Genomic DNA, 71834 nt, shown 5'->3' with positions numbered 1-71834 from the left:
AGTAAAATTTAAGACGAGTAATATATCATAGCACAAGCCATCATAGTGATGGACGCTTTTTGTCAAGCACATATTTACTAGATAAAAAACAATCATTCTGTCTAGTTGTAAAATTTCAGTGAAGACCCAGAAAGTGTCTACGAAACTTTCAATCATCACCTCTTTGTGAGGAAAATCTGGATGTTAACAAACCAATACCATCTCTATAACCAAGAGGAATGGTTATATTGTATATTGGTGGCATAGATTACTAGCCATCAGAGAGGACATTGGGTATGGGAAAAACTGCCTTTCTCTTGTGGAAGGTCGCAACTGAAGGAATAACTTCATTTTTATGAATCAGGTCTCAAAACTGGCCAAAACAGTGGATCACACCCAGAGAATGTTGGCAGGATTCTTAAAACTCATAAAGATTGATCACAGGTGATAATTGCATAAGAGAAGAAATACTGTAGTGGTTTGATGGACTCTTCCAACACCACCAACAATCAAGTATAATTTGATCCATTTGTTAGGGATTTGGGAATCATGGAAGGGATGCCATAGGGTGTATTGTAAGGAATGAGCATGGAAGAATTATTGATTTGAAGATAAAACTCCTAGGTAGAACCAACATAGATTTGGCTGAGGCTTTGGTTACAAGGGAAGTGTCATTACTGGACAAGAATATTGATCAGGCAGATCAAATATGGTTAGAAGGTGATTTAGAATTAGTCATAGACAGCTAGTAGGAAAAGAATACCATTCCATAGCACATTCAGTTTACCATTACAGATATGTGAAGCATTGTAAGAAGGGACCAGATAGAGGTGAAAGTCTACCAAGAAGGAAATCAAGGGGCCAACCATCTTAGAAGTAGAGTTTATTGCAGTAAAACTCACTTGACAAGCAGGATTGGCTAGTCCTGGATTGCATTGCTTTCAAGGTCACTGTGCTAAGCCCTGTGAAGTGTAGTCTGTAGTGATCTTCCCTCTTGTAACAACCACCCCCCCCCCAAAAAAAAAAAAAAAAAAAATCTTGCGAGATATAATTAGATTGAAAACTGAATCTTCGATTTGGGTCACTACCATTAGTTTTAAGACTGAATTTCAAGGAAAGAACTTGTTGAGATGTTAGCTAAGAGTTGTATAACACCTTCAAGAAAAGTAGAAAACCCACTAAATAGACAATGTAAATTGGTATGTTCTATCAGTATACTATTCAAGTGAGACGTGAAGTTCCTGTACTCTCAGGTCTTTCAGTAGAGAACATGATCAAACCAAATAAAATTTCTTATTTTGCACCAGAAAGTTCTGTAAGAGAAGAAGAAAAAGAAAAGAAATTTAGCCCAAGTATACCCGCCCATGTCACCCTTTACCACAGTTTTTATTCCCTAATTACCCTTCTTTTTTCTTGTTTAACTTTCTAAAAATCAATACCCTTTCCCAAAATCTAAAATTCAATCTTTTGGTTCCATTTAAAGAATTTTTCTTTGTTAGTTGTCTCTAATCATGATTTCTTTCTACTATGATCAATTACTTGTCACTAAGTATTTTTCTGTTTCTGAAACAGCGATTTTACAGAGACTACTAAGTTCTTGTTTCACAAACGACAAAATAATCAAGGAAAGGAAAGAATGTAGAAATGAAATAGAAGAAAAATCCAACCATAGGTAATTAAACAAAGCAGCAAGAGAGAGAGAGAGAGAGAGAGAGAGTTTTACCCCCAACGAAAAGCTTGGAAGTGATTCCTCTGTGAGAGATAAGGTAAGGTGGAGGAAGGAGAGAAGGAGAAATATTGTTAGGGTTTAATCGAGAGAGTTGCTTGATGAGTCGTGGAATTCCTCTAAACGTGGCCATGTGGGTAAGTCACTGAAGCTCTTTTTTGCAGTCTCTCTGTCTCTGCCTCTCTGGTCGAGCGAGGCATGAACAGTCAGTGTGACAACATCGAAATTCTTGCAGGTTAAAAGTCCAGTACGTAGGGCTATAACCGGATTGGATTCGGATCGGATTTAACTAGATCCGCATTCAACTTATTATGGTTAAAATGAAAAAAGTAAGGGGAAATTGTCTTTATTAATTAGACATGAAAAAAAGAAAAAAGTTCAAAAAAATATTTTCAAATATAAAATACATAAAAATACAGAAATTTTAAAAAATATAAAAAATTATAGAATTTGTAAACAAAATAAAAACATTATTTTCAAATTATAGAAACTATAGAAATTGAAAAAACAAAATCAGAAAATAAAAATTGTAAAAAACCACAAAAAATTATAGAAAAACACATAAATTTCAAATAAATAGCAAAAAATATAGGAAAGTTTATAGATTGTAGAAAATAGAAAAATATAAAAAACAGAAATTATAAAAAGCATTGGAAATTATAACAAAACACTAAAAATGCAAAAAAAAAAATTGAAAAGTACCCTTTTCCTCTAACTCGCCATCCAAGGGTAATTTGGTCATGAAAATTGTTATTTATGCTGATGTAGACACCTCTGTTAAAAAGCATTAACGGTGAACTAAAAGAAGGTAAATTTTAGAAAATAAAAACTTACTAATATGGTGAGTTTTAGACATTTTGAAAAGTTGTGGTGAGTTTAATAGAAATGCTGGAAGCTCATGGTGAGTTTTAGATAATTTTCCAAAAATAAAAAACATTTAGAAAAATTACTTACTAGTAATTAGTTTATATGCTTTCAAAAAGTAATTAGTTTATACAGTATATGTTTTCCTACCTTTTTATTCAAACCAAATAGAATGAGTTTGTCAAATGTGTTATTTCTCAATGCCATAATCAAATAATAAAACGTAAGAAAAAAAGATAAAATACAAAAAAAAAATTATTAAAAGTACAAAACTTTGTAGAAAGCGATTAGGCATATTTCTAATATTTTATATTGATCATATTAAAAATATAAGTATGATGTATAAGAATTAATTTTATTGATGATGCAAATGAAATACAAAATTTAAAATTGATCCAAAAATAAAATCGTTTTCCTATTCAATAGTTGGTTAATAGTTCAACCTTTCAAGTCAATTATGTCAACCCTTATTGTCATAATTAAATAATAAAAAATTACAAAAAGGAAAAACACAAAAAATTATGAAAAAATACATTTTTTAAAAAAAAATGAACACAACTCTAATATTATATATTCATCATGTTAAATAAAAAAAGTGTGATAAATAGGACTTGGAAAGATATTGTTAATGTTATCATCATCATCTAAAATTGCCACATACAAAACATGTGCATATTTGTTAATGTATAATAAATATTTAAATATAATTTAACAATTATAAACTCTATAGAATTATACTGCATGTCAATAATAATAATAATTATAACTATATATACATACCAGTAATTAGTTTATAAAATCACTCCCAAAGTTGATGTGAGTTGAATCCTCATCGTTCTCCAACTTAGAAGAATTAATGGGCATAGGCAAGGTTAACAGTGAGGATAAAGTGAGAACATGGCTGAGGGTAATGAGGGAGATGATGAAATTGAAGATATTGAGGATGATGATGAAGATTTCGATGAGGAAGGAGGAGAAATAACAAAACAAAATTGATTCCCTTGTGACCTCAGCGCCACGTGCCCCAACCATTGATGAATGTTACAAAGGGAAGGAAATTGCCTGCATGATAGAGGAAATGTGTCTAGACTACTTGACTGAAGGAAAAATTATTAATGGAGCTACTTGCATGGAATGTTAGGGGGGCAGGAAGACCCACCCTCCAAAAGACCAAGAAGTAGGAGAACTAGTACACAATAATCACCCAGCTATTATAGAAATGTTTGAAACTAGAGTTCAACCTTTGATGTAATTAAGTCAGTTTGCTAGAATAATATATGTAATGTTGATGTTATCTACTCTAATGAAAGGATTATCCATTGCTAAGTCCATGACTATGAAACAAAAAATCTATGGACTTTTCTTTTGTATATGCACCCCCAAATAGGAAAGACCAAGGACCCACATGAGATATATTAAGAGAAATTGCAAACTCAAATGATCTACCATGAATGGTAATTAGAGATTTTAATGCTATGACCTATGAGATCTCCAATGGATAAATGTGGGGGATGGCCTATAAACTTGAATCATGCACCTAAGGAGCTTCAATAATCTCATAGAGGATTACAACTTAATGGGCCTAGAAATGAGAGGATCCAAATACACATGGAATAATAATTCTATTTTTGAAAATTTAGAAAAAAAAAAACATTAGTAAATGAGGAATGGATGACCAGCTACCCTTATGCTTTCACTGAAAACTTTTCCCTTCTTGAGCTCGGATCACACTCCTATGCTTTTCCACATAGGCCAAAAAGTAGACCTCGGTGGCAAGCCCTTCAAATTTGAAATAATGTGGGGAAACAATTCTGAACTGGGACAAATTATTTACAATTTGTGAACGCAGAGAAATATGGGTTCAAAGGGACAACAATTTATTAATAAGAGGAATCGCACATGCAATTGGTGAAATCAGGAAATGGAATAAACTAAAATTTGGGAATATCATTGAGAAAAAGTAAAACATAATGAACCAATTGAAAATTGTCCAAGAAAAACTAATAGATAATCTTGAAAGAAGGGATACTGTAAATAATGAGGTAGCTCTCCAAAAACAATTGAATAGAATCCTTCATAAAGAAAAAAATGTTTTGGGCTCAAAAAATCTAGGATAAACTTGATGAGACTACAGGACCAAAACACTAAATATTTTCATACTTCTACCCTCATTAGAAGAATCAGGAACCGTATATACAAAGTAGAAGATAATAATGGAAATTAGGTGGAGGGGGTGGAGGGAATTTAAGGGAGGAGAATTGACAAATGCAGAGAATGTATTAGCAAAACCAGATGAGGTAATTATAGAGAGAAAAAATGACTCCCTTATTAAAGATGTGACTTCAAAATAAATATGGATTGTGGTAAAATCTATGGGAGACACGAAAGCACCTTGACCTGATGGACTAAATGCTTAGTTAAAAAAAAAAAATACGAGTCAATCATTTGGAAGTCACTGTAAATTCTTTTTCCCACTCACAGAGAATGACCAAGGGTTTAAACATTAATCCCAAAAATTAATAATTTGGATTCCACTAAATGATTTAGACCAATATGTTTGTGCAACACTAAATATAAAATTATAGCAAAAACTTCTAGTAAATAAACTAAAACCCCTGCTAGGAGGAGAATAGTAGCACCATTATAGAGTGCTTTGTGCCAGGGAGATAAATAATTGACAACATTCCGGTGGCCCATGAAATGACGGATACAACGAAAAGAAAGAAAAGCAAACAAGGTCTAATGGTATGTGAGAGACATGGAAAAAGCTTATCATAATCTGGAGAGTAGCTCCATTGAGAAAACGTTAAGGAAAATTGGATTCCATGAGGAATAGACTAATTGGGTTGTGCAATGCACTGTCTCTATACATTTTTGTCTTGTGCAGTGAAACCCTTTGTAGGCTCATAAGTAAACAGGACCAACAAAATAAAGAGATCCTAGGATTTAAAGCTTCGAGATGTGGGCCAACAATTTGTGGATGATTGTATAATCTTTGCTAAGGCAAACATTGATAATGCATTGAGAATTAAAGAAATAATGAAGATATGTATGCTGGAGCCTCAGGACAGAAACCGAATTTTTCTAAATCTACAATTTTCTTCTCAAAAAATATCCATAAAAAGCACCTGTTCCTTCGAGCCAATGTAATTGATAACAAACATGCTTTTGGCCTAGAAAAAGCAGGGTTTACTCTATGGAACATATGAAATAATACAAAATGAAAATTTATTCCTCCTCACCAGATTGTGAGAAAATTAGAGCTGAACTCCATGATTATATCAAAATCTTCTCTCTTGCCCAATAAAGAAGTCAAAGAAAAACTTCAAATATTCTGGTTGGATGGACTAAACCAGTTGGTGGTGAGGTCAAAATAAATTTTGATGCCCCATGTAGTAGAAGTGGTAAATGTACTATAGGTGTTTTTATGAAAGACAGTAATGGCAGGATGTTATGGACTAGTTGTAGGGATGTTGGAGAATGCTCAATTAACGAAGCTAAGGCCTAGGCCCCATTAAACCTATAATGTAGCAAGCAAATTTCCTCACCTCAAGTTCATCATTGACGAAGATTCAAGCCTTGTCATCAATGGGCTCTATTGTAGGTTGGACCCCCATGGAATATCAGCAACTTGATTAAGGAATGTCACGAAATCCGGAGACAAAACAACCTCAACATCTCATACGTGCATGTATTTAGAGAAGCAAATTGTGTTGTAGATAGGTTGGTGAACTTGGGTCATCAAACCATGGTTTTTAAAACCGAACCAGTCAGGGCCTGGTTACCGATTTGAATGGTCTGACCGTTCAACCTGAACAGCCAGCCTGTTCTGACAAAAAAATTAAAAAATTAAAAAATTTGAAAAACAGTCAAAACCGTTCGAACAGTTAACCGGCCGGTTCAGTAGTTTGTTGACCAAAATCAACGATTTTAAGGAAAAAAAACAGGTTTGGGAAAAAACGACCAATCAAGTGACTAGTTCCCGGTTTTTCCGGTCTGACCATACAGTCCGATTCGGTTTTGAAATACAACAAATCTGAGTTCATATTTAAATGATCTTAAATTAGCTTTTATTTGCTTTTATGATGCGTGTAGGTATGTAACCAATCATAATGATGCTATGTAACTCCTTCCTTTCTATAAAAAAACATCCAAATCTAAAATAATTGAATTCAGTGTCAAATATATCAAACTTTTTGAGTCTATTAATGATAGCCTACTTGTATGTGTTAAACTGATGTCTTTAACCAAATACATTTTATTTGAGTGTTCATGCGCATGCTCTATCTTGTTTCCATTTTGGAATATTAAGAGGAGATGACCAAATGGGCCTGGCCTAGTGAGTTTAGCACTTACCACTTAGGATAAGGGGGTTAATATAGGACAAAGTTATTGTGTTATAGAGTATCATACTTAATTATATCACACTAGAAATTTATTTAATTTTTAATTGCATATATACATAATTATATATACAAATATATGAAAACATGTTGGGTTTGGGTTGAAATCGAGTTGGCCAAAGCTGTAACCCTTAATCCAACCTAAAATTAAGTTCGGTTCACAATTTTCAACCTTAACCTCAAAACGGATGAATCTGACCTTTTTTGGGCTGGCTTCAAGCTAAATCATCCCAAGTTTCACCCCTAGTAAGCGAGTTGAAAAGGTTCCTAGTCGAGTACACAACTTCAAATATGACCTACACGCCATATTCAACACTAATATATTTTACCTAGTCAATCCTAGACAATAGCCTCCACACAATCAAGTTTAATAACAAGAGCCTATGTGCTTCTAGCCAAATATATTGAAAAGAATGGTACCTAAAAACAACCAAATTAGGATGATGTTGGGTGATTGTTGTGAGTTTTTTAGGTACCAAACCTTTTGGGTATCATAGTTGAATTATATATATTAAATGTGAACATCATGCAAAGCATGTGAAAATTTCAAATGATTATGAACATATGCAACAAAAACAATTAATTGAAAGATATTACTGGTTGATTTGTGGCCTTTCAATCTAAAGGCCTAACTTTAAATCTTCTTGTCTATCATTTATATGTTTGAATTTAAGGTTGAATAAGATAAGTTGAATTGGTTGAATTATCACTTGTACAAATTTTTATGTTTCAATCCAAACTGCTTTTCTGTAAAATAAAATGGTCAATAATCAGATGACTTACTGGTTGAACTACTAACCTATTTGACTAGCTAGGTCGTCTATGGGCCATTGTAACCTCTTTTTCTAATTTTGTATTTTTATACATGTTCATCATCTATAACAATAGTTCTCATTTTCCACATGTATTTTTGCTTAACACTACAAGCATACAATATTAATGACATGTTCAATTATAATGCTTAGAAAAATTTCTATATTTTTATTTTTACTATATAATTTCTGACATCACAAGTTCATTAGTTTGACTAGGAGGAAAATGTAGTTCCAATTGATTTTTAGAAAATTGATTTTATCACTGTTCTTAATCTTATAGTCAAATCGATCATTAAGATTATAGCAAGGATTTTAGGTTCATTTACCACCAAACTGCTTACCTACAAAGAACCATTGATTTGGTCAATAACATGTTAACCTAGATAATTGAATCATTGAACCATTTGAACCAATTGGTAGTCATGGGTTTCTATGTTTTATCTTTTTATAAGTTTTGTAATATTTAATTGTGGCATCATCAATTAACCCATTTGACCTAAATAGCTAAATGACTAACCCACTACCTAAATGGAAAACCACTTGCTTTTGGATCAATTTCAGATTCCATATTCTATTTGCATCATTAATAAAAATAATTCTTATTTTTGTTTTATATGATGGATATATAATATTAGAAATATGCCTAAGTGTTCTACAAAATTTATATACTTTTTTTTGTATTTCTATCCTTTTGAATATTTATTATTTAATTATGACATCATAGGTTAATACATTTGACCACAAAGATTGGACTATTCACTTGCCAACTAAATAGGAATATGATTTCATTTTTGGATCAATTTTAAATTCCATATATCATTTAGAGCATTAATAAAAATAATTATTATTTGAAATACTTATTTTTGTTTAATATGATTAATATACAATGATAGAGATGCATCCATTTTTATTATTCTTTGCAGTTTTTTATTTTAAAAAATTCTGTTATTTAACTATGACATCATGGATTAAATCATTTATAGGCTATTTGGTATCAATGTCGTTTAGAATAGAAAAGACGCCATGTTAGCACCACATTTTTTTAGAAGGCCATGTTAGCGCCACATAGGAATTTCTACTCTAAGGGTTAAAAATTAACTTGTTTACTTAGGCATTATTTCAAGTCAAAATGATTTCAGAATGCCATGCCTAGAAAATCAAACAAGGGGTGTTGGAAGAACTTTCTTCCTCCAATTGCCAGAAGTTTAAAGACTTTAAACATCTGGAGTGATATGCCACTTATGTGATTCATGACATACAAACATAAAGGGTCCAACATACCAATCTTTTCATTTATAGTACATATAGATAATCATACACCCCCACTTCTAGGTATATAAGACACCATTTTAGGAAGCCCTAAATTTCAATGAATTCAACAACCTAAAGGTATCGCCAACAACCTTTTCTTCTTCCTATCTAGGCAAAAAGGGAGAGTGTGAATGGTCGTATCATGATTGCAGTGTCAATCCTCTATCATTATTCTATTTGTTCTTTCTATGGTTATTGACAATGATCATCTTCTCCACCTGTTATTATATTTTTTGGAAAAAATAATTAATCTATTATAATTTCTTTGTAAAGGTGCATTCATTCTCCTCTTCTTGTCTGGTTGTCAATGATTACCTTCAAACATATATGCAGTTTGGATACCTTCTCCTCTTGTTTTTGGTTTGGGATTTTCATTGATTCCCTCACATTATAAATTTTTATTGATTTGTACAATTGGTAACAGTGAGAGGTGGGGGGATTTATCAAAGTACAAGGGGGAATTATATCATGTTGGATTTTAATCTCATAAGAGATTAAATCCAATGGGTTTGATCGGTCAATTACATTAGAAATTGCACCTACACACTTGATTGAAAAATTAGTTTTTCTTTTACAAAACCCAATTTTGAACTTGTCCCACATTGAAAAATTATAAGCTTTGTTTTCAGTATTTGAATAGAAGTTGATTTACACTCCTTAGAAATAGTAGAGAAGAGTATAGGGGTTTGATACCGTGCAAGGTGCATTCTCTGAACTAGCACTTACATTTTCTTCATATCTCTTCATAAACTATTTAAGGAGCACGAATCTCGAAATCCACTTTCTTTTTCTCTCTCAGTGAAATTGAATGAGGGCAAATAACATTCTAAAGACATTATCTTCAGACGCACTTCGGAGCTTGTCCTCCAAAATTACAATGACCCCATTTTCCTACATATCATAGGTTGAGATTTTGGTAAATAAAACAAAAAAAAACTAATAAAAATTTATAAATCGGGGCAAACTACAAATTTCCTTTTTGGTTTTCCTATAAAAGAATCTAACAAACTTTTTGCATATATAAAGGTGGCGGGTAATGAGATTGCTTGTTCTATTTTTTCCCTTTCGAACGACTTCCGAGTTGTGAAGTGAATACTAACTTGGACTTTGCATTCTATGTTATTAAGATCGTTAGATATGCATGATCACTCTGAATAAATGTAAATGGATCGTAATGTACTTACAAAATGCTAACTTTACTTGAAACATTAGCTACCAAATATGTTTATGCTAAAATTGTTAAGATAGCAACATAAGAGAACCAAATATATTTCAACTACAAACGTCTATACGTTGCCATGCCGTGTTATGCCCATTTCCACAATAAATGAAATAGATGAAATGACAACATAACCAAACATTACCTTAATGGTTGAACCACTAACCTATCACCCAAAGAAGCAAGTAGTTTCATCCCTATGTTGCTTTCATATTTTGTATTCTATTTCCATTAACGATAAAAAATACTTCATGTTTATCATACTTATTTTTGTTTAGTACACAACAACTATATCATATTTGATATGCTTCAAAAAGTTTTTTAGAGCACTTCTTTATTTTTTGTATTTTAACTATTTTTTAAATTTTGGTATCTAATTGTGTTTGACCCATTTTTGACCCAATGGTTACTTCCCACCCCGATAGGAAAAAAAAACTATTTATTTTTGGGGTAATTTAAACAACATAGGTTTTCATACTAGCTACTAAACTTATTGTGTATATATTTAATTGGTGGAATTTATTGATTAAAGACAAAATACCTTAACATAGGTGAATGAGAGAGAATGAGAGGTAATACCTCAAATATAAGATTTAATGAGAGAGATAAAATGAACTTAATAGTAATAGTCAAATTACATGTTTTTCCCTCATAATAAGAGGGACCAAATTGAAAAAAAAAGACTATTTTAGTCAAAAAAATTCCAAAATCTTCCCACATTTATATGGTTGTGCTCTGACTCAGTTGATAAGGTTTTTGGAGAATTGGATTGAATTTTGCCTTCATCTTGTTTATATCTCCTAAAATTTGTTTGTTCTTTGACTTTTGAATCAATAAGATTGTATTTGTACAACATTTAGGCTGCGATCCAAGGGTGCCTTGGTGAAGATCCCCCTTCTTCTATTTGAACTTTTCTACTATTTGTCTTATTAAAATGATGATTTCCATGGTTCTTTCTTGCTAAACTTTCCATCAGATACTAGCAAAATGTTGCAATTAGCTCTTCCTTGACCAATAATTATGTGATTTCAAGTAGTCCCCTGAGTCTGGATTTATTAAGTTAACTTTTGATGGATACAATTTAGGCAAATCCTAGTGATTCAAGAGTATAGTTGAGGGAATAGTCTTGGCGGCATAGCTGTAATCAATTTCACAGGGTTAGACATTGGATAAATCCCACAGTTATAGTGATATAGTGGTGGAAGGAGATTGTCAGGTGGAAGAGGGATAGAATAAGAAGTAAGAACAAGAAATCACGAGAGAACTGCAGCATTTGGTTAGAGAGATATTAGTTGAAGACAAGGTGGAAGGTGCCATTGGTTGGTGCATTAGTAAAGTCTCAGGCCAAGTGTGAGACTTTGAGAGAAGCCATTTTGTGAAAAAGTGGCAAAGATAATTAGGTCGGTAAAGGCCATTGCATACAATAAAGGAACGCACTGTGGGTTCTCTAATAAGAACCTAGAGGTAAAAAGAATATGCATGATTACACACTTGCAAGTTCACTTGGTGTAATGTAAAGAATAAATGTATCAGAAGATAATTAAGTGAAGTTCAAATGGATATGGGCTAGAGACAAATTTAACTATGAATTATTTAAGTAGGAAAATGTGATTGAAAATTAACTAGTGCTGCTGTAGCTTCAACACAAATTAAAACTCCTACTTTGTATACTAAAAAATGAACTATAATTAAACAACCCTGACCAACCACCAACAAAGAACTAGTAGTCTCATATTATCCTCCTGGCCATAACTTGCCAATGGGGAAGGGATTTAACTTCTCCCAATCAACTAGGAATTTTTCATGTAGATAGACCCAATTACAACCTAGGAAATCAATTGCAACCAACTAGTAGACATTATAGGTCAGAATGGCCCCCATTGATTGGGCTAATCCGTTAACCACAACACATTGTTGACCATGTTCGCCTAGCTGCACATTGGGAATATCTCTTGTATTTTATATCATCGATATTCTCAATGTGTAGTTGGGTGAATGTGGCTAGCAATGTGTTGCGGTCAGCAGATTTGGACTCCTTTACTCCACTAGACTTGTTCATGGATCGGGTAGCCCGATTCGCCAGCCCATCCCGACCCGATCTAAGTCGGTCTTGGACAAGATTTCAGACCCATGGGTTTGGGCCTAAAATATCATGCTCAACCTTTTTTGGGGCTAGGCTCGGGCTTCTCAAAAAAGCCTGACCCGAGTCTGAGCTTGACTTGATAATGTATTATATAATCAAAATATATTATTTTATAGAAATATAAAATATTTTTTCTTTATTATTCTTCTATTTTCTTTTCAAGTAATAGTGATATCTTTCATTATTTTTTAGGTTTTGAGGTCTTTTAATATAAATAAAGTAGTTTTTAATTGAATATAAATGAAAACAATATTTTTTTCTAAATTTCTGGTTGGGCTCGGGCTTCGGATTTTATATGATGGCCGGGCTCGGGCTTAAGATGTAGGCCCAATGGTCAAGCCGAGCTCGGGCTTAAACCCGAGCATATTCTATTAACGTAAAGGCAAAGTCCATCCCAAACCCAACTTAGCCCGGCCCGTCACAAGTTTATTCTCTACATCTTCTGGTGGTGTCATCTTCATGCCTTAGTTGTTATTTTTCATCTATGGACCATGTGGTCATACAGGTAACATAATACCCTACCCTATCAATGTTTGGGTCAATTCTAATTCTATATCAGAAATACAGTTACATAAACCATATTCTTTCCATCACCCTACTTGGTGTTCCTTTACAAGTTAACTTCTCAAGGTGGATGGGAAAATGGATATGTAAATAATGAATAACAAGAAACAAACCATTATATGTTAAGACTCAAATAGATAGATGTCAATAGACTTTGAGACACTACCTTATTACTTGTGCACTATAAGGCATAAGTATAAGCTAATAATCAATTTTGACTTCAAAGCAGATATAATGACTCTTTAACCTACACAAACATAATAGAAGATAAACCCAAAAAGAAGATCCTTGTGTCTTCTAACTAATCCAAACAGGTCTAGTTCTAGTTAAGATTTTAAATGGAAAGCCTCTTCAAGAAATAAAAAAAAAAAAAAAAAGAATGACAAAGTAGATAACTATATCCCTGTCAGATTGATTTGTGTGTTTCATAAATCAGATAAATCATAAAATTCAAACAACAATAATAAGACATCCCTGGGAAGGGATTCAATCACAAGTTTTGGAAATTATACCAAATAAATAACCACTTGTTTAACATTTTGTCAAAGTTTTCCTAATTAAGTTCAGTTAAAAACTATGCTAGCTACATGGACTAATTGATACCTCTAGCAAGTCACATGTCCATCAACTAGGGTAGTTTTGTACATTGCCAAGTCAATGATAATGGAGAAAGTTGCCCATCAAAGAAAACAGGAAACAAAGAAAAAAAAATGCCTGGTTTGCCTCAAATTGCTCTTCTCTACCTATTGTCAAGCATGGATAGTGAGAGACAAAGAAAGAAATGGATAACAAAAAAAAAATTGAAAATAAAGCTGACCCATATCTTCTTCACAGTAAGTGAAGTGCAAAGCCCTGGTAAATTGTGCTGACATAGCTTAAACACTATGGCTTTATAATCTGTCAACTATTATTACTTCTTTCACTTAATTTCCTCCTTTTCATTACCCCCTTTCTTAATGCCTTTTATTTTGTTAACCCTAATCTATTGGATCATTTAAGATTACTTAATTGCTCTTGACAGAATAATATGAAACATCAATTAAACATATTTGTTTATGTCTTAAGAAATGCAAACCAATTAAAATTCTTTTGAGAAAAAGGTAACTTTCATTCAAAAAGAGGGGGAAAGATGCATATGAGAAGATGTACAAGATAATAGAGCAAAACAACAAAAAAACAACAATCCTATCAAGAGATAGGTAAAGAATTTGCACTGATTTGGCTAAAGCATCTTCTCTTTGATTTGAGTCCCTTGGGATCCATTTTGGACTTACAGGTTAAAGATGCAGGCAGCTCATAGATTTCATAGAGGAAGTGATTAAGCCTCCAAAGGACCAGTCCCACCAATAATGTTTCTAGAATCACTCTTAACCAGAGAGGTAGTCTAAATAGAGTGATCAATCCGAAACCCGATTTTCTCCTCACAGAACGTGTTGCACACCAATCTCACAGCACATTGCAATATTTCTCCAAAGGCAATATATAAATACATAAGGGTGCCAATGGACTGATTTTGAGTTGAATCTATTCAAATCAAGATCAATTTGGACGGATTGGATAGAATAAGAAGACAATGAACTGAACCAGTTACCTGGTCATTCGTAATAGATACTGGGTCCGATTGAACCAATATTTGGTCCGGTGTCACTGGATCAGGTTTGTATTAAAACCAAGTTGAATGGACGGTCTAAACATTAAATGGGACTGCTCCATTTGTGATGGATTCATAAAATACCCTATAAATACGGAAGATATTTCCAATACACGGTTGAGAAAGACTTATTTATCAGCGTCATGCAAGAAAAGATCATAGCCATAGAACGCCTTTTCAGACCAGACAAACCCCTGTTTCCAATTGTGCAGAAAGAAGAAAAAGAACGTTTATAATGGCCACGGTCGGACTGAAATGTAATACTTTCTACGAGGTAGGGGTGATTTAGGAAACCAAAATAAAAAGGATATAAATGCCTCTTTCTTTCGTCTCTTCCCCGTTCCCTCGTAGTTGAAGTCCAGAACTTCAACCGAGCAGCCGATACCTAAGGAGAGCTTCTTTTAGTCTCATAATCTAGGGTTTAATTCATATTTCCTACTCTACTTTTCTTGAAATTTAATAATTTAAAATTAAAACATAGGTTTTATTGCCTTAATTCAATAGAATTTGTATCAGATTGTCTCCAATGGTGGAACATCAACCCCTTTCTGTAAAAGATGCTGTTCACAAGCTTCAATTGTCCCTCCTTGAAGGCATCTGCAATGAAGACCAGCTTTTCGCCGCGGGCTCTCTCATGTCTCGGAGTGATTACGAGGACGTCGTCACCGAGCGACATATCACCAAAGTCTGCGGTTATCCTCTCTGCAAAAACCCTCTCTCCTTGGAGAGACCCCGAAAGGGTCGCTACCACATTTCCGTCAAAGAGCACAAGGTCTACGATCTGCAAGAAACTTATATGTATTGCTCGTCCGGTTGCCTCGTCAACAGTAGGGCTTTCGCGGGAAGCTTGGCGACCGAGAGATGCTCGGTTTCCAATTCTAGCAAGATTAACGAGGTTTTGAGGTTGTTTGAGGATTTGAGTTCGAAAGATAAGGAGATTTTGGGTGAGGAGGAGAATTTAGGATTCTCGAAGTTGAAGATTCAGGAGAAAGAGGACGTGAACGTGACTGGGAATGTCTCGTTGGAAGATTGGATTGGTCCTTCCAATGCAATCGAAGGCTATGTTCCGAAGAACCGTGGTTCTAAACATCTCGAGGAAGGTAAACACTAAAACATCTCAAAAGTTCATAAATGTGTTTACCTGTGCTAATGTGATTACCTTCTTTGTCGTCTCTTCGTTATTGAACTTCTTCTTCGGTTCCTTCAGTTTTCTTCAATTTCAACTGTTGAATGTTAGAGGCAGTTTGTGCTTGTTACCCTTATCCTTATCCTATTTGTTACTGGTTCTTCCTTTTCCTTTATTCATGCTGAATAGCATTAACCTATTGTATGTGGGTGCTTTACCTTTAGCACGCACTTCCTTCAATTTCAACTGTTGAATATTAGAGGCCTACCTCTAGCATGCACTTTTTAACTGTGATGTCTCATTGCTTATTGCAGGGTCTAAACAGAAAATTGCCAAATCAAAGAAAGGAAAAGACAAGTTGGCGAAAGAGATGGATTTCAAGAGTACTATAATCATAGGGGATCAATTTAAAATTCCAAAAGCACCTGCTGCTTCTAATGGGTATGAACAAAATCTTGGAAAATCAAAATCGGGTGAAAGCAGTAGTTTCCCAGAAGAGTGGCTAAGCATTCTCAACCCATCTCCTGCTCCAAAGAAGAGTGGTTCTGGGATAACTGTTAAAGAATCAGAAGGGGAAATTAGTGGTAATGTCCTAAAAGATCATGGTATCCCGGGAAAGACTTTGTCTGGCCAAAATGTATCTGATACAAGTGGTCAAGAAACAAAAATGAAGTTAGATGTTGGAAAAACAATTCAATCTGGTGAAACCGCGTTGAAATCATCCATTAAGCCTCCAGGTGCAAAGAAGTTAACTCGCAATGTTACATGGGCTGATGAGAGAGAAAGCGGTAAAGTGGGCAATGACAATCTTGTAAAGATAGCAGAAACACAAGAAACTGCTGTCAGATCAGATGGTTCGAATGTGGAGGATGAAGATTGTACTTTATGTTTTGCATCTGCAGAAGCCTGTGCTATTGCATTGAGCCAGGCAGCAGAAGCTGTTGCTTCTGGTGAATCTGATGTGTTTGATGCTGGTATTTCATGCCTGCTATTATAATTTGTTAGTAGTTTTAGTATTTTTATAATTTTATTGTTATATTCCATGGTTTAGCCTCATTATTGAAGTTGTTTTTGCTCTCTATCTCTTTCTCTCTCGTTCTCTCACTCTCTTTTTATGTATTTTGATTTACAGTTTCTGATGCTGGAATAGTTGTCATGCCACATCCTCCTGATGCTGATGAAGGAGATACTCAGGAGGAGGTAGACGTGCTTGAATCTGAGAGGATTCCTTTCAGGTGGCCAAGAAGGCGTGTTGATTTAGATCCTCAATTTTTTGATTTTGAGGATATCTTGTCTGAACCACCAGATGGCTTTAGTATGAGTGTAAGTTTCTGCTTCCACTTGGGATTACATAACTATAAATATTTCTTAATGAAATGCAGTTCTATTGTTCCTCCAATCTCTAGTAGGCTCAAGAATTTACAAAAATCTCACGTTTTATAGTTATCACCATTTGGAACAATATGGATGGCCCTGTTTGGATGGATAACATCATCTACCCTGGCTTATATATATGGAAGGGATGAAAATTCCCATTTAGAGTTTCAGCTGGTAAATGGGAAGGAGTACCCCCGCAAAGTTGTCCTTCGTGATGGGCGATCTTATGAGATCAAGGAAACTCTTGCTAGTTGTCTTTCTCGTGCGTTGCCTGGGCTTGTTGCAGATGTCAATTTACCAACACCGATATCTACTTTGGAGCAAGGAATGGTATGCTTCTAAGCTTTGGACCTTAGTTAGACCTAAGTTTATTTTCTTTGATGTGCAACTTGCTAGTAGGGACATTTAAATTCTTTGGTTTTGCATTTTTACAGTATATAAATTTTAATCCAGCATTAACCAAACTATAAATTATACATAAGTTTTGAGGCTTAATCTTATAGAAGATAGAGGGTTAATAGGGCCAATTACAACCAGCCCAAAACCAACAAAACCTATAAATTCCTTACAGAAAAGAAAATCTTGATCACAAAAGAAAAATTTGTGTATCTGTTTTTGAATAAAGAGTGATTTTCCAACCCAGAAAACACCATTCCCAAAATCTTTTTCTAAACCTCTTCTTTTGTACTGTCTCCCTTCAAAGATTCTACTATTTGTTTCACACCACCTCTATACCTCTTCTGAGTAAATTATCCTTAGTCAGAGTCTTATCCAGCACCGCTGACCAAAAATAGAACGCCAGTTTGGATGGTAAATTTCTGATCCAAGTCCTATCACTTAGGAAGATTGAGGTCTCCTCCCTTGTTAAAAAGGATTTAACAGAAACTTTGCCCAATTTCTCAAAAAGCCACTTCCTTTTGTCTTCCCTAACACCCGTCGTCCTTGAGTCATACAAAATCTGTAACAAACTGATCAAGGAAATCACCTCCGAGTCATTGAGGTTCCTCCAGAACTGAAGGTTCCATACACAACGTCCATTTTGCCTCTCCGTACAATCAGCTACTGTTGAATTCTTGTTCACAGAAACCTCAAATGGATCAGGATAGAAGCCTTTTTAGTAGAAGTATTCTTTGGTAGAATCAACACTTGTGACTTACTTCAAAGAAAGAAGCCTTTTTGGTGCTTATCTTCTAACCAGTGCATTCTCTATAAAGTTGATGGTGAGTCTTGCTACCACTTATTAATCTCTTGCCCTTTTATTTCTTCTATTTGGGATTGGTTTCTTTCTTCGTTGGTCGCAGATGGACTCCTCCACCAAATGTGCAAAGCCTCTTTGACTCTTCTGCTGGTAGCTGGGCAAGGAAAAGGGGTAGATTGTTGTGGAGATGCACAAAGAGCTGTGGTTTATTGGATACTTTGAGAGGAAAGGAACCAATGGAGTTTTGCTGAAAAAGAGAGGAGTAGAGGGGCAATTGTTGAAGTTATCACTGATAGGGTGATTCAGTGGGTGACATCTTTGGCTATATTTGATGATATTCCTACAGCAGCTTTGCTGAATATCTGGAAGGAAGTCGCAGCCTCAGCTCCTATTAGAACTGCATCCCATCCTGTGTGGACTCCACCAGATGCAGGTTTCACTAAACTGAACTTTGATGGTAGTAGTGAAGGTAACTCTGGGCCTTCAGGGATTGGAGGAGTATTCAGGAGTGAGGAAGGTGCCATCAATGCTATGTTTTCAGGCCCAATAGGAGGAGACTCCGAGTTGAAACTATGGCTGTGTTGGAGGGTGCAAAAAGGGCTAAGGAATTAAATATAGTAGGTTGATCATTGAAGGGGACTCAAAATTGGCTATGGGTTGGCTAGAAAAAGAGGATGATGGCATGTGGCACTGTGGCAGTACATTAATGAAAGAAGAAAGTTCAAATGGTTGACTCAGGGTATGGAAGTGAGACTGAAATGGGTCAAAAGAAGTGCTAATTCCTTTGCGGACACACTTGCCAAACAAGGGGTGGGAAGTGTTCATATGTTCCGGGCTATCTTGTAATAGGGGAGACTTAAGAGAGTTTACCTCTCCCCACTCTTGTACTGCTTTACTTATTTTCTTCTTAATGAAATGGTTCTGTTGCTGATAAAAAAACAAAAAAAAAAAAAAAGATAGAAATTGCAATCAATTGCATTATGTGTGCATCATTCTGTTGTTTCTTTTCCTTAGCTGTCCCAATATTTCAAGTGTTCTCTTGTAAGTGAAATTTTGCCATGCATATTTTGAAGACATAATTCTCAACTCTAACCATAATAATTATGCACATAACATATGTAAAACCATAACTGTATCTGGTAAGAGGGCATTATGCTTGATCATTTTTATCAACATTCGATAACTAGATGATAGTCATGGATTTTGATTGATAATCATTTATTGATTTATTTTTAATTCTTTTATGCAGGGCTGCTTACTTGATACAATGACATTTGTGGAAGCATTACCATCGTTAAGAATGAAACAGTGGCATGTAATTGTCTTTTTATTTGTTGATGCTCTATCAGTCTGTAGAATGCCTGCGCTTAATCCACTAGTGACAAGTAGGAGGATGCTACTACAGAAGGTGAGATGCACAGGATTGGTATATTATATAGTTTTACATCTTTATGTTTTCGATGTTCATCAAGATTTGCATCATGATGGTAATTCTGTGGAGTAGATACCTTTGCTGAAATCTTGAAACCCAACTAGGTGGATGCTGAATTTTATTCGGGTTGCTGGAATTCAACATGTTTGGTTGATTGTATATCTCTTGTTTGTGTTGAACAATTTTGATTTCACATCTATAGAAGTCATGGTCTAATGTTTTGTATATTGATTTTTGTACAAGTCATGGTTCAAATGTTTAGGTGTATGTCTTATATACATTGCTGATTGCTCTTATGAATATGGGGTGCATCATCCTCAATAAATTACAATGGTAATGGAGAGACATGGTGCTCCACATTTCAAAGTAAAGGTTGACCACATCAATAGGTTTCTTCTAGAGTAGGTCATAGTTCAGAAGAAATGGACTATGATATTTATGATAATTCAATTTGACTTTTGAGAATTCTATTATCATGATAGCCTCTTTCAAGCAGTGTATCTCTTTATTCACATCTAATCCAAGAGTTGATCAGTCAGCAATCTACATGCCAATAGCTTGCAATTTTTAATGTCACTCTGCAAATATAAATCCCATTGTACTCTATTGTTTGTTTGCAATGCAGTTTCATTTGCACTGGCGCAAAATAATGTGACTGCAAATGAAGTGAAGTAAAACCTGAAGCCAAAGTGAACCAGTTGCTCCCCATTAATCGGTGGTCACATATAATGATCAGAAACAATAAACTCTAGTGTAGAAGTAATTCATTACATGATTTGAATCATTCTTTTGTTTACTGATTGTTGTTATGTTTTTATATGTAGATAGAATATGGACTGCAAATTGGGCAATCTAAGAATTGCACCAAGTTGCTTCTTTCTTCTTCTTTTTCCTTTTGTTTTTGAATGAAGACCTTTGAATTACTATAGCGGTATAGCCTAGAATATGAGGCAATTTACACTGCTATCCTGCAGTGGAGTTTTTAATTGCTTTAGTTTGAGGTTTTACTTTGTTTGGTATGTTTGGGCAGAGTAAAATTGGAAGTAAAATGTGTGGAGAAAATGAAGTATAAAGAAATCTGTTTATTTGGGAGGAGTAAAATGATATGATCCTTACCTTATATTGAGAGAGAATAAAGATAGGAGGAAGGTGGTGTATATCTTACATCAGTATTGAAAGGGGTAGCACTCAGCCTTTACCGAGCCATTCTCTTGCAAAACTTTGGAAAGGTATCCTTCAAACCCCGAGCACCTTCATTTCTTTCACTAGATTTAGACAGGGCAACGACAATCAAATTAGATTTTGGACCAACTCTGGTGGAGTAATATGACCCTATCAGAATCCTTCCCTTATTATTGCTTGTCTGAGATAAACAAGCTCTTGTTTCCTCAACCATTTTTAGGGATAATCAAACCTTCTCTTTCAAATTCAATCTCCATAGAGCCTTTATAGATACAGAAATCTCAGATGTGTCTTTACTTTTATCCTCTATTTCAAATGCCTTCCTATCTCCTTTCTCACAAGATAAGCTAGTTTGGTTCCTCACTCCAACTGGCCAATTCTCCACCAACTCTTCCATAAACTAATAGCTGACCCTTCTTTCCTGGACAAAAGGATTTTGGCTATCTTTTTTCCCCCACCCCACACCCCCCAAGGAATGCCTTTTTTGTTTGAGAAGCAGCTTGCAGAAGAAGCTTTAGGGAAAGTGATGCATCTCTCCTTATGTTTCTGTCTTATGCTATATGGATGGGAAATCAATAGGCCACTTCCTTATCAATTGCCGGTTTGCATGAAACCTTTGGCAATTTTTCTGGACTCCACTCATGAGGTCAGCTATAGTTGGACCCTTCTAAATTCAATCTGCAAATTCATTGGTCAATGGCACAACAGTAGACTGGGAAAAAGAGGAAAATTATTTTGGAAAGCTGTCATCCACATTGTGATGTGGGGAATTTGGGAAGAAAGAAGTAGAAGATTATTTGAAGAAAAATCTTCCCCCTTAGAAAGTATTAAGTGGAAGGAGCTTGACCTATGCTGGCAACTAAACTGTTTACAGGCTTTAACAGAGGTGATTTACAAAGAAATTAGCAGAGATTCTGCTCACATCCCCAGCTCTCCCACTGCTGAAGTTATCCTCCCCTAGGCAGGACTGTGATTTCTTCGTGCAGTTTGATGGTAGTTTTAGAAGATCTCTTTCTAACCCTTCAGCAGAAGGGATCGATGGCATCATCCAGAACTTCAATCAAAACATTTGGGTTTATTAGTGGCTCTGTAACAGCTGTAGATGCTTTTGAATGCTCTTGAAGCAGAGACCCACTCCCTTCTTGAGGGCCTAAGGACTGCCAACTGATTTAGACATTAGCTCCTTAGTTGGGAAGGTGATTCAGAAACACCATCAAGTGGGCCAAAGGCCAGGAAGAAGGGCCTTGGAGGGTTGCCCACCTTTTGTCAGAGATTCATGAACTATCTTCTTTACTGAACTGCTATTTTAGATGGATCCCTTGTGAGCTTGTTAGGTAACTGCCTAACTCAGGGCTTTTCGAGGAAGCCTGCCTCCTGAACGAGAGAGAGAGAGAGAGAGAGAGAGAGAGAGAGAGAGAGAGAGAGAGAGAGAGATTCCCAAAATCAATACCTCCTCTTCTGGCTTCCTTCCCTTATTTATAATACTTCTGTTACAATTCTGTTATATCAGCCTCTCCACTTGTCCAGTTTGTTATTTAGTTTGTTCGAGTGGTTGGCTGTCAGTTACATTACTTAAAGGCTGATGTTGCCTTTTCTTGTACACTTGTCCCTCTGTTCCCCTTATTTGTGTCTTAACAGAGCTCAATCATACAACAGATGGATCAACTAATTAATTGCTTGGGCCTTCACTTCAAGGCCTTTCTACATCCTTTTGTTTTTTTCTTTTTAATACAAGTTACCTATTCTCAAAAAGTTATTGGAAAGCAAATTTTGCAGTACAAACGAGACAAAGTGCAAATTTTTCATCAGGTAGGGAAGCAAATTATAGATGTAAGCTTTGCATCTGGTTTGAATTTGCACTGTAAACAGAGCCTGAGTTATTTTTGTTTTACCTAGGGAGAGATTTATTATTAATGCATTTTTTGGTAAAATAATGTTGTATTATTTATTCAAGTCAATTCTTCTTTTTCCATCTCGTTGTGGTATTCATGGTTTTGTTGGTTTGGCATGACAGGTGCTGGATGGTGCCCAGATAAGTGGAGAAGAGTATGAGCTTATGAAGGATCACATCTTGCCACTTGGGCGCCTGCCCCAGTTTTCCACCCAAAGCGGTGGCTGATGGAAGGCAAAGTAGGAATTACGGATGATATCCTAGTTTTGCTGCAGGCCTTGTATTCTAGTGATGCTAGTATTTTTACCAATGTACAGGACAGGGGTGCCTATGCAATTTGCTCTTACCGGACAACCTTCAGCAAAAATTGAGTAGATGGAAATCTACTTCTTGCCTATTGCAGTTTGGGGGTCAGTTCTCTAATCCACACCTATTCATTTTATCTCAGTCATGCCTCTTCCAGCTGACTTTAGATGCATCTGATGAAGTTAAAGAAAATTTTGGTGGTTTACTGTGACTAATCAACAGAAGCGAAGCATTGGTGGTGTTCTTGGGATAATCTCTATTTTTTTTTTTCATTTAAAGGAGGATTAGGCTTTAGCAAATCAGTTAATAAGGCTCTTCTTCAAAAGCTTGTTTGGAGACCTTTAAATGAACAGGACAAGTGGGCTGGGATTTGGAAGGCTAAATATTTAAAAAATACTGGTTAAGAACTGAAATTGGTTTTCATGTATTATATGCTCCTATTCTTTATGCTCAACTTTCCTTGATGATTTACATGGGATGGTTTTACTCTGCATCTAATTTTGTCCTACTACTGACTTACTTAGTATTACTCAACACATCCCAATTGTTCACGCTGAGTCTACTGTTAAATGGATTTGGGTTCAACAGGACAGGAATTTTTCCACTCAAGAGGGCCTATCACCATCTATCTCCTCGCCATAATTTCTCTTCATCTCCCATTCGTAAAACTTTTCTCACCTGGATCAAATCTGTTAATGTTGCACCTCGTTTCAGGTTGTTTCTCTGGAGACTAGTTAAATGGCTCTGTGTTCATTAAAACAAAAGTTTGGAATTTAGCCGACTCTGATCTTCTTAAATGTCAGCTCTGTGATCAGGATAGTAAATCAATTGGTCATTTATTTAGTGAATGTCCTCTTGTGAAACATGTATGGTTTGGTTTACCATGTTCTATTAGGTTGCCTTCATCATCTGATGATTGATTTTACAATCTTATTCTGTTTTTGATGTGTTGTGGTTCCAAATCAGAGGTTCTTGAGCTTATGAAATGGTTTGCAGTAGGAGCATATTTTATTTGGTCTGTTCAGAACAAGAAAATTTATGAAAATAAGCTGTTCTCTATTGATTATATTATTTCCAGAATCATGTCAGTTGCTACTTGGTCCAATTTACATTCTCATGGTCAGTCAATCTTCGCATTTTCTAAATGAGCATCCATCGTCCACTATTACTACTTGTTTCCAATTTTTATGTCGTTTGTGATGGAGTTGTCTATTCTGATAAGAGTTCCTTTGGTTTTGTATGTTCTAATGATGCTCAGTTTACATATGCAGGGGCGGGTTCTTTTGTTAGCAGTGACATAGTGGAGGAAGCTGAAAAGGGTTTTGTTATATTAATAGACAATACAATAGGGTTGCATATAAAATTGCTTAATTTGGGAAATTATGTATTGATGTTGTTTATTTTGACACCCCCCCCCCGTTTGGGTGGACAAAGACGTCATAATCTGATGTCATTGTTTGCCTATATGCATAAAAAAGGGGATTTTCATTTACCCCCACATCATAAATTTTCCATTATTATAGTTGGGAATAATGACGATTAGGAGGAATTGATGCCAATATAAGGGAGGCATGCTGTGGGGGTGTTGGAAGTTTTAAATTGTTGAGTGTACAGTGAAATAAAAATTTTTAGGATGGGTTTCAGTGTGATTTCCCCTAAAAATAATAAATAAAAACCACTGGATATCTAAGCAATGATAAGGAGCTCTATCAGTTTGGGGTGTAAATGATCGAATTTAAATTGAATCAGTCAATATCCGAGTTCGAATCCAAATAGAAAATTTGATATCTTAATTTGATTTTATATTCAACAGTTATTGAAAATAAATGTTTGAATTCAATTTTGATTTTAATTTTAATTGTTTAATTATTTTAGATAATTAATAAATATATAAAATAAATATTTTATTTATATATATATATAAATTATTTATATAATTTAAATATTATATATAAGAATAAAATAATCGGTCATATTTATCAAATTGAATAAGGTCATATCTGAATTCGACTTTTATACTTAAACAGTATAAATAGCATATCCGAATTTGACTAATTATGATATTTGAATTTGATTTGATTACTGAATCTCGAAGAGCAAATTTTCGAATACCCTAGACACCGCTAATCTTAGTCATCACACCGATTTAATGACAAGATGAGATCTGAATATGAAAAGAAAGAGGCCGGATTTGCATTCAGTTTTTGGAACCGACTATGGAATACATATACAAAAGGCACAACAGTACAGGCAATAGTTTGAGTAGACCAAATTTTGCATCTGCTCAATGCTTTCGGAGGGCCAAAGCAGCCATGGCAACCAACATCATGAAGATGAGAGTTGCGACAAAAGAGCCCACCAAAGCTCCACTGCTCTGCTGACAGAAACTATCGAATTGCTGGCAGATGGCTACCCAATTTGCGTTGGAGTTTCCAGTATGGGCCAAGTAGACAATTGCAGCGGCTGAGGAAGCTCCGGCGGCCGTGAGAGAGATCATAACCTCAAAACATGAACAAAATAGGATTCTAAGTTAAGAAGACAACTGTTGCTCGAGAAATGCAAATTATTAGTAGTTTATACTATAGCTTACTGTGTCCAAGATGAGTAGAAGTAGCTTTGGTCCTTCAGCGTGCGGGCGAACTATGCCTACTATAGAAAAGGGAAGGGAGAGAACAAGGTAACCAGCAGCTATGGCATTTGCAATCACAAAAAACCTGTAAATACAAACATGTTTTGGTTATTTGCAGTGTTATAACGAAAAGGAGATAAGTCGGTAAAATAAAGAATGTCAAATGCAGCCTGAGTCTTTTTTTATTTAGAGAAGTCAATGGGTCAAATTTATCCGATTATATCAATTCTGATTTTGTGATACATATTTTGATCAAGACCCCATCCGATTATATGATTAATAATATATAAAGGTCTCTTGGTTTTCTTGTAATTTTTGTTATATTTTATATCTGAAAAGTTAAATTTAAAAGACAGTATATAAGATAATTTTGGTTAAAGACACTTGTTTTATCAACATATAAACAGTTTGTTATTTATTGTATTTTTTATTAAAGATTATAAAAAATGAAGTTCCGAATTGTATTATAATAGGTAATCATAGACGTCGAGTATAATCAGGTCTGATTGGATTAGACCTGATTATCCTGATTAATAATTGGTTTGATTTTGGGTCTAATTTATAGAGCCGATTAATAATCAGTTCATAACTGATCCACCCTGTCTGGAACCAAACTACCATTGACATCTCTACTTGGATTAACCCATTATGGTCCCAATGTTGGAAAGCAAAAAGACCCTTCTTTCTAACCTTGCTTTTTCTCAGCATTAGGGTCAATCCCCTGAGAGAAATTTTAAAATCAGACCTGGGTGGTTTTATTCTGAACCAGATTTGGCAATCCATATCCAAGTTGGTAATGTTTTGGGTAAGAAAAAAAAATTGAAAAAAAATTTTTTTTTAAAGAAGAATTTTGTAAGGAACTTAAATCTGTTAGAAGTGCCACCAAATTATGCCTTAAATAGAAGAGATGCACATACAGGAGAGCTGGGAGATCGCTGTAGCTAGCTTCAAACTGGAAGGCTTGAGTGAAAATGGGGAGAATCTGATCTGTTGTTGCCATGGCAATGCTGGCTCCAAGAGTGGCTCCAATAGCTAAGAGCCTTAGAATGAAGTCAAAAATGGCAAGCCCCTTCTTCCATCCTCCCCTGGCTGTCTTAGTGGCTGTTGTGGTGGCAGTCACCGGAGCACCGGCTGCGGCTTTTCCTTTGGCGTCTACTGTGGTGGATTCACCCTTAGTCTCATTGCCTGGCTCGGCAATGTTGATCGCGGTCGAATTGCTGTTTTTCATGTTTGTTAATGATTTTTAGAGGATGGAGAGGTAGTGGCAGAGGTAGAAGCAGAAGGGATGGAAGATAAACAAGTTGAGAGAAACTGAATGAAATGCCCCTGATGGTGATGAAATTTATATAAAAGATAAGAGAGACAGAGAGAGTTGGTTAATGTAGTTAGTTATCTTTCTTATTAATTTATATATTTAGTACAGTGAGGCATTAGGTGTTTGTACAGCTCGGGAAGCAGGGGAGTTGTTGTCACTTGTCAACTTACTCCACTTTGTAGGAAAAATTGCACCCATTCCTGTTTGCTTTGAGTGCAAAAGTTGATCAAATTTCTTATTGAAAGGAAATTCTTTCTTAGATCAAGCTGAAGTGTATAAATACATGGATTTGTTGGAGTTGAAAATTAATGATGGTTATCTTAATGAACTAACTAAACAAATACCTCCTCCTTCCTAAATCAATTGACAAAGACCATTATCATAACTAAAATTCCATATTACCTTAAAGGATTAGATTAACATACTCATGGCCACTGGAATTTCTTATGTTATAGCTTTTATTGATTTTTTGTATATTCTCAGCATCCTCTGCCCTCGCTATAATTATTTTGGAGAAAGTATATTGGTTGGTAAGTGGTTTTGATTATTTTTCTCCTTTCAGGTGCCCAGAAGCACACTAGATATTGGATTCATATCTAAAATTCTGCAGATGAGCTTTAGAGGATGATAAGGAGGAGCCCATTTCCCAAACCAATAACTCCCCCAAGGTGAAGGCGAGATTCTTCTTTCTTTTTAATATTCTTTTCTCTGCCGTAAACCCAGTGAAATGTTTGAGTATTTCAAGCCAGGTTGCTCTCAAGCAGGTTCTGCTGATGAAGCCAAGAATCAGTCTTTCCCATCTAAATAAAGGCTCTGTTTGAATAGGCTTTTGCCCTTGAACTTCCTGTAGGAAACAAAAATGAGCCAAAAAGTGATCGGCATTTTGTGAGAGTTTCTTTAAAAAAAAATGTAACAATCTAAAGACTTAAATTAAATCCCCAAAGAGCAAAGCCTAAAATTAGGGCTTTGGGCTGCAGGAATAAAAAAAAAAAAAAAAAAAAGTCAAAAAAGTGTTGAGCATTTGTACTAAACCATGTTCCAGAAGCTACTAGAACATATCCTTCTCTACTGCACGGTGGTGCAACCTGTCTGGTTTGGATCGGTCCTGGGCCTAAAAACAGAATTTCTGTCACCAAAGTTCTGTTGAATGGTTACAGTTAATGGGAGTTGGAACAAAACCATGGTGAGCCGTTCATGTTTGGCGCTACAATGACGTGGGTAATCTGGGAGCACTGTAAATGTAATGAATCCATTTTTTAACAAAAGGAATTTCAACCAAAAAGTTATTATCAAACAATCTCAGGCCCCGGGTAGTTTAGTTACTTCATTCACCATTCCACAAACAACTGAACTTCTGATCTTAATCCTATGCCTCATCCATTACCTTGAACTAAACCAGCATCCAGATGGCTGAAGATGAATATCGATGGAGCGGTTCGGTTGGATCTAACAAGGCTGGAGATAAGAGACCATAGAGGTTGTAAGTAATCCTCTACAAATAGAAGCTGTAGCTTTTCTTCATGGCATTCTTTTTGCCATTGAATTTGAACCTCAGTTTGGAAAGAATACAAATGATAATTTATATAAAATCGCTCAAATTGCTCCCAATTGTAATATTACAAAAACCTGGTCGGTCTGTCCAGAATTTTTGTCTACCATTGTACTTTTTGAGATTAATCTGAGATGAATGAATTTCTTTTTTTCTCAAAAAAAAAAGTGGAAAAATACCTACAGGCTCAATGCAGATTTCTGAATTCCACTGTATAGCTATTTTCAAAATGTCAAAAACAGCCTGTAAATTGACATTAATTCTGAGTTGGCACCCACCCCAACTGTACTTTGGATCTAAAAACTCTGACCCTGTCCCAAAAAAATTGAAAGTCAATTTAAACCAGTCATAGCACATTCTGACTTTCTTGGTTTTTCACCAAACATAATGTCTAGGAGCCAGGACCTGCTCCTCACACATGGTGGATGTGCCTGTGTGGTGGCAGGTGTGAAGAGCAGATCCGGTCTCAATGTCTAGACTTTTTATGTAGGGCCCACCTTGCAGGTTTTTCACCAAACATAAGGTCAAGATTTTCTACGTAGGGTCCACCTTGCAAATCCAGAAGCTGCCAAGTAAAAGCCCTGCTAAACGAGCACCAAAATAAGGGTTTTATGCATTTGGGCTTTGACAGCATAGACCCTACAACTTATCCAAATGCAACCTAACCTAAGTCAATGGCATAATTTATGATTAATTTATTCGTAGTTTTATTCATGTGTAAAAATCCAAATCTTAAGTATATAAAATAAACCTAAAATCAATAATGAATTAGGGGTGAAGTTAGGTACTGAATTGAAAATTTTCTCGGGCTCTCAAGCCGGGCCCATTCAAATTAAAATAAAAAATAAAAAAATGCTCAACCCAAGCCGCCCAAATTGCACCCACTATAAATGGGTTAGTGTGGAATTTGCATAGGAATTAAATCAAAATTGGTTTATGTTGATTTTAATGTATTAATTCATAGAAGCTATTAATGATCACTTGATCTTATCATCATCTTATCTATGATCACTTGATCTTATCATCATCTTTGTACCGATTATATGGGATCGACTACAAGAATCCTATTTTTCCATTCAGTTCTATTTGGTGCCATATACATAGCAATTAAATCGTTTCTTATTACTTCAACCCATGTTCCTTCTTTGTCAAAAATAAAAATTCCTGTCTGTCCTCTAACCCTTCTAAAACTAGTATTAATGCCCTTCTAAAACTAGTATTAATGATACGAGTGGCAAAAGGGAAAATAAGTAGACTAAAATTTTGAGATGGTTGTCTGGACATGTGGCCTAGCAGTGTCAGCATTAAGATTTATATTAAATATTACAGCATACTATATTCATGTGTATCTTAAATATTACACCATGCCAATTGTATCCCAATACATCTCTTTAAATTCTCTCACCTAATGCTGTGAGCCACGGCTATCACCCTGTGAAGCCAAAATACCATGCAAAGTCAAATGAAATTTATTCAATTTCATATTTACCAAAAGGCACATATTCCACTAGTGTAAGGTCAGAGTACTGTTTGGATTTATCTACAAGAATAGTTCAACCTTCAGTTGAGCAATCCACTGGGAATGTTCTTTCCTTGTGATCTGACGTAACCATTTCAGAATTAGTTGCCTATTCTGTGGTTTAGCACTCCAACCGTCCAATATGATCCAAGTGTTGAATCATCATCCATCCACTGTAGAACGTCCTAATACTGCAAGCAACAATCCCCTTTGTATTTATAAATGTAAAAGAAACATTTAGGGGTGGAAAGCAACATATGATCCAAAAAGGATATGATGAACTTGAGAATTGATGGTCTGGATTGTCTTCTTGAACAGAAATTTGCACCATTTATTTCCTTCATGGGACCTAGAGTTCTTTGTGAAACAGGTAAGATGATAAAGATGTTCAGAAACTGTAGGACTAGAGAGAGAGATAGAGTGGTTTCAAGAGAAAACATGTGATATGATTCTACTTATTAGGAACATGTATCTCAAAGCCAATATACAAACCAAACAGATATTGTTGCCATTTTATTCTAAAACTATCAAACATCTCAAGACCCTAGAGACATTTAACAACAGAAAAAACAAATAATGATTCAGTTTAGTGTCAGCAAAATAGGAAATACTCCCAACTATATGTTGAGGAAAGAAATAAGTCTTCAATGTCTTTCTTGGTTGGTAAGAGTAGGTAGCGTACACACTAGTTGCTAAAAAGCTGCAAATCTGAGCACCAATCAATTGAGGTGTGCATCTTGCTGTAAGCTTAGTATTTTCAATCTTAGGCCCACAATCTCCACCCATGCTCAGCAAGTGCTTCCCGCACTTGACTTGCTTCCAGTGAAGTATCTTTAAGAGGAGGGTAGCTCCGGCGTTCAGATACATGAAAATTCAAACACAAGGTAAATTGAGACAAATTTTGAATTTTTAACTGTCATTAGACAATGATGAAAGAATAAGAAATAGATTTTAGATTTGTTTGTGCTGCAGATATTGGCTGGAAAATCAACAGGTCCATCATTAGCTAATAAATAATGTCTATTTATTTGTTAATTCACTTTTTACCAGACTGATAACATTATGTGATTTATGTCACTAACATGAAGGTGCTACCTGCTTCAAACTCTATCATGCAGGTATGCCATACCCTAGTGTTTCCTAGGTGGTATAGCCCTTGACATATAGGTGCTAAGCCTGGCCCAACCCATGACCACCCCTAAATGAGAAAAGCTTGAGAATAAACAAGCAACAGAATGAGCAACTAGTGCAAGCTCACATTCTTATACAGTTCTTTTTCTTTTTCTAATTTTTTACTTTAATTATGGATGAGCTGACTAGATATTTAGAAGAGAGGTCCCATACTCCCATGGTGTATGTTGTTGTTGATAATATAATCTCTGTTCATAAGAATAAAGATAGGCTAAATGCAAAACTAGAACAATTGACAGATGCTTTAGAATCAAAAGGTTTCAAGATAGGACTTAAAAATACATGTATTGCAATTTTAGTAACTAAAAATATTAATAGTGGTAGTGGTGTAATTAAGGTTGATGATCAGGCGATACCCCAAACTAACCAGTTTTTGTACCTTGGATTGACCATCCATAATGAGGAAGAAATTAAAGAGAATGCTGCCTGTAGAATTAGAGCAGAGTGGTTGAAGTGCATCTTCTATGCTAAAAAAAGCAAGGGGAAGATCAAAGTAAATGTGGCCTGAAGTGGTAACAAACCATTTTAAGACTTGCAATTTGACAGAAAATATGGCTCTTGAAAGAACAATGGCAGGGCAGGATTTGTGTAGCTGATTAGAAGGGACTATTGCTTGGTTGAGTTGAATTGGGGGAGGGGGATAAGGTGGAAGGGCTAGAGACACTTCTGTTCACTGACACATCCATGCCCACCAAAGCAATCTTCACTATTTCAATAGGTTATGCACACCTCATAAGAGTACACAGGCTTCCATGAGAATAGCTAAATGTAATGATAATTATCAAAAAAAATGCTAAATGTAATGATGACAGAACTGCTTTCAAGCAATGAAATATGATTAATCAGGATGAAGTGCATTGGATTTTTGGCAAGGAATTTTGTAGTTGGAAGGTCAAGGAACCAGGTGGTGATTTTATGGAATAGAAAAAAAAAATGGAAAGATTTTCATATACTTCAATGATATGTAAAGCTATTAAATTTACTAAAAATAAATTATTTTCTGAAGCAGTAAAGATAGAGTTTTCTATTGAGGTCAATTGAGAGCCAAATAAGCAGTAAACAGTTAGATGATATCTTCAGATGTGGCTTTGCATCAAGTAAAAGCCTTGCCAAGAAATTTAATTGACAATTCAATACAAGATAATACCAAATAGAACATAACATTATGGTTAAAAAGTTACATCCTCTTTACCTGTGAATGGCCAAACTAAGCTTCTATCATGGAGAGAATTATGGAAATCTGAGAATTTCCATGTACACCTCTCAGCCCTAATAACATAGACCAGCTTCCTGAAAAGTACCGAGCAAAATAAATGAAAATAAACTGTATACTCGACCTTTCAAAAGTCAATAATCACTTTAACATAGAAGTGCTTCCTTCATACCCTGTGCTGAAAGCCTCACTCAACATACTTGGTGAATCTGCTCTGATGACAACATTAGCCCAAGCCAGATGACTCATATGTGGATTTGGATCTAAAATTTACCACATAAGATGCTCATCAGAGAATCTTCAGACACCGAGGAAAAGGTTTTCTTCATCTAATATGTGTAAAGGATAGAACAATTATGAATACCTGCACCATTCCAAATGTAGACCTTTGGCTGATTTCCAAGTACCAAGTTCTTTCAATAAGATATGGTTTACCTGTTGGAAGAAAAATCACCAACCATGGTGCATATGGAACAGAAAATGGCAAGATGTGGTTATACATTCTAAGTGTCCTAGAGAAGGAAATTATGAGGTTTCCACAGTTTGCAAGGACAATATGCAGCGAGGCAGCTAACTGCTCAGCAAGGTCAGCACCATACCAACACTGGCCAAGGGCAAACTTTGGGTATAAAAATATATATGGGTAATCTTTTTTTATTACCTAGAAATCATGTGAAAGAGCAATGACAGAATGTTGGATCAACTTCAACTTTGTTATGAAAGTGGATTTGGTCCTTACTCCTTAGGTTCTATTTGTTTGCAGAATTTGCACTGCAACCAAACAAAATAAGGTAACAGATGAAGCAAAAATAAACCAGAATTTGCACTCACATACTTTTGCACCAGTGCAAATGAAACTGCACTGCAATAAACCAGGCTCTAAGATACCAGCTTTCCTTCTCCATGATCTATGCGAAATGCACATGCATGGTAAGCAAACAGAGAAATTTGGGATTTTGGAAAGGCTACCCAATAAACCAATTTAAAAATTTTGGGTTAGATTTTTTTCATCCTTTTCTTTCTCCCCTTTCCACCAATTTGTATAAACTTTCCAACATCTCCACTGCCAAAACCTAGGTCTCTCCTACCTCTCTAACACTTATCTATTGCCCTCAACTCTCCCATCAACCAGTTTATGGACCTCTAATAAGTCTAATAAGTACTCTACTAATGTATAAACCAGTGACCACCTATACCTAGTTGTAGACCTTCAACATTTCCACCACCATGGACCCTGCCCTTCTTATCAACCTCAAGTGTCTCCACCACCATCCTCAATCTGTCCCTCTTCAAAATGCAATTGAGCATTAAATCTGAGAAATATGAGCATGTTAATTGAATATTTTTGTTAGATTCTGTAAAAATAAAATAATAAAGATAATTTCATTTACCATATCAGGGTATGATCGACATGGAATTCTGGATATTTGTATTTCAATCATACAGAGAATTAGTTTATTGTTCGAACCAACCAGCCAAGGCACTGATGGGTTTTCATAACATGACAATAAACACTAGAATCTTCTCAAACAGAAGTCTCAAAATATATGAATTCTAAGAATGTAAATAGACCTTCATCAAATGGTTTCAAGAGCTAGATTAGCCACCAACCTACCTAAAGGCAGCGGGCACTTTGTGACAATATCTAATCTAGAGAGATTTGAAGCATGTCCAAACAAAGAGAGAGAAAGCAAAGCCAGCTCTCCAAGAGACAGCCTGGAGGAGAGGAATCCTTGCCAATAATAAGGATCCAAATCAAAGAAAGCATCAAAGAACCTCCTTGTCCCATTCAAGTCAAGTTTCAAAAGAGTCTCCATCCCAAAAGAATAGAATTCCCTGATGCACCTTCTCTCAGTTGGCCACAATCCATTCCACACCCTCTGATACAGCTGTTTCCCTCTGATCATCCTGGTGGATCCTAGGCACTCGACAATTGCTTCAGCCAATACAGGAGCCAGAGCCATAGTTCGAGCCACCATGTACCCTGTAGAAGGGTGGACTAAACCAGCCGTCCCACCAATGGCCATCACGCTCTGAGGGATACGAGGGAGAGGACCACCCATTGGAATCAGGCACTTCTCGTCCTCAAAGACTCTTTTCACTCTGATACCCAAGTGCCGTAGCCTGGCCACCATCCTCCTCTTCACCTCCATGTAAGGCAACACCGGCCGGCTAACCAGTGAGGTCTCTTCAAGGAATATTAAGTTAGAGCTAAAGGGCATTGCATACAGAAAAGTCGGAACCTTGTCGTTCCTAGCTCGCATGTAAGGCTCGCTGCCCATGTGGGAATCTCTCCAGTCCATTAGAACCATTTTATTTAGATCAAAAGGATGATCCTGCACCTCGGCCAAGATTCCATGAGCAATCTGATATCCATGGTTCCTGGGCTTATCGTATTCAATGAAGTTGCTTGTAAAGCCACTGGCATCGACTATCAAGCTCCCCTTCACCTCACAACCATCGTCACATGACACCATAGACACGAACTCCTGGTGCTCCAGCTCCAACGCTTTGGCCTCATGGAACTTGACTCCATGTGAGACACACCCCTCAATCAACCTCGTCTTCAATCTCTTCCTGCTGACCCGGCCATAAGGGCGGTCTAGATACTGGGTTTTCCGATCATCGACGTAGACAGTAGTCATAGGCCAAGTCTTATCTAGAGTATCCTCAAGGCCCATGCTCTCAAACTCATCAACCCAGACACCGTAGTTATTAGGCCACATGGAGAGGGGTGAAGGATCAATGCAACAAACTTGGACCCCATGGACAGAAACTCGCTCTGCAAGACGGAGGCCGGCCGGGCCAGCGCCGATGATGACCACATCGTACTGGGAGCGTTCAGAGGGGTGGTGCCGGGGTAAATCAATGTCCAGGAACTCTGGTTTTGATTCAGGCTTCAGGTCTAGGAAGCTATCAAGCCTACTGCTGTGGATTCTCTGCTTAAGTGTTCTTGAAAGGCTGGGGATTCTGGGAAAGAAAGGTGGGGAGGTGGAGGAATTGAAGCTGGTAGGACTTGAAAACCTGGGAATGGGCGTGAGAAGGGTAGCCATGAGAGGTTGATATGAAATGGGGAAGAAGGTTGGGGAGAGTAGCCGGTTGAAAACTATTTAAAATTCCTATAGATAGTTGAAGTTGGAGTCATGGAGTGGACGTTGAAGGTGCGTGGACGGAACGTCAAAGCATCACACCAAGAAAATGGCTTCACTGTGAAAGATGTTCATGTGGCCAATCGCCGTCGGTTGCGCAAAAGACGTTGTTTCCCACATGAGGGGATGGGCTGTGGGTGCGCGCCCATCCGAACTCATGAGTAATGCGAAATGGGATTCAGTCACTGCAATGCCCGTTCGAACAACCATAAGTATGTACGAAGATGTTCCCGATGCTGTAAAGGCTGTTCGAATAGTGTTCGAACAGGTGCAAAGGCAATTAAGGGGTGTGAAAGCCACAACGCCCATGTGTTTGGTGGGTATATGCACTGACCAGATTAAAATGAAAATTAAAAATTTATTAATTTAGTGGGGCGGTGTGGCACCCTGTAGGCATTTAATTAACTACATCAGCAATGCCAACAGCCAACCATTACTCTTCATTCGTCGTGGTATTATCAAATAGCTTGACGCTGGTATAGTGGGGCGGTGTGGCTCCCCCTGTGGGCATTAACCATATCACCAACGACATTTTTTTCTCAGGCAACATTGCAGGACCCGCTCCATTTCTGGGTTGCCGCAGTAATTGACTTGGGTAAGACTGAATGGGTTTCAATATCAAAACGACCCCTTCAACATACTTTGGGAGCGTTCTGTGTTCATCAACCTACATGATGATTGTCATTGTCGTGATTGTAGAAACCATGGGCAGGCTTTAGAAGTTGTCCTACAGGGATGAAACATGGAATCCTAGATCCTGTGAGACAGGTGATAAATAAATAGGGTGATTGGACGATCGAGAAGTGAGAAGTGACGGTGAAGTTTATATTAGATTTTTTATTATCCCACTTTTCTTACTGCAAAAGAACTATTTGCTGCAGGCATTGTACTGAGAAAAGAGGAAGTAAGTAGTTGGGGCTTTCTGGTTCAGAATTTTATTTTTCCCAGTTCTAGTGTACAACCCAAGGGATTCATCATGCTGTTAACGTTCAGTGGGTCAAGTGAGAAGTGAGACCGGCATTCTGGGTGATTTCTCAGGTGTTCATTGATGTGAATGAATGCTCCTAAATGCACTGTTCAGAAACATGAGACAATAAACACGACTCTTTTTTTTTTTTTCTTAAACACCACTCTTATTAACAAACAACTTGGAAGCTTAATTACTACTTTACTAGAACTGGGAAGTGGAAACATATGAAGGACGCATGTTAAGTTGTAAATTGTCAATCAAACATAACAATAAAATAATAAAATAATATACAGAAAATCCCGGCATTTGCAGAATACGGATCACCCACAAGAAAGTAATCAATACTCGCCCAAGATATTGTTCAGAGTTTCTGCATAGAGATGATCAGAACGACCATTGCTTATCGGAAAAAAATATGATCAGAAGGATCATTTGTGGGGCCTCCGCAGACACAACAGATGTCACAATTCGCAAACAAAGAAAATCCAACTCCTCAGGCAGGTGGAGCATCCTTTTGAACATACAGTGGTGGTAACATTCTGAAATGTGGCTATTGCAGAGCTCAGAGAACTTCACAGAGCAACAAGATTGCATCAAGACCGGCATGAAGGAAGAGTGATGCCTCCACAACAAGCAGCTATGATAATGTACAGCAACACAACTATCAAGCATGTCAACATGGCCCTGCAATTGATGGGAAAAAAAGTAAATTTATTTCCTGCTTGGAACTGCAAAAGCACAAGTACTGTTGCTGTGACTAGAAGCCATTTATTCCATATGATTTAGATTAGTATGATGTTTAATACACTTTGTTGACGATCCATCATAAGCCAGTAATTAAGGTCTTAAAGGGTGTGGATGGTCAAGGATAGCTAATTGGAAGTCGTATATATATGGGAGTTGATAATTTTGAGGGAAGCATGAAATTTCCATACTTCAGTTCCATCATCCATGAACTTATTGGGTCAGGTGACTCAGGTCAATTAGGATGCCTAGATCATTCAATTAGTGCACAGCATCTTGATTTGGCTATAACCCAAAAAAGAGGCTAACCCAACAATCCAAACCATCAAATAAACCCCTTCAGCTCTTCAACAAGTAGTTAGAAAAAGATGGTTCAGTCATACACATCCATGACCTTGCTGATTAAGCAGGTCAGACTCTTTTATGTGTGGTCCATGATCTGTTCATGGGCCGAGATCAGGCTTGGCTTTTGCCAAATTATAATGGGTCCAACCCAAAGCCCAAGCCTGAGACTGTGTAAAGTTGAGCCCAAAGCCTCCTGGCCCATAACCAGGTTCCAGAGTAAAGCCTCATGCCTCTCCTTGTTAACAATGCATTGGGAATGCCTCACGAATCCTACACTTACCCATCTTGAGCATATTAATTAACACAGCAAGATTTATGGGTACTCACAAGAGCTTGGCATTTTTCATCCAAAGAGCCCGGTGAAGACGCCTAGATTGCTTTTTGAAGTGAAAAGAACTGTCTTGCATTGTTGCAGTCTTGTCAACAAGAAGTTCAATCTTGTCACCTCTTTCGAGTATCTTCTCAATATTTTCCACCATGATACTGCGTATCTGAATATCAATATTTAGTTGTCATCAGTGTGAAAAAAAAACACAAGGAAATATCAAGGCAACACTAATACAGAAAAAGTACAATACACAGCCATACTGTACCTAACATCCTATATGGCACCCAAAATACACAAGCAATCTCATCCCACATCTGAAGCCATGGAGCTATAAAATATGATCCCAAAAGTCACTTACCATTATATTAATTATTGGGAGGCAAAGATACAAACCCTGATGTAAGACATCATAAGAACACAAGGTTCCTTCAGCAAGACAAGCCTAGCGTTTGGTCTTGGGGACAAGACAAGACATCATAAAAACTTGGAAATTTAGGACTTGGGGACATAAAAATCAGTGATTTGGTTAAAGACAAGCCTAGCGTTTTAGGGATTAGGAATTCCAAGTTAAAGAAGTTAAGGCTGCGTTTGGTTGCAATGTAACTAAATTTGCACTGCTGCAAAATTATGCAGTGCAAATGATCTGAGTGTAAATTCTGACCTATTTTTGTTTCAAATTTAGTTTATTTTGTTTGATTGCAGTACAAATGAAGTAAATTAAGACATGGAGCAGAATAAAGTAAAACCCAAAACAAAATTAAATGAGAATTTACATTTTTTTCATTTGCACTCCCATGCATTTGTAGCAAATAAATTTGCACTGCAACCAAACACAGCCTAAGAGTTGATATCTAGGGAACAAACAAAAGAACTAATAAAACAAATGATGTCGAATTAAAGTATCTAAAAATTAATGACTCACCTGAACCCAAAAGGAATGCATACCTGGTGTGCCTTGCACCTTAGCCCAGGTGTGCACCTTTTTTAAAATTTTAATTTTTTTTTTGTTTTTTCATAAATTTGTATGTTTTTTACACCGTTGTAATAGTTTATCAGCTTCTGAATTACCTTTTATTGCTGTTTGTAACAAAAACAGAGATCTTTCAAATACCTGAAGCCTTTAGGGGGGGGTTTTATAGGAGTGGATCCAGCCAACAACTCTTGGAATTAAAATGAATCTTGTATGTGAGCTGATTGATAATGGAACCAGGTTTGTTTTGTAGATTGCTGTTGAAGATCATGATGCCTCCTCAAGGAACTCTCAACTGCAACAAGCTTCTTACCAACATCAATCTGGGGAGGAGAGGCCCACTCAGGTGGCTTGTGCAACAGCACCCATGCCCAATGTCACTGGGCAAGCAGAGAGGGCTGCCTCTGGGATGGCAGGGGGTCTGAAAAGGCAAGGCTTCCCACTCTAGGACAGGCAGAACCACTGCAGAAACTGAAGAAGAAAGATGAGAAACGATGGGAGCCCAGGTATCTCAGCAGCCAAGGATGATTGAGAACCTCCTACTCAGAGGGGAGTACAGCGACCGGCAACTCTGCTGATTGCTCTGATGGCTTCATCGGGGGAAGGGCTACCATTGGTGACGGTTGACTCTGATTTTGAACAGAGACATTGGGGTGCCTAACCAAATTTCATGTTCAAATTTGGTGCCGAATCTTGAGGAGAAGTGGGCAAAGAAGTTAGGAGGTTCATTGGATATTCCAGGTTTGGGTTGTGATGAGTTCAAGGCTTCAATATCGAGCCCAGATGAGGGCCCCCTTATAGGTAATGAGACAACCTCCAGGGGCCACCATCCTTCTCCCCTAACCACTTAATAGTATTAACAGAATCACCTACAATGGTAAAAGAAGACAAATCCCTTGCCTGCAAGTGCAGCCAAGATCTCTGCTTTTGTTGAATTAGAAAGCCTAATTGGACAGCTGAAAACCCGCCAAATGATTCCATCCCTCTTCCTAAAGACACCATCAATTGCTGCAGCTCCAGGATTGCCTAGGACACTTCCATCCAATGTTTTAAAATGCGGAGGCGTGAGGTGTAGTTCAGAGGGGGGGGGACGGACAAGAAAGGGGAAGAGGACGAAGAGGAAGAAGGATCTCATTTTTCTTTATTTTTAATAAAAATCTTTGATGGAGGGGGTTGCCATGCCACTGCCGAAGGAAATCTTCAATATATTCAGGAATCACCCAACTGTACCCAATAAGGTTAAAGTAAGCGAACCCAAACCCTCGTTACTGGGCAATGGAGAAGTTGTTCAGCAGTCTCACCATAACCAAGACAAAGGATGCAAACATGAGGTGAGATACACAGTCTGCCTTTGTTCTTCTGAAGCAAGTTACACATGTTTATTTTCTTCAAAAAGGCCTCCCACACAAAGAAATGCTGGCGTAATAAAGGAACACTAAATCTTCTTGTACAGGAAGCTTGTAGTAGGATCTCCAAGCACCCGAGCATTGAAAAAGGAGTTGGTTGAGAACCTGCCAGCAGGAGCAGGGTGACTGGCAAAGCTTCCAAATATGTTGGTCAGGAATTTCTGGGAAGATGTAGACCTCTTTTAAAGAGTGAAGAAGGTCTGCATTTTCAGCTATCTCAGCTTTCTTAAGAGTCTTCTAAAGTCGAAGTTCCAGTTAATTCAAAGAGAGGAAACTTGGATGCACAAGGCAACAGTAGCTTCTTGGGAAAGAGAGAGGTTAAATTGCTGTTAATGACAAAGGAGTTATGGGTAGAAGAGATACCTTTACATGGATTTGTAGCCTTCACCCGGTTCAATTGCTGCTAATGACAGAAATCCAAAAAGCATCAGCTTGACAAGGGTATCTCCACAACCACTTTCCGAGAAGGCCCCGTTTGTTTGCTGGTATCTAACAGGGGGTAAGTTGGTCAATCAGGTAATTGACCCCGATCCCCATGTTCTTATGCTGCTATACTGGGTCACACGGTAAGCGAATTTTCCGAAGAGCATCGGTTACCCGAGTAACTGATACCCTCCTGGAGGGTGGATAAGCCACAAATAATGCTAAATTGCTAATCCCCTCCCACCTCTCTCTTTACCTGAGTAAGTGAAAACGCACAAGAACACTGGCGCCGACCTTACTTGGGCAAATTTTGATCAGGTAAACTTACTTGCCCAGGTAAGACTATAAGAGAAAACTAAGGGGCCAAAAAGCCAAGTTCCCTTTTTTTTTTTTTGATAAGTAGAGACAAGTTTCTTTCCTTAGCATGCCCTAAGCCAAGACCCCAACTTCCTTAGGCTTGCACGCTTGATGCCAACTAACTAAATGCTTTTTTTCTCTCAACTCCCTTCCCACAAAAAAAATCAGGTTGGAGTTTCTCAATTCTGTTTTCGACTTTAGCTGGGGGATTCAAAACATCGAGAGATAGTAAACTGGTAGACTAGCAAGAGAAGCCTTAATTAAAGTCAGATTTCCTCCTTTAGAAAGATGTTTTTTCTTCCAAGTAGCCAGCCTTGTTTCAAACTTCTCTACTATTGAATCCCAAAATCTTTGGTTTCTAGTTTCTTGGATTTCCACCAAGAGGAATCCCCAAATAAGAGACTGGAAACTTCTACACTTTGCATCCTAAAATCTCCTTGAAACTGTTCACTAAAGCTTCATTTGTATTTATTCATGTATCAGTTTTTGGAAATATGTGGGAGTATCTTTTGAAAACAGAGAAGCTCAAGAGTCCTCAGATCCAAGGAAATCCTGGACAGGGAATCTTGGGCAAGGGTGAAAAAGGACTGTAAGGTGGTAACTGGCAATTACTAGTCAAGCTTCAAAGAGTTGTGATGAGTCAGACTTTTCTTCTGATAGCCTGGACTATCTTCCAGGTTGTAGAAGATCAAAGAAATTGGCTGATTTTTAGAGGGAAGTGATGGTTCAGCCTAACAGCAGATGTGCGCGGAGTATCCATGGCTGGGGTAGAGGGGACCGAGGTAAAAACGTAGCAGTTTAACTGCTACATTTAGCTTAGTTTCTTATGGAATTTAGTTAGCTGTTTTTGGTGTCTTGCTTGTGTCTTAGTGCTGTTTGTCTTGTTCTTTTTTGAAGGCTTTGTTATGCTTGGGCCCAAGCCTTGGGTTTGGGAAGGTTCGGGCTTCGGCCTTTCTTTGGAGGTGTTTTGGATTGCTGGGAGTTTGTAATTGAATCTGATGGCCCTGTATACATCTTGTTTGCACTTTTTAGTTTTTTTATTAAATCTATACCTTACCTTTTTCAAAAAAAATAACAATTCTTACAAAAAAGGATCTCAAATGGTAAATTTTCTACAAAAGAAGTAACAACAATACAACTAATATTCGATACTTAATCATCAAATAGAATGAACAGAAACAAAAATCCCAAAACCACTGCCGTTATATATATGGGGCAAAAGTTTAGGTCAAAGGCAGCCCCTTGTATGGACTTGTTTGGGCTTGCCTCAAGGGGCCTTTATGGAGACAGAGGACCTATCTATTAGGATTGGTTTTCTTTTTACTCTTTACTGATTTTGTTCAATTGATTGTGAGTTTTAAGTTCAGATGCAGTTTATACAGTATGCACATTTCACTTAGAATGTTATTGTTAGAGGATGGATTTGGCATAGATGGTCTAACTCCAGAAGTCTAGAAGAGAATGGCTGTGGTGGTAAGGTTGGTGGTTGCAGGAGAAGGAAAACAAAAAACAAACGGGAAAGATGAGAGGAGGGAGAAAAACCGGGTATCGGGTGAGAAATGGGTTAAAAAGCCTCTAAATCTGGGTGTGGGGCCCCTATTTATAGCCAATTGGTTCACCCATTTTCCAGAACTTTCTTATTTTAATTTTTTCCCATTGTACCCTTAATTATTCTGGAATGTTAACTCCTAATTAATAATGCCTTTAATCCTTACTCTGGAATGTTCTGACATTTTGTTCTAGAACATTCCAGCACTTGAATGCAAATATCTCTCAATTAATTTGTTTAAAAGTGGTCTAGTCTCAATATCTTGATTGGACTTGCCTAGAAGATGAAGAAGCTTGTTGATTGGAAAGAAATTTTGAAGAAGAAGAGATAAAAAAAGACAGTATTTTCAATGAATAGATCTAAAGCCCCTAGGCCAGACGGTTTCACTATGGCCTTCAATCAAGATTGCTGGGAAATTGTGAAACAAGATCTAGTTGAGTTGTTCATTGAATTTGCAGAGAAGGGTTTCATTAGCCCAGGAATAAATGTGACCTTTTTAGCTCTAGTCCCAAAAAAGCCCGATGCTTGCCACCCAAAGGATTCCAGACCGATCAGCTTAGTGACCAGGTTGTATAAGATTATTGCTAAGGTCCTCTCCACAAAGTTAAAAACAATTCTTCTTGCCTTAATCAGCCAACAAGGGGCTTTTGTAAAAGGGAGAAAAATAGCTGATCAAATCCTCATTGGCAATGAATGTGTGGAAGAAATGAAAAGATCTAGGAAAAAAGGCTTTGTATGTAAGTTGGACCTTGAGAAAGCTTATGATCTGGTAGATTGGGCGTTTTTAATTGAGGTAATGGAATTTTGTGGTTTCGGGGAGAGATGGTGTAATTGGATCTTTGGATGCATTAAGACTTGTCATTATTCAACTCTGGTCAATGGGATTATGAGAGACTTCTTTCCAGCTTGTAGAGGTTTGAGGCAGGGAGGCCTCCTATCACCCTTTCTCTTCACCCTAGTTGCGGATGTTTTGAGTAGAATGATCTATAAGGCTAAAAGGGAGAATAGATTTAATGGTTGGAAGGTTGGTAGGGATAGAGTACCGGTTACTCACTTACAATTTGCAGATGATATTATAATCTTCTGTGAAGGGGGAGATTAACTTTTGGCGAGAAATCTAAAGGACTTGGTGAGGAATTTTGGACTTGTCTCTAACCTTAAAATTAATCTTGAGAAGAGCCATATTGGGGGAATTAACATGGAGGAAGGAGATCTTACAGTTGTTGCAAATGTCCTAGAATGCTCCATCTCAAGTTGGCCTCTGACTTACTTAGGACTTCACCTAGGTGCAAAGCCTAGAGAGACTAGATTATGGGTTCCAATCTTTGAGAGGCGCCAAGAAACTAACTTGGAAAAGAAACTACATCTCTATTGGGGGTAGGGTTACTTTGATTAAGTCCACACTTGCTAACTTGCTAATCTACTACTTGTCAGTCTTTAGGATCCTAAAAAGGAGATAAATAAGATAGAGAAAATAACGAGTGACTTTTTGTGGGAATCAGGAAAAGGTGAAAAAGATCACTTGGTTAATTAGCATTGCTAGGAAAATGGTTATGGAGGTGGCTACGGGAACAGGAGACTCTGGCATAAAGTAACAGCCAGCATACATGGAAGGTTGGGGAATGGCTGGGCTGCAGGTGTCTCTAACAGGGCTATGTTAGCATCTTCATGGAAGGCAATTCATCATATTCTGCCCGTTTTCCTCTAGTTTGTCAGGTATGACGCTTGTTTAGGGGATACTATTAAATTCTAGGAGGATATATGGATCAGGTCTTACCCGTTGAAGGATCTCTTCCCATCTTTATACTCAGCTTCCTTGTACGAAAATGAATGCATTGCGAAATTTATTGCTCCCCCAATTCTCCCAGTGGACCATAACCGGCACTTCGGTTTTCATAGAGGGTTTAAGGGATGACGAGTTTAGGGCTTGTACGGAGTTGCTTCAATTAGTTCAAAATGTATGCCTTGATCCTAATAACTCAGACAAGCGTATTTGGGCCCCTCAACCTAAGGGTCTGTTTTCATGTGCCTCCTTCAAGTCTCTTTGTAATTATTCCCCCTCTCCTTTGTTCCCCTTGAAAGAGTTCTGGTGCAAACCCATTCCCCCTAAAATAAGAGTTTTTTGTTGGGAAGTAATTCATGGAAAAATTAATACCTTGGAAATGCTACAGAAGAGGAAACCCAATTTATGTCTCTCCTAACTGGTGTGTCTTGTGCAGATCTGATAATGAAAGTTGCTCTCATTTATTGATTTCCTGTTCTTTTGTTGCAGATATATGAAATTGGTTTTTTACTTTGTTTGGGTACAAGTGGTCCTTACCAGTGGAGGCTAATTTGTTGTTTGATCCTTCTATGTTTACTTGGCCCAAAAAAAAAAGAGGGGAAGGATAATGTGGAGTAGGGGTGATCATGGCCCGGGACAGGCTTTTTTTTATGAATAATAATAAGTTTATTGATTCAGAAGCAACTTTAGAGTGAGTTCATACATCATCCCAACGAGAGGCACGAGCTACAGCCCCTCCTTGAGTCTTACAAGTAAACTAGGAAAGAAAAACAATAATCACAACTAAGCCCAAAATAATTCTTCCCTATTTACCCCTTGCTTAGCTAACACATCTGACAAAGTATTTGCTGATCTCCCCACCCACTGTACAGTGACCAACATATTCCTTGTCAACCAACTAAATTTCTTCATTTCATTCTTGTATCGCCACATAGCCTCTTCAGAATTTTTTAACCAACCCACCACCACTTTGGAATCCCCCTCGATTATTAGGTGTTGTACCCCCAGCTGGTTTGCAAATTGCACCCCTTGTACAGCAGCTAAGAGTTCTACCCTGATGGAGTTCCCAATTCCCAAGGGACCTAAGTAGAGCAACAAAATCTCTCCCTTCTCATTTCTCAAAGCACCCCCCACTCTGGATAATCTTGGATTACCCATGCTACTTCCATCAAAGTTCAACTTTATTGAGCCTTCGGGTGGAGGAGACCAGCTTGTAATTGATTTGTCCTTTAAAGATGAGCACCTTGCTACTGCTGACCAATTTCTCCAAAGGTCATTAAAGGAGAATTGATGGAAGATTTCCAAGGTCTTCAACCAATGTATTGCCCTGTTTAACACACAGTCTTTCAAATCTTGGCTGTTCCTTTCCTTGTCTTGAAAAATTCTGAGATTTCTTTCTTCCCAAAGAGTCCAAGTCAAAGTAGCACGAGCACATCTCCACATAATTCTCCCTATTTTTGTAGGCCAATAAAAGGTAGAATGGTTGAAGAGCATGTGAACTTCTGCTGGTAGACTCCAACTACCCCCAAACAACGAAAGTAGCCAAGCCCAAAGGTCTGTAGAAAAGGGACACAATACTAGTAGATGGTAACAATCCTCACCGTGAGCTCTACAGAGGATACACCAATTAGGAGAAATACAGAGAAAAGGTCTTCTCTTTTATAGGTTGTCTAAAGTGTTTACTTTCCCATGGAATACTTCCCAACAAAAAGCCATAATTTTGGGGGGGACTGGCCTGCACCAAATTTCTTTAGACGGAAAGGGTTGGTGAGAAGAAAGTTGAGAGATGGACTTGAAGAAAGAAGCACAAGAGAAGGTTCCAATGGGTCTAGAAGTCCAAACTCTCTTATCTAGCTTGGAGGGATCCAAACAAACCTGATTAAGACAACCAAGCAAAATAGAAGGAGACTCAACCCATTTGTAGATCTCCTCATCCATTGTATCCTGAGATTCATATTCCTAGTAAGCCACTTAAACCTTTTCATTTCATTTCTGTAGCAGCAGGTTATAGAGTCCGGGTCCTTTAGCCAGCCCACCACCAATTTCGAATCCCCTTCTATCACCAAATTTGCTAACTGTAACTCATTGGCAATTTGCACCCCTTGTAATGTTGCCAGCAACTTTGCTTGGAGAGAGTCACCCAAGCCCATGGGACTTGAAAACAAGGCTATAAGTTTACCTTCTTAATCTCTTAATACCCCTCCTATACCCGAGGGGCCTGGATTTCCTTGGCTGCTCCTGTCAAAATTCAGTTTAACGAAGCCTTCCATTGGAGGTGACCATTGCATCTCCACACATTCCTTTCTTGAAGAGCTTTTTGCAATTACTTCCCAATTCCTCTAAACATCATCAACGGAGAATTGGGAGAACAACTCCAAGTCCTCACCCAATGGACCACCTTGACCATTGCACAATCCCTAACAGCTTCTTTACTTCTCTTTACCTGAGAAAATACTAGCATTCCTTTCTTCCCATATAATCCACGCCACAGCTGCTCTAACACATCTCCACATTATTCTTCCCCGTTTTTGGGCCACAAAAACAAAAAAGGGTTAAATAGCATATTGACCTCCGATTGTGAAGTCCACCTGCACCTAAACAAGGAGAAAAACCAAATCCAAATCTCTACAATAAAGGATATAAGAGATCAGTAGGTGATAGCAACTCTCATTATTGGATTTACACAGTATGCACCAATTAGGCAATTAGGAGAGAGACAAGAATTAGGCTTTTTCTTTTGTAACATATCCAGAGTATTAATCTTCCCATGCATTACTTCCCAACAAAAAGCTCTTACTTTGTAAGAAATGGATCTACACTAGAATTCTTTAAGGGGAAAGGACGGAGAGTCTAAAGAGATGCACAAACAAAGAGGCACAAGAGAACAAACCCTTAGGATGAGGGAACCAAATATGCTTATCAAGTTTATCAAGGTCTAAACTGACATTTTGAAGTATTTGTAAAAGGTCTGAACAAGCTGAAACTTCACTGTCTCTTCAACCTCTCCGAAAGCCAAAGTCCCAGCTGGGGCCCACAGGAAGTAAGGGAGGAACAATAAATTTAGACAAACATTCATTTTTATACAGGGATACCAAATATAAGGTAGGAAAGAGATCCTTCAGTGGACTATAGCCAACCCAAGTATCCTCCCAAAATTTGATAGAAGCCCTAGAGCAAAACATCATACCTAACAAGCCGAAGTTGAAAAGGCAAAGTGCGATGAATGGCTTTCCACGGAGAGGCCAATGTGGCCCTGTTAGATACTCCTACATCCCAACTATTTCCCAACCTCCCATGTATGCTTGCTATTATTTTATGCCACAAACTATCTCTTTCCTCCGACCATCTCCAAATCCATTTTCCTAATAGAGCCAAGTTCTTTTTATCTATATTTCCAATGCCTAAGCCACCCTCTTGTAGACTTCTACACACAACCTCTTATTTAATCAAATGATCTTTCTTTCCATCACCCGGCTCCCATAGGAAATCTCTCATTACCTTCTCAATTTTTTTAGCCTCCTTGTGGGGAATCCTAAATATTGATAGAAAATAAATTGGTAGATTGGCAAGAGTGGATTTAATCAAAGTAGTTCTTCCTCCTAAAGACACATAAGTCCTCTTCCAAGCTGCCAACTTTTTTGCACACCTCTCAATAATTGGATTCCAAAACCTGCTTTCACTAGGGTTTGCTCCTAAAGGGAGGCCAAGGTAGGTCAAGGGCCAGCTAACTATGGGACAATCTAAGGTGTAGGCAACAGAGTTTAGTTCCCCTTCCTCCAAGTTGATTCCCGCTACATAACTCTTTTCAAGATTAATTTTTAGATTAGAAGCCAACTCAAATTTCCTCACCACACCTTGCTCACCCCCTTCACAAAAAATTATGATCTCATCTGCAAATTGCAAATGTATCACTGAGACCAAACCCCTTCCAATCTTCCACCCTTTTATTACATTAGTAGAAATCACTGATTGTAGATTTAGTTGAATTTCTTGTGAAAGGAAAAGGGGAGGAAGATAAAGATTTCAGTAGTAGAGAAGAAAAGAGTAGGAAGTCAACCAGGATTCTTGAATTAACCCTAGCCGCCAACCCCTCATTATATTTATACTTAACTTAAAGGATGAGATATTACAAGGATGCCCTTAGTAGGGTGGCTACTAATGTAGTTGAACAGTCACAACTTAAAAACATAAATTAATGGGCCTAAAGCCCAACAACTTCCTAACTAAATAGCTTAAAATAAGAATAAAAAACTAGGCCCAACTCAACACTCCCCCTCAAGTTGGGAGTAAATGTCACACATTCCCAACTTGCGTAGATCATGCTCTAGCTTGTTCTTTGCAACACCTTTTGTGAGAACATCCGCGAACTACAGATCATAAGCAATGTATGGAAGACAAATGTCTCCAAAAGTTACTCTTTCTCTAATAAAATGTCTATCCGCTTCAATGTGCTTAGCTCAGTCATGCTAGACTGGGTTATGGGCAATGTTAATTGCTGCCTGGTTATCACAGTATAACATCATAGGTTCTTCTGCCTGTATCCAGAGAAGTTCTGAAACTCCATGTGCCATGGCCTTATATCCAGCTTCAGCATTTGATCTTGCAACCACTATTTGTTTCTTACTCTTCCACAAGACAAGGTTACCCCAAACAAGGGTGCACACTCCTAAAGTTGATCTCCTGTCGTCAAGACATCCTGCCCAATCTGCATTTGTATAAGCCTCTAGTTTCAACTGTCCATGATTAGTAAACAATATGCCTCTGCCCGAGTGTCCCTTCAGATAAGCAAGAATCATGTCAACTACCTCCCAATGCTGGACTCGTGGAGCATGCATGTATTGACTTACCACCCTTACTGCATTGGAAATGTCTGGTCTTGTCATACACAAGTATAGCAGCCAACCCACAAGTCTCTGATATCTCCCAATGTCCTTTACTGGTTCACCTTTTGATGCATTGATTCTATAGTTCTGATCAATAGGGGTACTGATTGCCTTCGTTCCAAGCTTCCCTGTCTCTTGAAGAAGATCCAAGACATACTTCCTTTGAGAGATAAAAATTCCATGTTTTAATCTTGCAACTTCAATGCCTAGGAAGTATCTCAGTTCTCCAAGATCCTTAATTTCAAATTCTTTATGTAGATTCCTTTTCAGACAATCAATCTCACTTAGGTCATTCCCCGTGACAACAATTTCATCCACATAAACAATTAGGACTGACACCAAAGATTCCCTTCGCTTCACAAACAAAGTATGATCAGATTGAGTCTGAGTGTATCCAAAAGCAAGGCCTTTCTGAATCTGTCAAACCATGCTCTGGGAGATTGTTACAATCCATAAAGTGACTTCTTAAGCTTGCATACCTTTCCCTTTTCAGTATCACTGTAAAAGCCAGCAGGAAGATTCATATACACTTCCTCTTGCAAATCCCCATTTAGGAAAGCATTCTTCACATCAAGTTGAAACAAGGGCCAAGAGTATGAGGCAACAAGAGAAAGAAGTATCCAAACAGAGGTCATCTTTGCAACCAGTGCAAAGGTCTCTAAGTAATCAACACCATAGGTCTGTGTGTACCATTTTGCAGCAAGTCTTGCCTTGTACCTTTCTATACTTCCATCTACCTTATATTTTATCGTGTAAACCCATCTACATCCAACTATCTCCTTGCCTTCTGGTAGATCCACAATGTCCCATGTCTGATTCTTAATCAAAGCTACCATCTCTTCCTGCATAGTTGTCTTCCACTCAAGTTTGGAGAGAGCTTCATTAACACCCTTGGGTATAGACACTGAGTCAAGGGAGGAAAGAAAAACATGATAGGAAGGAGACAGTCCACTGTAGGATAAGTACTGTGAAACACAATGAGCAGTACACTTTCTCTTCCCTTTTCTGAGAGCAATAGGAAGATCAAGGTTATCTGTAACAGAGTTAGTAGAATCGATGGGAACTGAAACAGTAGCGGGACCAAGAGGAATACTTGAATCCATGTCAATCAAATCAAGAGTCTCCATGGAATCGACAGGAAGTGATGTGAGTTCTGCTGCAATGGAACCAACCTCCTTGTGAAATCTCTGTCGTAAGTAATGCTAAGAAACAGGACGCAAAGGAGGTGGTAAGGTAGGTGACACAGGATGGTCAAGCACAGGAGTAGACACAGGATGGTCAAGAACAGGAGTAGACACAGGGACTGGAACTGGGAGAGGAATAGACTGCTGACTCACTTCCCCAAAACATTATGTGAGTTTTGCTGCAGTGGAATCAACCTCATTGTGAAGTCTCTATCGTAAGTAATGCTGAGAAGCAGGACGCAAAGGAGGTGGTAAGGTAGGTGACATAGGATGGTCAAGCACAGGAGTAGACACAGGGACTGGAACTGAGAGAGGAATAGGATGCTGACTCACTTCCCCAAAACACTCCCCCCTGAGAAGGATTCTTTGAAAAGAAGTATGTGGATTAAAAAAATGTGACATCCATGGTAACAAAAAGGCTCCCAGAGACTGGATCATAGCAGCAGTATCCTTTTTGATGTTCTGCATATCCAAGGAAGACACGCTTCTTTGCCTTGGGATCAAGCTTTGAGCGGTGAGGACCAAGGACATGTGCAAAGCAGACACACCCAAACACCTTGAGAGGAATATGAAACATCTCCCCCTCAAGAAAAAGGAGACTGAATGGGGTGTTGAATCCAAGTATACGAGAGGGCACCCTGTTAATCAGATATACTGCTGTGAGAATTCCGTCACCCCAAAACCGAACTGGAACTGTAGATGTGCTCATCATGCTTCTTGCGATCTCAACAATGTGTTTGTTCTTCCTTTCTGCAACACCATTCTACTGTGGACTGTACGGACAACTGCTCTGATGGACAACACCATATTCTAACAGATATGAAGCAAGGTGTTTTCCAAAATATTCCCTGGCATTGTCTGATCTGAACACCTTTATTCTTGTTCCAAACTGTGTTAGCACCATCTGACGAAATTGCCTCACCAAGGATGGTACTTCATCGCGGGATCTCATCAAATAAATCCAAGAGTATCGTGAGAAATCATCCACAAATAAGAGAAAATATCGATAGCCTTCCATAAAAGGAACATGATAAGGTCCCCACACATCCGAATGAATAACATCAAAAGAAGAACACCTTTTATTACTAGGCTTAAATGAATGTCTACAATGCTTTCCAAGTTGGCAACCTTCATACTCCAGACTTGACAAACTAACAGACTCAAAAAGTTCTGGAAACAAAAGACTCGAAGAAGAAAAAGGTAAATGGCCCAAACAATTATGCCAAAGCATAATTTGACCCACAGACCCTGACTCACTATTCCTACTGACATAATGACTCTGATGAGGAGGAAGAACATCCAGGAGGTAGATCCCATTCACTTCACGAACACTCCCAATCGTCCTCTTTGAATCTAGATCCTGCAAAATACAATGACTAGGAGAAAAAATTACTGAGCAGTTCAGGTTCTTAATCAAACTACTAACAGATAACAAATTAGTGCTCAATCTAGAAACATGAAGGACTGAGGGTAGAGAAATAGAATCACTGATCTTGACAGATCCCTTCCCAGCAATAGGAAGATGGGATCCATCAGTTGTAGAGACCCTATCTCTACCAGAACAGAGCTGGTAAGAAGAAAAAATAGTAGAACTATGGGTCATGTGCTGTGAGGCTCCAGAATCTATAATTCAAGGAGATCCCTCCTTACCTGAAGTAGAAACATAATTTGCAGTGACGTGTGAACAAAGGCAGTATAGTGGACTCCACCAGTGCCACCTGTACCTTGTTGTCCGCTTGCTACTGAACTGGAACTGGTTGTATCCCGCTGGTTCGAAAGTTGCCCATACCTCTCAAGTTCGGCCCTTACTGTAGCAACTGCAACAGATTCCAAAACAGATATAATAGAAGGGGCCGAAATGTCACCAGTAACTACCATGTGTGCATTTCCCTTCTTATTTTTCAGTCTAGCCGGCACAAGATGTGGGTGAAGCTTCCAGCAAGTATTTCTTGTGTGTTTAGGCTTCTTACAGTAGTCACAGATCAAATCTCTTTTATCTTCCTTCTTGACTTCACTGCCACCCCGATCTCCACTTTGTTTAGGTTTCACAATACTCACCATGGCAGACTGATCAGAAACAGGATTTTTCATCATCACATCTCTCCTGCTCTCCTCCCCTGACACAAAGGCATATGCCTGGGAGAGGATAACACCGTCCCTGGAAAGAAGATGTCGTCTTGCAATATCATACTCAGGATTAAGGCCAGCAAGAAATTCAAACACCCTATACTTCTCTAGATGTTTCTAATAGGTAGTTGCATCCTTAGTGGTTTCCCAAGCAAATGTCTCTAAATGGTCAATTTCCTGCCACAGGGTTTTAAGGGTTGAAAAATAGGCTGCAACAGGTTTATCTCCCTGCCTTGTAGAAACAATCTGATTTCTCAACTGATAAGCCCTAGCAACATTCTCTCTCTGTAAATAGGTTTCTGCAACCCCATCCCATATTTCCTTAGCTGTATTTGCCCATAAAAAATTTTTACCTATATGGGGCAACATGGAATTACACAACCAAGTCATCACCATATAATTCTCCTGTACCCACCGGAAGTTGCTAGTTTCGGGTTTCACTTCCTCACTAGTGATATACCCTAATTTTCCATGAGCACCAATGGCCATCTTTGCAGATTGTGACCATTCTAAGTAATTTGCACCATCCAACCTAACTGTAGTAATGGTCTCAGTCCCAAAAAGGTCTCAAGCACCTCCACCCACTGGTCCCATTTCACTCCCGGGCTTATTTTCAACTCCATGACCCTCCATGCTTCTCAAAAAATGTAAAGAAAATAACTGAAATATGTAACAAGATCAAACAAAACACTTCTAGAACCAACAACACCTTTTCTGGTGTCCTAGACTGTCTTCCCACAAAAGATTCCTTTTCTGTGGGACGAGAGAAGAGAGAGAAGAGGCAGCCGCTCTCTCTAGAAACCTCCAAATCAGGCAAAACTTGAACCGCCCTTACAGAAAACTCTAAGGAACCCTAAAAAATTAGGGTGCCACTTCCTAGGTCAAAATTGAAGAGTCCAACAGAAGCAAGACTCTTCCCCTTTCTCTAACTTTTCCTGATTTTGATGAGAAACCCTAGACCAGCTATAGGGCACACAGATCCACCAAAAAATCCAAAAACCTGAGAACTTCGATCAGCCTCTTAAATCACCATGCAATCGGCCAATCTAGGGCCGCATGAGGAAACAACTCAAGGAACCTTCGGCCTGCTCTGATACCAAGTAGAAATCACTGATTGTAGATTTAGTTGAATTTCTTGTGGAAGGAAAAGGGAAGGAAGATAAAGATTTCAGTAGTAGAGAAGAAAAGAGAGGGAGAAAAGAGTAGGAAGTCAGCCAGGATTCTTGAATTAACCCTAGCCGCCAACCCCTCATTATATTTATACTTAACTTAAAGGATGAGATATTACAAGGATGCCCTTAGTAGGGCGGCTACTAATGTAGCTGAACAGTCACAAAAACATAAGCTAATGGGCCTAAAGCCCAACAACTTCCTAACTAAATAGCTTAAAATAAGAATAAAAAACAACTAGGCCCAACTCAACAACATTCTCCTTATCAGCCTTTTAAATCATTCTACTAAATACATCAGCTACTAGGGTGAACAAAAAAAGGTGAAAGAGGATCACCTTGCCTTAGACCCTGACAAGCTAGAAAGAAGTCTCTCACAACCCCATTAATCAAAAGAGAGTAGTGACATGAATTAATGCAACCAAAATTCCAACTGCACCATCTCTCCCCAAACCCACAATTCTTCATTACATCATCTAGGAAAATTCCAGTCTACCAAATCATAGGCTTTCTCCATATCCAATTTGCATAGGAAACCTTTCTTCCTCGATCTTTTCATATCCTCCACACATTCATTAGCAATAAGAGTTTGATCAGTTATTTGTCTCCCTTGGATAAAGGCCCCTTGATTTTGATTATTATGGCTGAAAGTACTACTTTTAATCTCAAAGATAGAACCTTAGCCAAAATCTTATAGATGCTTGTTACAAGGCTAATGGGTCTAAAGTCCTTTGGATGGAAAGTATCAGTCCTCTTTGGAATAAGGGCAAGAAAGGTTGCACTTACCCCTCGGCTCACAGTAAACCTCTCTGCAAATTCATTGAAGACCTCACAAAGATCATCTTTTACAATGTCCCAACAGTCTTGATAGAAAGCCATAGTAAATCCATCTGGCCCCGGGGCTTTCGATCTATTCATTGAGAAAGTTGCCTTCCTTATTCCTCTTCCACAAAGTCTCTCTCCATCCACTGTGCTACTTCAGTCTCTACTTGGGGCCACTCAAAATATTACAACCGTAATCTATCATCCAAGGGCCTCCTAAATATTGCTTTGAAGTGGTCCACGAATATCCTGGCAATTTCATCTTGATTTGTTATCTCTTGACCATCTACCTCCAATCTAGCCACAAAATTTTTCCTCCTCCCATTTGCCAAAGTATGAAAGAATTTTGTGTTACCATCACCTTCTTTCAACCAGTTGCACCTTGACTTTTGTCTCCAACTAATTTCTTCCCTTAATAAAACTTCTTCCAAACCTTTCTTAATCCTAAACCTCAATTCTCTTTCCTCCTCTACCAAGATTCCTTGGGCTTCCTTCTCATCTAACTCCTCTATCTTGGACATCAAAATGACCTTTTGTTCCTCAATTCTCCCAAAATGATCCTTGTTTCATTCCTTAATTTTCTCTCTCAATCTTTTTAGTTTCTTATGAAATCCCACTCCTTTCCACTTCACCCCCTTAAATCCTCCCTCCACCAACCTTCCACTTTCCGTACAAAATCTGGGTTGTGAGCCACATGTTTTCAAATCTGAAAGGGGTGGGGCCTCTTGGAAAGGTTTCTAAACCTAACTTGATAGGACAGTGGTCTTATAGTTATCTTTTAAGTCAACATTTTATGATAGAACATTATAAACTGAAGGGGAAGTACCATCTTATCTTGCACCCCTTTAAATATTAATATGAAATAAAGGAGGAAACCCTCAAAACAACAAATACTGCCTCATTTTAGAAAAAGAAAACAGGAGGTTTCTTTCTCTTAAGGGTTTCTGTTTGCATCTAAGCAAGAAGAAGCATTATATTATGGTGTTTTATTATTAGAAATTGCAAATATAATTTTTTCTAATATCCTCTGAATTCGATTTTTTGGAAGGTTTCTATATTTTCTATTTTATAACTTTAATTATTTACTAATTAAAGGATATGTGTTCAAGAGGCTTACAACTCTTCTGTTCTGGTTTACACCTCATGACTCACATCCATGTTTTAAAACATTGATTCAATAATTAACCACTAGAGTATTATGGAAAAGAACCATGATGACTTTTTATATAATAACAAATAGTATTCTTCATAAAATTTTCGAATTTTTATCATGTTAGGTGATACAACAAAATTTAGATCATAAAATAAAAAAAAAAATGAGAAAATGATAATCCAGCAAGACAAAAGATACTTGCCTCACCAACTTCTCCTCTCACACGGTTAAGAGTATCTGCACTGGGATTACTGGAGAAGAATTCCATCTGTTGATGTAAGACCCTTGAAAATTCATCATTCATTGCATAAGCAGGTGCAATCTGAGCCACCCTGCCATAATTTTTCATGAACCTCATGTGGATATCCTCCAAGTAGGAAAACGGAATTCTTCCTGAATTAAAACATGAAAGGTAAAATGAAGTCACAAGAAATAAATAAATAAATAACAAAGAACATCAGAAATGTAAGAGGTGTAAATCCATGAGGAATAATGAAAAAAGAAATGAAAGGAATAATTTTGTCCTAAGTTGGTCCCAGTACGTATAGAGTAAGAATGACTAAATGAAAATAAATTTAAAAAGTTATAACAAATTAAATAGCACAGGAAGAAATAAAAACACATTATAGAGAACAGAGGGAGCATGGCTGACATAAAACAAACGGCCTATCTCAGTTCAGCATGAAAGAAACATATACAAGAACATATAGAAACTTATAAGTCTAGAAATTAGAGGACATGGTAAAACTTTTCTTGAAGCTTGAAGGATACATACAAGCTTCCAAGTAGGTTGTCAATCATACGAGAGGCCATGTTCGTCTATATTTTTTTATGGGCAGAATGTTGGTCTATTTAAAAGTATCACCTTTATTGATTAAGAATCAAAATTGAAGCCTACACCACTCAATTCTAACAAGCAAAATAGAAACCTTGCAATCTGAACAAAATTAACCTTATCTATAGTATAGATGGCGAAGTTTTTTTTTTTTGAAAGGTAAGGTAATTTTATTGAATATTGAAGAAAAGTTACAGAAGAAGTCGGTCCACTATGGGAATGGCTAAAAATAACAAAAGTTACAGCCGCCAAAGGGACTGAGTCCTGAGTTCCTGGACTAAATTTACATGATTGAATGCTGGATTAACAGCAACCCAAGACACCAGCTTGCTGACAGCACCCTGCACATTCTCATTAGGAATTTTCTTTTTGTTGCAGAAAATTCTGCTATTTCTTTCATAACAAATAGCCCAAAGCATAGAGGTGGGGATGGCCTTCCACACCAGTTTTCCTTTTTTCTTCAAACCCCTGATCTTCCAGCAGCATAAGATATCTTTGACAGAATTCAGCATAACACCCACAGCACTAAGGAAGTGAAGCCACACCTGGGCAGTTACAGGGCAGTGTAAACACAGATGTTCTGTAGTTTCAGGCTGCTGACCACACAGACCACAAGAGATGTCTGTCAACTGAACTCCTCTTCTTACAAGATTGACTTTAGAAAGACATTTGTTGAGGAACCCATATTAGGAAATTGACTTTAGAAGGGCTAATTGGATTCCAAACCTGCTTATCTGGAAAATTCACGGCACCTGAACTGTTGACCTTGAGAGCCATAGACTTAACCAAAAAGAACCCATCTTTACTCCACTTCCAGTTCCATTCATCCTCCAAACTGATGTCAATAAATTGATCTTGTAATGTAGCCAGCAGTCCCAATACCTCTTCCATTTCCCAGTCATACAAATTCCTTCTAAACTGAGGAGCCCAAGTTACACCGTTCTCCGAAATGGAGTACAAATCAGCAACCAAGGCATCTTGATTTGCAGCACATTGAAACAAAAGAGGAAAGGACTCAGCGGATTCTCCTGGCACCAAGAGTCCTTCCAGAATCTGATTCTGTCTCCATTACCAACTTTGAAGGTTAGACCTTCACCAAAAGAGATGTGGCTGCAAATACAAATTTTGACTGAAACTTTTGATCAATTTACAGTATTTTTTATCAACTTTTGGTATATTTACAGTATTGTGGTTTAAATTTTATAAAACTGAATGCCAGTACAAGAAGAAATCAAGTTTATTTTCTAACCCACCAGGAACGGGTTGCTGCCAAATTTTGTATATAAACTTATGTACTTCTTGTACATTACCCTTGTACAGTTCTGTTTTTAAGCAATAAAGTTTCAGTAACCAATAATAAAAACAAGTTTATTTTTTCTTCCTATTTTATATTTCAGTTCTTTTGTAAGTAAGAGTTCATACGTATTCATATAAGAAGGATGAGAAAAACTCTCACAAAATGTACAGCCACTTAAGGCAAAGTATCATCGCCATCTTCACAGGAGCATATGCATATAAGTATGTTATCTCCATACATCAGAAAACAAAGATTCAAAACATTACAGGGGGCCAAAGAATAACTTGTCCCAATGATTCCTAAGCGGATCCTCTCTAATGGTCTAACCCCAACAAAGTGCTGTAGCACTCCACCCCAACTTCTCAATAGCCACTCAATTTTACGAAACTGATCCTCTCCCAATGTTTCAGTATTTTCATTATTTATTTTACTCTTTTTTTCTGTTGAGAAAGGGTAGAAAAAAAAAAGATATACATGAGATGAGAGGATGTAAAAGAAGCACAGGTCCTTACAACAAAAAACAAAAAGCTCTTTCAGACATCTGGAAAACTATCAGCATTATACAGAAAAGTCATCTCAGAACCTGATTTATCTAAAAACTCAGATCTTTGACTAAGCTCTCTAGGGATCCATCTGAAGCAGCAACCTAGAAAGGAGTGAAGGAGGTGAGCTCGCTATTTCAAGAAGAAAACGACCAAGTTTCCAAGGGCTATTGCCTGAATTGGTGGCCAATCACGTTCTTGGAATCTCCTTCAACAAGTATGGAGGTCGACTGCATAGCTTTAGCAACAAGAAGGGCTATTTTGCTCTGATGTTTTTCTATTTCTTTCATGTCCTCCCTATTTGTTTAGTGTCTCATCTACTCTATTTAGCTTGAAATTAACAGAATTTTATTCATTATGATTCTTATCTTGGTTTCCCTCAAAAAAATACTGTAACCTTGAAATTTCCATTACAAAAATAAACTCATGATGAACTGCACATACGCCATTTCCACAGAGAATATAGAGGACATAAAACATCAGAAAAGGTACAATCTAGAGGTTCTTATAAATATGAAGATGTAGGTCAAAAAGACGCTTGAGACCTAGCATTTGAAAGTCTGCATCTTGCTCAGATAGATTCAATATCAGCCAGCCTTTGAGTGATACCTTAGAATGGAGTGGAGTGTGCAGATATGAATTGAATCATAAACATAGTTTTCAAGGAGCCAAGGCGAGGCTAGGCAACAGGGGGGCACCTTGTTGCCTAGTCGCCTAGGCGATGGATTTTTTTTAGGTAAAAACATGTATCCTAGGGTAGTTCCCTAGGTTCCATAATCATATTTCCTTAATAAATATCCATAATTTTCATAAGAAAAGTATAAACTTCATGTTGAAGTATAGAAAATCAACATATTCATGAGAAGAAAAAGAAGAAAGAAAAGAAAATTCAAAAAATACAGATTAGTAAAGAAAAAGAAGAAAATGTGTTGATTGGACAACATTTTATGTTCTTCCTTACTTATTGGTTCAGATTTTGAAGTCTATGAGGGTTCAATACAGCATCCAGCAATGTTTGTGTTGATTAAACCCTAACAAATAAGAAAATAATAAAAAGAAATTAGTATATAAAACACACAAAATAAATATTTTAGTTTTAAAATGTCTATTTTATAATAATAACCTAAAAAGTTAAGAATATAAAAGCTTTTTATAACACGCTATAGAAAACTGCTTGGCAATTAGGCGAGGCAAGCCTTCAAGAGTGCCTTGTCGCCTAGGCGCCTTGACAACTATGATCATAAAGCTTGTCTTTTTGTTGCATTGGGAAGCTACCACCCAAAGTTAACTTTTTGGGCATGAGCACGAATCATAAATCTTTTGCTTATGCCCATGGAGAGAGGTACTTGGGCTAGGCTTGTTTTGTACCTTCTGTCTCATCTCCAAGATTAATAAAACTTTGATCAGTTACTGATTCGAAAAACTTGGGGCACAAACTTATCCAAAATACACACCAAAAAAAACGGAGTACAAAACTTTATTAATCACAAAATGGCAAGACCCCAAAAGAATAAAATTTTGAGAAAACATTCATTAACGAGAGAGCCAACCAAACAAACAAGGGATTATGAGATACCAAATTGGCCAACCTCAAAGTAGACACCTCCCACGGGCCACGACCTTCCGTACCACCCGTATAACCAAGTATAACAGAAGAAAAAGAAGATAATCTCCAGTCCAAATATTTCAAAATTTTAACCAGTACCCTAAAATTAAGTTTCTTTATCGAAAGAAAAAGCAGTTCTAAGAATTAAATCAACTGAAGAGATAACGGGTTCAAAACAATGGAACTATGCATTAAAATCCTAAATCCCCGATAATATAATCAATCCGATTTTACAATTTAGAATGGATTACTCATGAACTATGCCCAAAAACTCATCCGCATATGGAATTCGTCGTCAATAATACACAATTAAATAAAGAAGATTATCAAGTAATCAAAAATTAGTAACAAAAACACAAACTTTTTAATGTAAGAAAGTGAATACCCACTTCCGAAGGTGTCGTTCGCCATGCAGAGAAAGGTGAGACCATCGGACCTCAGTATGTGAAATATGTACCGATCCTGAGAGAAACAGAGCCTGGAATCGTCTTCTGAGGGTAACTTCTCCAAGATCCTTCGTGCAACGGCACCAGTGTTTCCAGAGACGGCACTGAATTCAGCAAGAACGACGGTCCCTCGCGCCACCACTGCATAGAGAATCGCCATTGTTGCAGAGCTTCGGGACTCTGTTTTTTCTATATTTCCGTCTACGACGGATCAAATCACATACTAAACCCTTCAGACCTCAGTCGAAAGACAGAGAAGGGAGAGAGGAAGGGGAGCGTTGCTCAAAAAATGAAAACCCGCTCTGTCACCGTCCAGGCGCCCACCAGAAAGTCCACGTCCCAGTCTAACTCCCAGAAGATCAGCTACTGCTAAGATCTATGGTGAAGCGAATGGACTTACCTTGTGATCCTCGGCGATTGAGCTCCACGACCACGAGTCCCCTCATTTGAAGTGTGGATTTTAATTCAGTGGAGAGTCCATTGAATCAGTGATTACTTTTAACACGTCAGATTGGAATCAACTTGATCCCGACAGCAAATTCCGTTGCAACTTTGAAGGTTGTGTTTGGAAGTGCCTTTTGTTTCTAAACGGACTTTTTAAAAATCACTTTTTGAATAAGTGTTTATTTTTAGAAAAGCACATTTGAGTGTTTGACTTGACACTAGGGCTTTTTGAAACATAGGGTAGGCGGGGGTAGGGCTGTCCGTATTCAAAAATCGAATTTCAAATTTGAAATTTGACATATTTGAATTGAATTCGAATTCAGATATGACCTAGTTCTATTCGATAAATAATTGAATCCAGCTATTTAAATTTTATATATAATATATAAAATATTTAAATGTTTTGTATAATTTATATATAATAATTAAATTATATAAATAATTTATATATTTAAATAAATAAAATATTTATTTATATATTTATTAATTACCTAAAATAATTAATTGATTGAATTCGAATAAAATTGAATATTCAAATGTTTAATTGAATTTGAATTTAAATATTAATTTTCAATATCCGTTGGATATTGAATTTTTTAATCAGATTCGAATTCGGATATTTGCCTGATTCAATTCAAACTTAATTCATTTACACCCCTAGGCGGGGGGTTGCAAACAGACTGAATCACAATCCGATCCAATTATACCATATTCTGATATTCCTTATTGGATTTTCAAACTAAATCATATCACAAAAATAGGATTCATTTTTTATGAGGGCATATTTGACTCTCCACTGACATCATAACACATGGCATTTCAAAAACAGATGGATGACACCTGGCACCATGTAGGCGATGACTTGCCTCAATCAAAATGATGGAAACCTACCTCTAGAGACCTATTAGAGACTTGAAGACCTACCTCCAGAGACCTACTGGAGACCTGGAGACCTACCTTCGCCGACCTAGAGACCTAGCTTCGAAAACCTACTGGAGACCTAACGACCTACCTTCGAAGACCTACTGGAGACATGGCAACCTACCTCCAACCTAGCAACCTACCTTTGGAGACACATGTCATCCAAGTGACACCTCAACATTGAGTAAGCAAATCACCCCAGTAGGTCGGCTAGTAGCACCTCGCCTATGGTCGATTTAAAGTACCTCAGCCTGGTCGACCTAAAGGGCATCCACTTGAGGATCGACCTCCTTTGGAGATCAGTCGAGCTAAGTAGGGTATAAGTGACGACCTACAAGGCGTGCTCGCCAACCTATTACATAGTTCTGTTATCAAGACCAAGCTCTTTAGAGTAATAATGCTCGACCGTTAGGCCAACCTACCTGTGCCAGAGTTATTTGGGCGAGCCGTAATGCCCGCGCAAATCACGTAACCGGCGTAATAACTCAGCTAACTATGCGGAAACGGCTCTGCAAGAAGATGAGACCTGTTGTAAGGAGTCTCAAACCTTTGACACCTATATAAGGTGCTTATTTCTACCTGTGAGGGTAAGCGCGAATATACACTCTTAAGCTCTCCCCATTTCTTAAAGAACTCTCAAACACTCTCTGACTTAAGCATCAGAGTTCCCTCCCCGGGTAAAGACAAGCTAGGCACTCTAATCTTCCTTCTTGCAAAATATATAAGCTCGAACATCTCTAGCTCGACCTAGCACAACTTGGCCCAGACAAGGAACCACTTGAATCAACATTCGAGTTGCCTGACATGAGGGAGCAGCTACATCGCGCGACATCAATTGGCACCGTCTGCCAGGAACCAACACAAAAGCTATGTTCTCACCCATTTTCTAAGCCTCAAGTAATGGCATCCTCAAGCACACAACAACAACACCTGGATCAAAGGAACCCCCCAAGGGGCAGAATCAAAATGATTAGCCTAGACAATTTCTTGTAGTTTTGCTTAGATAGAATCTCCCTAACTATAAGGCCACCCCCATAGGTCGAGCCCTACATGCTCTCTACGAGAGTTGATGGCCAACAGAATGTGAGGCCACCCCTACAAGTCGAGCCCTCCATGGTTCCCGTGGGAGTTGATAGCCAACAAACTATGAGGCCGCCCCGCATGTCGAGCCCTCCCATGCCCTACGTGGGAGTTGATGGTTAATAGGTTGTGGAGCCGCCCTCGCAGGTCAGCCCTGCCAAGGTGACAAGGTGTCTATTTGTTGGATGAGGTGCTAAGAACAAACTGGATTGTTAAAATTTTGATGACCAGATGAAGACTTACTTTGGCGACCTGAATGAGCCAGCCCGGACAAGCCTCGTCAACCCTATTCACGAGGTCTCCCCTACAAGTCTAGCCCTTCGCGGCTCCCGCGAGAGTCAGCGACCAACTAACACAGTCACCCTGCGGGTCGAGCCTTTCAAGGTTCCTGTACGATTTGACAACCTAAAGTTAGTAGAGCTGCCCCCGCAGGTTGAGCTCCCTATGGCTTATCGTAGGAGTAGATGACTAGTACCTCTAGGGACTAACATAATGCAGTCGTGGCACCAACTTTCTATTCAAATGCCAACAGTGACACATGTATCACAAGGGGAAGCCAAACCACTTTCAACATCAAGCCCCCTTAAGCCGACCTCAAAATGTCTTTATAACAGGTAGGTCGACGACCTATGCAGATTGGCCCCCCCATCTATCCAGCTTGGCATCATTTTGATAGTTGAAATTATAATCGCTTTGGCGACCTGAGTTGATACTTATGAGCTCATCAAACTAGTCGCTCTGGGCCAAAAGACCTACAACAAACTACTCCCTTCGCTAAGTTGACCTTAGCACAGGAGTGGAGGGGCAATTGATGAGGGCAGATTTGGCCCTCCACTAACATCATGACGTGTGGCATCTCAAAAACAGTTGGATGACACCCTGACACCATGTAGGCAATGACTTACCTTAGCCAAAATGATGGAAACCTACCTCTAGAGACCTGTTAGAGACATGGAGACCTACTAGAGACCCGGAGACCTACCTCTAGAGACCTAGTGGAGACCTGGAGACCTACCTTTGAAGACCTACTAGAGACCTGACGACCTACCTTCACTGACCTAGCGACCTACCTTTGGAGACTTACTAGAGTCCTAACAATCTACCTCAGAGATGTATTGGAGACATGGTGACCTACCTTCGTCAACTTGGCGACCTACCTTCGGAGACACATGACATCTGAGTGACACCTCAACATTGAGTAAGCAAATCAACCCTAGTAGGTCGGCTAGTAGCACCTTGCCTATGGCCGACCTAAAGTACCTTGGCCTGGCTGACCTAAAGGACCTCTGCTCGAGGAGCGACCTCCTTTGGAGATTGGACGAGCTAAGTAGGGTATAAGTGATTACCTACAAGGCGTGCTTGCCGACCTATTACATAGATCTATTATCAAGACCAAGCTCTCCAGAGTAATAACGCTTGACCGTTAGGCTGACCTACCCACGCCAAAGTTATTCGGGCGAGCCGTAATGCCCACGCACATCATGTAACCAACATAATAACTCAGTTGACTATGGGGAAATGGCTCCACGATAAGATGAGACCTGTTGTAAGGAGTCTCAAACCTTTGACACCTATATAAGGTGCTTATTTCTACTTGTGAAGGTATGCACGACGAATATACACTCTCAAGCTCTCCTAATTTCTTAAAGAACTCTCAAACACTCTCTGACTTAAGCATTGGAGTGCCCTCCTCGGGTAAAGACAACTCAAGCACTCTAATCTTCCTTCTTGCAAAACATATCAGTTCGGACATCTCCAACTCGGATCAAAATATATCAGTTAGCATCCGAATTGCCTAACACGAGGGAGCAGCCAGATCACACAACATCAATTTTGGAATCAGATCAATTCGAATCAGCCCTTATATGATCCAAAAAAGATATTACATATATTGAACGAATTGAATCCTATCAGATATCTGATAAAAATGATCTAAATTGAATTTTCATCAAGAATTTAAAAAAAATCAACAACTTCAAAATTGAATTCAGATCATATGGTTTTTCTGTCGGAATTGAAATATCTTGATTTGAATCTAATCTAATCCCATTTGCATCCCTAATTGAAAAGACCATTCGGAGCTTAAAATGGGCTTAATAAGCAATATGCCAAATTTTCTGACATTTTTCTAAACAGATTAGAAAAACACTTTTTAGGCTTTTTCAGTGAAAAAGCACTTATGATAAACACTCCCAAGTCTCAAATACCGCAAATCCTTTTTCACCCCTTTATTCCAAACAAAACTCAGGCGCTAGGAAAAGAATTTCCATACATGGTCATTCTCAATCTATTAGGCTGCTTGAAGAATATACGGTATTGGGCCAATCAAAGATAAGCCACATCAGTTAGACATGTGGAATCCACACTACAACTAGGAAATGAACCAATATCGATCATCTATCGGTTCTTTTTGCTCAGCTCATGAGCCAGGTATTCAATATTAGACTCTTAATTGGGTCGCATTTGTACTATATTCGGTTACATCCAAAGCATCCACATAGTAATGGCACATCGAGCAAAGATAGGAACATCATCTTTGAAACATGGGTCATCTAATATAGCCCAATAAATAGAGCCAATCAGTAATCAACCAGTCTAGGTGTAAACTAAAGGTGAAGCTGCCCAATCATGCTTTGAGACCTCACTAGAATAATAAATGTTCTAGGGTCTCAAGACCTTTCCAAAACATACTACACGAAGCATCTATGTTTATATGTCTCCGAACCAAAGTTTCTTTGACCGGAAAACTACGGTGGCGTTTGATAAATCTAAAATCCGAAAATTTAAAAAGATAGTATTTGTCTCAAATCTGAAAAAGAAGCATAGGTGCTTTTTTACTTTTTAGAGGCTTTAAATCTATAAATTTGTTTGTATTGGATCAACCCTTTATCATTTGAAGTTCATTGATTTTACTATTTTACCCCTATAACATATTATTTGGAAATGTTGAATTCAATTTGCATTATGTCATAAAAAATAATTTTCAACTTCAAAATAATATTGGAACTAAACAAATAAAAATAATAAATTAATAATTACAAGTTATTAATTAATAAATGAAATGATTAAAATTAAAAAAATTAATGACTATAAAAATATTAAAATAATTAATACTTAATAATTTACACAAATAAAAACTAAAATATTTTTTAAAAATTGATGAAATAATTAAAAATTGGTAGTTAATAAAAATAATTAATAATTAATAAATAACACAAGTAAAATTAATAAAAGACAAATAATGTTTAATAAAAATATTAAAATAATTAATAATTAGTAAAATTAATTTAATAATAATTATTATTATTAATACTCACCATCTTGAGAGAGAACCGCCATCACTGAAAGTTGTAGTGGTAGTGGGGGGAAGACAGGGGAGAGAGAGAGAGAGAGAGAGAGAGAGAGAGAGAGAGAGAGAGAGAACCACCGCTACTAAGAGTTGTAGCAGTGGTGGCGGGAAGACGATAGAGAGAGAGAGATCGAATGGGATATGGGTATTTTTGACTTTAGGCCACATCTAAAGCGTGCTGCCTGAGTCTTAAAATTTCAAATATGAAAATATTTATCAGATCATATTTCATATGCAACACCAAATAAGCATTGCATCTGAAAAAGCAAATATTTTAGACTTTAGACGTTTGAAAAGTGTTATCAAATGCCACCTATGATGAATACAATGCCAAACAAAGAGGTGTACCTAAGGAGGCATATATTTAAATCTCCAAAAAGAGGTCCAAGTGAAGTTAACAGAAGCCATAATGTCAATGGTCATCAACCCAGAATGATCCATACTTGAAATCCAAGCAATGCTCACTCAACCTAACCCAACAGTACTGTTAGATCAATGTGGATTTACCACTTGACCAGACTCACTGACATTGCCAATTATCTATACTATATGGGTTCGACTATGATATAGAAAAGATATGATATGGGAAAACAACTATCCAATAAACTAGAATCATAAACGCGGTAGCAAATAAGGTGTTATTTATCAAAATTCACTGGTGGATTTTGATTGGTCAAAACTCCTTCCATATCATATATTTTTCACATCATAGATTTTCCCATACTATATATAAAAGTGCAAAAAGATTTTTTGGACTAAAATTGTCTTCTTTTTTTTTCTTGTTTGAAAAGGGGGTATAAAAGCCATTTTATTAAGTCGGTTTTAATTGCTATTAAAATGCTCATATTTGTGTATTTAATCCATCTTTAATTAATTATAAGGGTTGAAAATATAACTTCAATTATTACTTTCCACTTCGTTTAATTCCCTCATTAAGTCTTATGCTTAAGGTATTAACTCCCATTTTCTCTTATTAAATCCTATATTTAAGTTATTTTTCACTAATAAATGCTACTAATTAGATTCAGGTCAATAATTTTAACAATATAAACCCATATATTTTAAAATTAAGTAAAAAAAAAGCCATTTTTCATCCAAGTGGTGGCTAAGCAATTCAACCATTCAAATACAATTAGTCAATCAATCTATGAGGTCACAATTATGTAATAAAAGTTTTCAAATAAAAATAAAATATAGAAAATTACAAAAAATTAAAAAAAAAGTACACATTTATGATATTTTTATTAATCAAATAAAAAATAATTGCAATAAACAATAATTATTTTTATTGATAATAAAAATGAAATACATAATTTAGAATTGACAAAAAATAAAATTATTTTACTGTTTGGCAAAGATCATTAGTTCAACTTTTTGGGTCAAATGTGTTAACCTTTAATATCATAAATAAATAAAAATTTAATATAATATAAAAAACAAAAATAAAAAAATACATAAATTTTGTAAAAAAAAGTTCAAGCACATGTATAATATCATATATTTATCATATTTAACAAAAAAAAAAGTGTGATATCATAATTATTTTTACATACAAAAATGCAAAAAAAATATATAGAAAAATTGAACACATTTATAATTCTATATTTACACTACTATTAAAAATATGAATAAGATTGTGAAACTTTCTTTTGACTAAAATACTCATTTTTTAACTTAGTCTCTATTTAATTGCGAGATTTAAATTGTAAATTAAAGAGTCTAGCCAAGAAAGTAGGCCTATCAATGATACTTGAAACTTCTTAACTTGATCCAATTATCGCATATTTGGATGGAGTGTTTATATAATCAGATTTAGATATTGCATTTTGCATCCAATTAATAATAAAAAAAAAAGAAAATAAAAAAAAAACATAAAGTTTATAGAAAATTTTGGATACATTATTTTTATCATTATCATTATCTAGACTTTCCACGTGCAAAATGCATGCACATTTTTAGTTACTCAAAAAGAGTCTATCCTATCACAACATCCAGGAAACTTCACTAAGTTAAAATGGGTTAAAGTAGTAAAAATTGGTTTAAGTTTTCACAATTTTCAAATAGTTATGACATTAAAGAGAATGAAATGGCAAAATAGGAATCATGTAGTCAATCCTATTTGATGAGGGGTAATTTGGCCTGACCCATTAGCATGTGGACATGTGGAGCGACCTGCTGATTAGATGACAACTCAGCATTTTTGGACACCTCAACAGGCCAGGTTAGTTCAGGCACCTTAGCCAAGACCGAGGTCTGAGCAGCTTGTAGTGTCCCAACTTGCTGAGGTGCCACATAGCCCTCTTCTAGAAGCTAGCCAACTGTCTTTGATCTCTTTGGGATCACGCTGCACAACAATAGACCTTATCCTTGTCTCACATGGATTGGAAGGACTTGCTGGATAAGGCTTATCACCTCACACGAAGTCCATCTTCGGGTGCGGAATGGACTCCGAGTCATGCAGGCCGGTGATCTCGGACACATTCCGTGAGGCCTACGGTAGCTTGTCTATATAAGGGCATCACCTCCAGCTTCACAAGGTACGTGCAATTTAGCTCTCTACTAGCATATATATACAACCTTCTAGCTCTCTACAAAGTACTCTTCACTAACTTAAGCATTAGAGTGCCCACACCAGGTAAAGTCCCCGGGACCTCTGATACTATTCTCTTGTAGTTCAACCCGGCTACATAGGAGATCGACGTTCGAGTTGCCTTCCAACAGGGAATGTTTAGATCGTGCATCATCACTATCTAATTGGAATAAGGCTTGGATGATGATGACAATGATACTATGCTAAGGGGGTGTTTGGCAACAACATTGGTTTTGTTTTTGAAAATGAAAATAATTGCTACATTAGCAAAAATTATATTGCTTTTGCTGATGTGGTAGCTGATTTTTGTTTTCAAAAACAAAACCAAACATGTGGGTGGCAATAATTACCCAATTCATGACATCCTAAATTATGTTGGACATGATTAATGATCATCCCTCAAGACAATTCAAAAAAAAAAAACTCAATATATTGGAAAGGTTGAAATACGTCACCACTTGTAACATGTCTTGTCCCCAATCTAAATCTCTTACAGCTAGGGGTACAACTTGGCCAACCTAGAAGCTTGGGCCCATTGTAGTGTAAAATCTTCAATTTTGGTTTTTGACTCGCATCTGTTGTTTTAAAAAACTTAAGCATTGAGGCATGAGGTTTATACCTTGAAGCGAGGTATATTGATTTTGCTCCAAGGCTTAGGCCTCACATCTTTGGTGTGAGACTTAAGCCTTTGTCAAATGAGGTGTAAACCTCAAGCCTAAGGCATGCAACATAGCTTGAGGTGTAAAAAGATGTAAGCCTCAAGTATCAATGACTATTTAGTGATTTAATGCAAATAAAAAGAGTGAAAATGAAAAATCAATAGGGCAAACCAAGTTCTATTAGTTTGTCTTATACTATGTCAAGTTTGAAAGGGAAACCTAGTACTACCTTTCCCTTATTTTCCCTACTTTTTTCTTTCAAACTAAATACAGCCTTAGTATTTAGGAGATCTCAATGCAAAAAAGAGTCAATCAAGTTCTTAGTTTATCTTGGATAAATCAAGTGGGATTTCTTATTATTCTAAATCTAATATTCCAAGTTTGTTATTTTCCCATTTCTTTTCCCAACAGATTTATTCTATTTTTATTGATTTTTGCATAGATCAAATTAATTAAGTTGTTTCTTTTCTTCCAAACTATTGGATGACAATAAATCTAATATCCATTATATGGATGATACTTCTTGTGTTTCATTTTTTTTAAATTGGTCATTTGAGTAATTTTTCAACCTTGCATTTTAAAACATGAAATGTAAAATATTTATAATTGTTAGTTGATTAATTATTATTTTATTTAATGCTTAAAATTTAGAACTTATTGTTTACAAATATTTATTTTATGGATATTTGTATCTTCCATCATTCTAACTTAGTATATTTATATATTATTATTATCATTTATAAACTTTAATTAATGTTTTTCTTAATTGTTGAGGCTTATACCTAGAAGCTTACGCTTCACCTTTTGAGGTCATTATGTTGTTAGTCTTTTAAAACCTCGCCTCCACCCGTACTACCACTTGCACCTTGGTGTGCACTAACCAAGAGGAAGAAGGCATGTATGTCCACTTTACTTCAACTCTTAAATGCGAGAATGAATGGGTATGATAACCTAAGAACTTTAATCCACCAGAATGCTACCCACACACATGAATTTGGGTGAATTTTCATTGGTCAGTGTACGCTTTAGTGGAAGCCATAAGAGCCTAGTTGTACAATCTGGTCCTAATCACCTTTTTGTTGCATCATCAATTTAATCTACTTCTGTGGTGGACCCCAAATTAGCTGCAATTGATTGTTGTGTTAGGAGCTATTTAAGGAATAATTGTAATAATATCCAAATTCGGTTGGGTATCCAACGGATATTGAAAATTAATATTCGAATTTAAGCCCGATTAAATATTTGAATATTTGATTTACTTCAAATTTAATTAATTAATTATTTTAGGTAATTAATAGATATATAAAATATATTTTATTTATATAAAGTATATAAATATATAAATTATCTATATAATTTAATTATCATACTATAAATTATATACAATATTTACATATTTTATATATTATATATAAGAATTAAATAATCATTCAAATTCAGATATTTATTAAATCGAATCAGGTCATATCTGAATTCGAATCCAATTAACTATTTGGTATGAATAAGATATCTGAATTCGATCTATTAAATATTCAAATTAACTGAATTTGGTTCGATTATGTCGAATCTCGAATTCAAGATCAGATTTTTGAATATTGTTGACACCCTTATCTATCTATCTATCTATCTATCTATCTATCTATCTATCTATCTATATATATATATATATATATATTAGAAATGGAAGCTCTCTATGCTCACTAAATGGAATCTAAGCATAACTTTAACTTTTATTATTTATCACATTGAGTTTTTAGTAATTACAAGAGTGCCATCAAAAAGTAATGATTAATCTCATTTTTTTGTTGTGTGTATAACTTTGATTTTTTACGTAATTACAATATTGCCACAAAATTGTTATTACTTTCTTTACTTTTCATTTATTTCTCTCTTTCCCCTCCCCCAAGAATTCAACCATTCCCATTGTAACATTATTTTTAATTTTCATTTATCTTTATTTTCAAATTTTCATTTATCTTCAACCATTCTCTCCATGAACTTTTAACATTATTTAAAGATCATAAATTTTTTTAATATATTTTTCAATTAATTAATATAATTAATTAAGTCTTCTAGTTATGTTTCATCTAGGCAAGCCCC

General features: G+C 37.1%; 5 protein-coding genes and 1 long non-coding RNA gene across 8 annotated transcripts in view; 1 reads left to right on the top strand and 5 right to left on the bottom strand.

Annotated features, from left to right (window-relative positions):
* LOC148871275 (small RNA-binding protein 11, chloroplastic-like) overlaps window positions 1-1996 on the bottom strand; it is a 10024-nt gene extending 8028 nt beyond the window's left edge. The window contains exon 1 of the mRNA XM_088967353.1: window positions 1703-1996. Coding sequence (XP_088823479.1) covers window positions 1703-1838 — 136 coding nt within the window. The 5' untranslated portion in view covers window positions 1839-1996. The remainder of the gene's footprint in view (window positions 1-1702) is intronic.
* Window positions 1997-15014: 13018 nt separating this feature from the next.
* LOC148871274 (RNA polymerase II subunit B1 CTD phosphatase RPAP2-like protein) lies at window positions 15015-24685 on the top strand. The gene is made up of 8 exons (XM_088972411.1): window positions 15015-15775; window positions 16116-16775; window positions 16934-17124; window positions 17245-17508; window positions 19626-19784; window positions 23005-23120; window positions 23199-23291; window positions 24459-24685. The coding sequence occupies exons 1-6, from the start codon at window positions 15202-15204 to the stop codon at window positions 23107-23109; spliced, it is 1953 nt and encodes a 650-aa protein (XP_088828537.1). The 5' UTR covers window positions 15015-15201; the 3' UTR covers window positions 23110-23120; window positions 23199-23291; window positions 24459-24685.
* Window positions 24686-25314: 629 nt separating this feature from the next.
* LOC148871273 (casparian strip membrane protein 2-like) lies at window positions 25315-27961 on the bottom strand. Its single transcript, XM_088973370.1, has 3 exons — window positions 26734-27961; window positions 25778-25901; window positions 25315-25687 (listed from the first exon to the last, which is right to left on the bottom strand). Exons 1-3 carry the CDS (start codon window positions 27042-27044, stop codon window positions 25472-25474), a joined length of 651 nt encoding a protein of 216 aa, XP_088829496.1. The 5' UTR covers window positions 27045-27961; the 3' UTR covers window positions 25315-25471.
* A 2233-nt stretch (window positions 27962-30194) lies between these two features.
* Window positions 30195-33915, bottom strand: LOC148871272 (uncharacterized). 3 transcript variants are annotated; one of them, XR_016106497.1, is made up of 5 exons: window positions 33800-33915; window positions 32968-33038; window positions 32776-32866; window positions 32583-32680; window positions 30195-30390 (listed from the first exon to the last, which is right to left on the bottom strand). It is a non-coding gene; the product is annotated as an uncharacterized LOC148871272 (long non-coding RNA). The 3 variants fall into 3 exon arrangements; XR_016106496.1 differs by lacking the exon at window positions 33800-33915 and adding an exon at window positions 33265-33609; XR_016106495.1 differs by lacking the exons at window positions 30195-30390; window positions 33800-33915 and having other exon boundaries at window positions 32542-32680; window positions 32968-33199.
* A 52-nt stretch (window positions 33916-33967) lies between these two features.
* On the bottom strand, window positions 33968-36044 carry LOC148871271 (capsanthin/capsorubin synthase, chromoplastic-like). Its single transcript, XM_088967350.1, has one exon. It carries the CDS (start codon window positions 35654-35656, stop codon window positions 34181-34183), a length of 1476 nt encoding a protein of 491 aa, XP_088823476.1. The 5' UTR covers window positions 35657-36044; the 3' UTR covers window positions 33968-34180.
* Window positions 36045-36772: 728 nt separating this feature from the next.
* LOC148871270 (vesicle-associated membrane protein 714) lies at window positions 36773-61237 on the bottom strand. Its single transcript, XM_088967352.1, has 4 exons — window positions 60635-61237; window positions 56168-56358; window positions 38139-38302; window positions 36773-37406 (listed from the first exon to the last, which is right to left on the bottom strand). Exons 1-4 carry the CDS (start codon window positions 60849-60851, stop codon window positions 37316-37318), a joined length of 663 nt encoding a protein of 220 aa, XP_088823478.1. The 5' UTR covers window positions 60852-61237; the 3' UTR covers window positions 36773-37315.
* Window positions 61238-71834: the final 10597 nt, after the last annotated feature.

The sequence above is a fragment of the Nelumbo lutea genome, chromosome 2 (genome assembly GCF_056320005.1).
Source record: "Nelumbo lutea isolate HS-2025 chromosome 2, American lotus-T2T, whole genome shotgun sequence".
Lineage (NCBI taxonomy): Eukaryota > Viridiplantae > Streptophyta > Magnoliopsida > Proteales > Nelumbonaceae > Nelumbo > Nelumbo lutea.
This window is presented reverse-complemented; position numbering and strand designations above follow the sequence as displayed.

Excerpts from the sequence above, each read along its gene's own strand:
- LOC148871274 (XM_088972411.1), top strand. The coding sequence starts at position 15,202 with ATGGTGGAACATCAACCCCTTTCTGTAAAAGATGCTGTTCACAAGCTT. Across the intron at positions 16,776-16,933 it reads ATCTGATGTGTTTGATGCTG|TTTCTGATGCTGGAATAGTT; the intron begins GTATTTCATGCC and ends TTTGATTTACAG. Across the intron at positions 19,785-23,004 it reads GGAGGATGCTACTACAGAAG|GTGCTGGATGGTGCCCAGAT; the intron begins GTGAGATGCACA and ends TTGGCATGACAG.
- LOC148871270 (XM_088967352.1), bottom strand. The coding sequence starts at position 60,851 with ATGGCGATTCTCTATGCAGTGGTGGCGCGAGGGACCGTCGTTCTTGCT. Across the intron at positions 56,359-60,634 it reads GGCGAACGACACCTTCGGAA|GAAGAATTCCGTTTTCCTAC; the intron begins GTGGGTATTCAC and ends GTTTTAATTCAG. Across the intron at positions 38,303-56,167 it reads TGAGAGGAGAAGTTGGTGAG|ATACGCAGTATCATGGTGGA; the intron begins GCAAGTATCTTT and ends ATTGATATTCAG.
- LOC148871271 (XM_088967350.1), bottom strand. The coding sequence starts at position 35,656 with ATGGCTACCCTTCTCACGCCCATTCCCAGGTTTTCAAGTCCTACCAGC.
- LOC148871273 (XM_088973370.1), bottom strand. The coding sequence starts at position 27,044 with ATGAAAAACAGCAATTCGACCGCGATCAACATTGCCGAGCCAGGCAAT. Across the intron at positions 25,902-26,733 it reads AGCGATCTCCCAGCTCTCCT|GTTTTTTGTGATTGCAAATG; the intron begins GTATGTGCATCT and ends TTGTATTTACAG. Across the intron at positions 25,688-25,777 it reads TTCTACTCATCTTGGACACA|GTTATGATCTCTCTCACGGC; the intron begins GTAAGCTATAGT and ends TCATGTTTTGAG.